We start from the raw sequence: 72,089 nt of genomic DNA on the forward strand, positions 1-72,089 counted from the left end.
GTTTCCTTCCCCATTCCCGAGGGTGGGTGAGCAACTGTGTGGTGTTTATCTGTTGAGTAGGCTCAAACAATGACAATAATAAAAACTTTAAAAAAAAAAAAATTCCTAGGGACAGACTCACTAAAGTAATTATGAACTCAAGTCCCATAGCACCATTAGTTCATAGAAGTCTTGAACTGAGGTTCAGAAAGGAATTTCTCAAAAAACGTTTGGTTTTGTTGTACAGAGGTTTAGTGGAAGCTAAGTTGCCCTAGGCCACATCTACGTTAAATTGTAGTTTGGAACAGAAATATGTCTGAAGAAATTCTCCTAGTCATCCCATGCTACTCATTGGTTGCTTTCTTGAAGCAGTTTTAATGAGACTTGATGAAGTTGAACTATTTTTTGCTTTTTTTTGTTTATTTGTTTTCCCCAGAGAAAAATAAAAAGCATACCTTCCTATAGAGAAAACTTAATTGGAAATTCTCTTCCAGGTGCTCATCAAATGCCCTCCAGTACCTAGTGCAGAAATGGTTGATCTTCCATATATATCTGTACAATATATATGATGTTTAGTCCAAGAGATCAATCAAATCTATTCCAAAGGAAAAACAAGTAAACAACTAATTAACACATTTTAGGAGAAGAAGACTCATAAATATGGTTTTGATTTACTGATCAATTCCTACTGTAGAACAGGATTTTCTATGAAAAATATCTTGCTACTGTAGGTATAACTTTTAATCTTGACAGCACAAAGACTTTTTCAGGATAATCTAAATCTCAGTGTTTCCTTGTTCAATGTGAACAATTCAGTATGCTGATACTCACACAACCCACTTTTAAACATCCAATACGTAAATCAAGTAGAGCTAATGTTTAGATGTGTAGACCTATTTCTTCTAAATATTTCATCATTCAGTACCAAAGTAACAATTTTTTAAGTATCTGACTCCCATTAGAGAATCTAAGAGCTTTGAAATCACATTCTGTATGTAATTTGTGACAATATGTGCTCACAAACCAGAAAGCCAAACATATCCTGGACTGCATAAAAGGAATTGTGTCTAGCAGGTTGAGGGAATTGATTCTTCCCATCTATGCCTCTCTGGTGAGACCCCACCTCTACTACTGTGTCCAGTTCTGGAGCCCTCAGTACAAGAAAGACCTGGACTTGTAGGAACAGGTCCAGAGAGGTCCAGAAAAATTATCAGAGAGACTGAACACTTCTATGAGGAAAGACTGAGAGGGTTGGCTTGTTCAGCCTAGAGAAGGCTCTGGGGACACTTTATTGCAGACTTCCAATATTTTAAAGAAGTCTTATAAGAAATCTGGAGAATGAATTTTTACCAGGGCCTGGAATGAGAAGACAAGAGCAATGGCTTTAAACTGAAAGAGGGTAGATTTAAATTGGACATGAGGAAGAAATTTTTTACCATGATGGTGCTGAGACACTGGAACAGGTTGCCCAGAGAAGTTGTGGGTGCCCCATCACTGGAAGTGTTCAACATCAGGTTGGATGGGGCTTTGAGCAGCCTGGTCTAATTGAAGATGTTCCTGCCCATGCAAGGGCATTTGACTAGATGATATTTAAAGGTCCATTTCAACCCAAGCCATTCTGTGATTCTATGAAATGGTTAGATATGCAGGACACTCTCAGCAATCAGTACCATGCATAGAAATCTCCCTAATCTCATCAACAAAACACTCCAAAACCAGAAATATATATACTAAAAACATATAATCCAGAATTTGTGCATCTTAAACTTGGAAGTGAAAAGATACATTTGGATAGAATTAGTACCACATAATAGCTCTGTTGTACCACCCTCCTCAAAAAAAAAAAAAAAAAAAAAAAAATTATCAATGACTACTTAAGATGTCATACATGCCTTTTTTCTGTAAGAGAAGTCATCAAACGTGCTCTGTCAGGTTTTTGGCAGTTTATTTCTTTTCATGGACATATCCTTATTAAGCTGTTGCTCACTGCATAAAATAATTAAAGAGTAATTTTTTAAGAAATAAAGAATTAAAAAGAGCACCTATGACATTTTTGATCTAATGGCTAGGACAATTCTTGATTAGAATGAGATGACGCTTTTATCTCTGCCTCTATATTGGTTTTGTATTTTACCCAATTGTTATTTAATGAAAGTCCATAAAGAGTAAATCTGTATACACATTTTCATCTTTTCTATATTTATCTGGGGGGGGTTACACTAGAAACAAATCACTGAAATACACTTTTAACAGTGTATTGGATAATGATGCCGTAAAACTTCCAGTGAATCTGTATCTTAAGTCTCTAGTTATGTGTAACATTACTTCCAAGCAGTTCAGGAGGTTAGTATTTACCTAATTCTTCATGGGGTTTAATTACCTTAAAGTAATATACACATACAATGTCCATTGCTTTGGTTAGGTCAAACTTCTCCAGAGAATAATGATGTCACCATGTATAAATTCAGATGATCCTGCTTACCTTGAAGTCTTGCAGGAAAAAAAGCCACACCAAATCTATTTTCATTTGAAAAAGTGTCAGAAGTGTAACTTTATTTCCCTGTATGTTATTCATATTAAGATTTATCTTGTTTATATTAATATATGAACAAATATGGATGTTATTAATGATATTTTTATACAATGTCAGTTTAATAATCCTGATTTAAATATAATTACCTTTTTTTTAGTGTCCATTTTGTTTCTTCTTGTTCCTCATGAGAGGTCATTAATATTTATAGGCCTCTGTCACAATTTGCGATTCTACCAGAATGTCATACACATCAAACTCTTCAAAGCTCAAAGATGTTCTGTTAATGTACCATGATTTTGGCACTCTTCCTGCAGTATTATTTTTCTTTTTATATGTATGTGGCCATTTTTTATGTTATCTCTTTCAATTCACTTCAAAGTACTCATTCTCCATCACTGATTTCTCTCCTTTCCCTGCTGCTTTCATATTGTTCAGAACAGTAATTTTTCTGTGATGCTGCCTTTGTTGGAAGTGGCAATCATTTAAAGCATATATTTAAATTAAATCATAAAATCATAGAATGGTTTGGTGTCATGGTTTGAGCCTGGTCAGCAGCCAAACACCACGTAGCCACTCTCTCTCCCTTCTCTTCTGGCAATGAGAAGGGACAGACAAGCCAGGCTTGGGGTTCGAGATAGGACTGGGAGGGGTAGATTACCCATTATGGTCATGAGCAAAATGCAGACTTGTTAGGGGAAGAAAAAAAAGAACATACATTTATTACAGACACTAACAACACTTAACAGAGTAGGACAGTGAAAAGCATTGCAACATCTTGAAAACATCTTGCCCCCACCCCTCCCTTCTTCCCCAGCTCAGGTCTGCTCCAGATATCTCTCCCAGTGGCACAGGGAGCAGGGAATGGAGGGTACAGTCAGTGCTGCCGCTTCTTCCATATTTGGTGGGAGGAGCTTCTGGAGCTTGTTCCCCCTGCTCCATCATGGTCCCCCTCTCACAGGAGACAGTCCTCCACAAACTTCCTCTGACTTAATTCCCTCTCATGGGCCACAGCATTACCTTACACTGCTCCGGCATGGGACACCAAATTTCTCCAACTGGAGTCCCTCCCACGGGCTGCAGCCCTTCCCGAGCTGCTCCAGTGTGGGGCACTCTCACATGCTGCAATCCTCCCAGCACTGAACTACAACAGCAGAGCTACCTTTTCCCACAAGACCCCATCCTTCTTCAGGCACAGCACCTTGATCAACCAGGAGAAAAACACAGGCCATAAATCAATGTCTGCTCCACCATAGATCTTCATGGGTGGCAGAGGGGAATTCCCTGCCATCTCACCACAGGATACAGGGAGGTCTCTGCTCCGGCACACCTCCCCTCTCCTTTCTTCCTCCATTCTTCCAGTGACCTTGTTGTTCACACAGCTGCTGCAACTCCTCCTCACAAGTCCAACTGCTCATCACCACGTCCCTTCTTAAATATGTTTTTGCAGAGGTGTGGCTAGTTGGCTCAGTTTCCAAAGAGAGGTGGAGCTGACTTGGAGCTGGGGGAGCTTCGAGAAGCTTCTCACAGGGGGCCATCCCTATAGCCCCCTCTCCTGCTACCAAAAACCCCACCACTCACTCAAACCCAGGACATTTGTGTTGGAAGGGACCTCAAAGATCATCTAGTTCCAATCCCCCTGTCATGGGCAGGGACATTTTCAACTAGATCAGGTTGATCAAAGCCCATACAAGCTGGCCTTGAACACTTGCAGGCAGGGAACGTCCACAACTTCTCTGGGCAACCTGTTCCAGTGTCTCACCACTCTCACTGTAAAAAATTTCCTCCTTATGTCCAATCTAAATCTACCCTCTTTCAGTTTAAAATCATTACCCCTCGTTCTATCAGTACACTCCCTGATTAGGAGTCTCTCCCTATCTTTCTGGTAATCCCCCTTTAAGTACTAGAATGCCCATATAAAGTCTCCCCAGAGTCTTCTCTTCTCTGGGCTGAACAACCCCAACTCTCTCAGCCTGTCCTCATCAGGGAGGTGTTCCAGCATCCTGATCATCTTCATGGCCTCCTCTTGACCTATTCCAACAGGTTTATGTCCTTACACTGGGGACCCCAGAGCACAACACAGTATTCCAAGTGGTGTCTCATGAGAGAGGAGTAGAGGGTCAGAATCATCTTTCTCTACCTGCTGGCACATTTCTCTTGATCCAGCCCATGATACAGTTGGCTTTCTGGGCTGTGACCACACATTACTAGCTTATAATCAGTTTTTCATCCACTAATACTCCCAAGTCCTTCTCCAGAGAGCTGCTGTCAATCCATTCATTGCCTAGTCTGAATTTGTGCTTGGGATTGCCCTGACCCATGTGCAAGACTTTACACTTGGCCTTGTTGAACTTCATGAGGGTCACACAGGCTCAGCTCTCAAGCCGGTGAAAGTCCCTTTGGGTGGCATCCCTCCAGCATGCTGACTGCACCACACAGCTTGGTGTCATTGGAAAACTTGCTGATGACACCAATTTCACTGTCCATGTCTCTAACAAAGATATCAAACAGCACTTGTCCAAATACTGACCCCTGAGGAATGCCACTTGTCACTGCTCCCCACTTGGTCATTGAGCCATTGATCACAACCCTTTGAGTGTGACTATCCACCCAGTTCCTAATCCGCCAAGTAGTCAATCCAACAAATTCATGTCTCTCTGCTTTAGAGACAAGGATGTTGTGAGAGACAGTGTCAAAAGCCTTGCACAAGTCCAGGTAGATGAAGTCAGTTGCTTATCCCTTGTTCGCCAGCACTGTAACCCCACCAAAAAAGGCTACTAATTTGTCAGGCATGGTTTACACTTAGTGAAGTCATGCTGGCTGTCACCAATCACCTCCTTATTTTCCATGTGCCCTTGCATAGTTTCCAGGAGAATCTGCTCCATGATTGTGTCAGACACAGAGATGAGACTGAGTGGCCCATAATCCCCCTGGTCTTCCATTTTTCTCTTTTAAAAAATGGTTGATTTCTCTTTTCCAGTCAGATGGAACTTCACCAAATTGTTACAACTTTTCAAATATGATGGGTATTGGCTTAGACACTTCATCTGCCAGTTCCATCAGGACCTGCATATGCATCTCATCAGGTTGCGTAGACTTGTGTGCCTTGAGGTTCATTAGATGGTCTTGAACCTGGTCTTCTCCCACAGTGGGAGATCAATCATAAATTAATATTTTACTTTCTGTATTTGTTGAAGACCACAATATTGATAAGGTGGGGAGACAGATTACTATATTATCTGTAGTTATATCCCCATTCCCATAAGTTATCCCCTTTTATTATATCATGATCTAGATTCCAACATCCAAGCTTGAATATTAACTGTGTCATGTCAGTGACCTGTATTTTCCTTTGGTCATATACTCATACTGACTACTAGGAAGACATCATAGTTCCTGAGGGACCTAGACGTAACATTTTCAAAAGTGTTCAACTCAGCCTAATGTTCCTTACACAGGAACAGGCTCACACAGACTAACTGCTTTTGGAAAGCTTTCCTTGAATAGTTACCTTTGATCAACTTTAATTTCTTCTTTTTATTAAGGAATCTTCCAGAAGCCAAAACAGACTTAAAAGTGAAGAAGAAGTGATTGCAACTAAGGCTGTCAAAGGGTGAACTGATTCAACATACTCCCTAAGCAGCTTATTACTGTCAGAGTTCTTGGGAAGTCATGTATAATGTTAAATGCTGTTATAAATTAGAAACGCTCTTAAGGTGCTGGCTCATGAAGAAACTTCTTTTTCTAGAGGTAATTCTTTCCTGGACACAGGTGGCCACAGAAGGGAAGAAAGGTGTAATTTCTATTTGTTTGCATTATCTTGGGCTAATAGAGGTAATAGAGTGCTCGTGCTTGTCCTTCATTACATATTTTTTTTTATTTCTTTATAGATAGATTTATATGTTAGTAAGAATGTCGTAACAACCATAACCTCATTCCTATTGCTGCCAACTGTTCTACTGTTTGCCTTTATTAATGATACAATGTTTATTGACTGTCTAAAAACATCCAACAATGCTGACAGCTTTATCTGGTAATCAGTAGAATGCCACAATTATTCACTAGTGATTCCCATCAAAAGCCTTTTCTAAATCCTCTGGACTTTGAAGCAGTATTAAACTAAAATTTTGGAATTGTTGAGGCTTTACTGATTAAGGTTTTAATCGAAAGATTTAGAAAAGGAAAGGATCAGAAAAAGGAGCAAAGAAATAAAGCATTTTCTTCCTGCACAGAAATGAGGTCTCACAGAAAAGCTGATGTGACCAAAACTTCTCCTACTGTTTTTTTCATCCTTGACCCATCTGCCATATTTACAGTGATACTTATTTAAATATCAAAATAAGACACTTAGAAAAAACAGTAGGGCTGCCCTTAGCTCCCTATACCTTTAGTATAGAGATTCAACTGCTGACTTTTCTTGTCGATATTTTCTCTTCACTGGCTATATAGAAAGCTATGTTTCCATAAAGTTCCAACAAGTATGGTCCTTACTTGCTTAAGTTAAGTTGGGATATATACTAATGTTCATATATGATCAAATGTGTGCCTATTTAAATTATGCAATAAATAAACACATATGTATATGCACATGCCTATATCAACATCCTTTGTTTATTTATCTCTATAATATTAAACATATCTATCTGAAAGAATAACAAAGAACGTATCTTGAAGGAATTATTATATAACAGACCAATTCCTGATACCTTGTTCATCCTGTTCTACTCTTTCAAAAGCAATTCTACCAATTCAAATGTTTTAATATTAAAATGCATACAAAATCAGTGTTTGATATTGTTGAAGTAATGAAATGAGAGAATAATTGCCACATGAATTATTTCTTCTAAAAGCATTAAAGAGGTAGAACATATCGTTCTAAAAGGCTCAGAGATATCTATTTTTTTTAATATTATTTATATTAAACCATAGGAAATATAGAAATATCTTAATAAACATTATTGGAGTTGTCTCTCTGTAAACCATATTATATATTACAGCAATTACCTTTAATCTAAGGTCAAAGTATGAGGTAGGTTAAAATAGAAAGGTTTTAGTTGGAATTGTCTGTCTCTACTGATAGACATAGTGACATTTTATTAAGCTGAAAGGTCCCAGACGGTAAAAAACAGTATATAAGAAGTAGTGGATATTCTCAGTAGCTTCTTGTGAAGCTTTATAAGATGATTTTGTTATGAATGGTTATGTGTCCAATGAAAACAGAGTTGTCAGAGAACAGAGTGTTAACCAGATCAGATGAAGTTGTATAGGCTCAGCGCCCAATCTTAGGCAGAGCAAAAGTACTTTTTGTGAGACTGGAGCTTAGTACTTATCCTCTTTTGGATGCAAATAAAAGGCTTAATTTTTACTGTGAACAAAAAGTCAATCATCTGTATTTTAGCTACTGATTATTGGGGGCAGCCCAGGTTGCAGTGATCACACACTGGTGGAGTTCTCAGTCCTGAAGGATATGGGTCAGGTGAAAAGTAAAGTCAGGACTCTGAATTTTAAGAAAGCAAAATTCTGCCTGTTCAAGGGGTTAGTCAATAGGACCCCCTGGGAAACCACCTTAGGGACAAGGGAGCAGAGGAGAGCTGTCAAATCTTTAAACACACTTTCCATAGAGTGCAAGAGCTCTCTATCCCCAAGTGTAAGAAATCAGAAAAGGAAGTCAAGAGAATAACATGGCTGAGTCAAGACCAGCTGGTCAAACTAAAGGACAAGAAGGAAATGCACAGGCAGTGGATGCAGGGTCAGGTATCCTGGGAAGAGTATAGGGACTCTGCCTGGTAGTGTAAGGGTAAGTTCAGGAAGCCCAAGGACCATTTGGAGCTGAACTTGTCAAAGGATGCAAAAAAATAAGAAGGGTTTCTATAGGTATGCCAGACAGAAAAGGAAGGCCAGAGAAAAGTGTAATCACCCTGATGAACACAACTGGCAAACTGGCAACAACAGATGAGGAGAAAGCTGATGTACTCAACAAATTTTTTGCCTCAGTCTTCACTGGCAACCTCTCTTCCCACACCTCTCCAGTGGATGGACCTCAAGACAGGGACTGGGGAAATAAAGTCCCTCCCACTCTAAGAGAAGTTCAGGTTTGTGACCACCCAAGAAGCCTGAACATATATAAATCTATGGGATTTGATGAGTTGCATCCCAGAGTCCTGAGGGAGTTGATTGATGTAGTTGCCAAGCCACTCTCAGTGTTATTTGAAGAGTCATGGCAGTCAGGTGAAGTCCCTGGTGACTGGAAAAAGGGAAACTTTGCACCCATTTTTAAAAAAGGCAGAAAGGAGGAGCCTGGGAACTACTGACCTGTCAATCTGGGAAGATCATGGAACAGAACCTCCTAGGAGCTATGCTAAGGCACATGAAAGACAATAAGGTGATTCAAGACAGCCATCATGGCTTCACCAAGTGCAAGTCTTGCCTGACCAACCTAGTGGCCTTCTATGATGGAGTGACTACATCAGTGGACAAGGGAAGACCTATGGGTGTCATCTATGTGGACTTCTGTAAGGTCTTTGACCTCATCCCCCCACAACCTTTACCTTAATTTGGAGAGAGATGGACTTAATGGATGGAGTACTTGGTGGATAAGGAATAGACATCCAGAGAATAATTGTTAATTTGTGTCCAGGTGGAGACCAGTGGTTAGTGGTGTTCCTCAGGGGTCTTTATTGGGACCAGTACAGTCTAAAATATTTATCAGTGCCCTCAACAAGCTTTCAACCTGTAAGGCCAACCTGAGTGGTGCGGTTGACACACCTGAGGGAAGAGATGCCATCCAGATGGACCTTGACAGGCTTGAGAAGTGGACCCATATGGACATCATGAGGTTCAACAAGGCCAAGTGCAAGGTCCTGCACATGGGTCAGGGCAACCCCTCATAATAATACAGGCTGGAGGATGAATGGATTGAGAGCAGCCTTGCAGAGAAGGTCTTGGGGGTTCCAGTGCATGAGAAGCTGGACTTGAGCCAGCAATGTGTGCTTGTGGCCCAGAAAGGCATTCATATCCAGGCTTGTATAAAAAAAAAGCATGGCCAGCAGGTTGAGGAAGATGATTCTGCCCCTCCACTCTTGTAAGACTCCATCTGGAATACTTAATCCAGTTTTGGAGTCAGCAAAAGACAGACAGAGATCTGTTGAAGCAAGTTCAGAGGAGGACTATGAAGATGATCAGAGGGGTAGAACACCTCTCCTATGAGGAAAGACTGGAGAAGAGAAGGCTCCAGGGAGACCTTATAGCAGTCTTTCAGTACTTAAAGGTGACTTAGAAAAAAGATGGGGACAGACTTTTTAATGGGGCCCGTAGCAGTAAGACACAGGATAATGGTTTTAAAGTGAAAGAGGGTAAATTTAGACTAGATATAAGGAAGATATTTTTTTATGATGAAAGTGCTGAAACAGTGGGAGAGGTTGCCCAGACAGGTTGTGTATGCCTCATCCCTGGAAACATTCAAGGTCAGGTTGGGCGGGACTCTGAGCAACGTGCTTTAGTTGAAGATATCCCTGCTAATTTCAGGGGGGTTGGATTAGATGACCTTTAAATGTCCCTTTCGACCCAAACCATTCTATGATTCTGTTATTCTATTATTTTATGATTCCATGATTCTATGATTAATGGCTGATTGATTATTTGTTCATAGTAAAAAACAATAGATAAAATACAGCTGATTTTTGCATTTTTTATACTACTCTTTCCTCATATAATTGTGAAGTAAACTATGAAGACTCTAAGCACTACATAGCACAAGTGATACATATGTCATAAATCTTAAGAATTTATCTTTGAAAAAGAACACAGAAGAAAATGTATATATCTACATTTGTTAAAGCATATGTAAACACATATGTTTGTACTTTTTATATAATTATGTGCAACAGCATGAGAAGGTCAAAATCTGTATAAGAAACATTATGAGATCTGTATCTTAATAATCTGTCTTTAAAAGATAGTCATAGTATTTCAAGCATCTTTATAATGTTTTGTGCCTGCAATATTTACATTGTTGATAAAATATATAACCAAATACTTTTATTTAGAAAGCTTATCATGCTTATCAGAGTTTTATGTACTGTAAACTTGAATTTTAGCTTCAGTGGAACAGCATCTAATCTGTGCATTTAGGGGATTTTCTATTTGCCAACAGTATTGCTTTAGGAAGTTTTTAGAAAACTTAAAACATTTTTTCTTTCATGAAGCATTTGTTAGATCACTCTTTTAAACAATATGCCTCTGGAATTCTGATAATAATTTTCTAAATAATATTCACCTTTGCACTCTTCTCCCATATTATATTTTTCTCTTAAATTAACAAAAAATATAACATTCTGGAAAGCGAGAAATCAAAAGAGTATTTGTTTTATCCCTTTTTAAAATATTTAACTCCACTAAAAAAGGAAGTCTGACTTAGTTTATCAGTTTTCCCCTGTCCTAAATGTCCAATTACACTATAAATATTTTCTTTTCATTAGGATAGTGTTCATTCAACTTGTCTTCAGGCAATTGCTTTTGCAAGATATATTAGCAACATTCAGAAGCATTTCCATGATAAAGGAAACATGGACTTTCAGTGAGATAAATTTCTAATGTGTTGTAAAATCTGCATCATCATTATCACAATCATCTACACTTATAAATAGTATAGATAGAGGAAATATGTTATCAATGTTCCTAGTGGCTGTATCTGTATGATCACTGTTCCATGAAATCACCTGGTACATTACCTCCCTTTTTTTTTTAATTTTAAGAAGTCTTGTTTCAGACCATAATAGTTAAGTTGTATTTGTTGGTATTTTGCAGTTCCTTTCTTTTTTTTTTTTTTTTTAAAAAAAAAAAAAAGAAAGAAAGAATAAGCTCAGCAAACCTCTCCTGAAGGCCCTGCAAAAAAAAACCAAAGAAACCTACAAATTTGTGTTGTAGCATCATAGAATCATAGAACCTTAGAATGGTTTGGGTTGGAAGGGACCTTAAAGATCATCAAGTTCCAACCCCCTTGCCATGGGTAGGGACACCTTCCATGAGCTGTGTTTCTCAAAGCCCCATCCAAGCTGGCCTTGGACACTTCCAGGGAGGGGGCATCCACAACATCTCTGGGAAACCTCTTCCAGTGTCTCACCACCTTCACAGTAGAAAAATTTCTTCCTTCCCTGTATCTAGTCTAATTCTGCCCTCTTTCAGCTTAAAACCATTACCCCTCATCCTACCTCTACACTCCCTGATAAAGAGTCCCTATCCACCTTGCCTGTAGGCCCACTTTAAGGACAGGAAGGCTGCTATAAGGTCTCTCCAGAGCCTTTTCTTCTCCATGATGAACAACCCCAACTCTCTCAGTCTGTCCTCAAAGTACAGGTGTTCCAATCCTTTCATCGTCTTCATGGCCCTCCTCTGGACCTGTTCAGTTAGGTCCATGTCCTTACACTGAGGGCCCCAGAGCTCAACACAGTACTCCAGATGGGGCCTTATGAGAGTGGAGTAGAGGGGGACAATCGCCTTCCTCATAGACCTTTTTTTTTCACTTGCTTATTCTTGCAACTCTAATCTCACTTTGAATAAATACGATGGCACCCAATAATGACCAGACATTCAAAGGACAAAATTAAAGTCTCATGGATAAGATTCTTCCACCTGACCCCACAGGCTGATACATTACCCTGATAGTAGTCCCACTAATTTTATTTGTTGTGACAGTACTGCAGAAAGAATTCTAAGTTATTAAGACTAGTCAGACAGCTTAGTGCAATTATCTTTTTTAAAAGGTGATCGGATCCAAGGCAATTACAAAAGCCATTTGAAGGAATCAGAACTGCCATAATCAGTCTTTAATCAATAGGTACTGTGTCTTACTTGAGTTCTCAGTTCGATTCTGATTTTAATCTTAAAAATTCATAGAAGCTGATTTTTGTACTGAAGTGCACTCAAGTATATGTCAGCAAAATTAATTAATTGGCATAAAATGTAGTATGATTTACTGTGTTGAAATATGAAAAGATATAAATGATATGAAATATAAATGTTATTTTCTTACTCTAGTATAAATCAGGAAGAACTTTATTACCATTTGTCAAACCATGTTAATTGTTAGAAGTAAGAGAACTGGGTCTGAATCACCGTACAGTAATTCAGTTATAACTATTGATTTGAAAGCCTGACATAAGAAATAGTAATTATTACAAACTTATTAAGAAATACCAATTTATTATAAAAACAGTTGTAAGAATTATATTATTAGTGGCTCCATGAAATGTTAATTACAGCTGCTTTGAAATAAAAAGTCTTATTTCCTCTCAGTCTTCAGGAAAACAGATGCTGTCCCTTAGTACAAGGATAAAAGGTAGTTTCTGAACAGGAGGAAAAAGGGAGGTTTTGACTGAATAAATTTAGTGTTGAATCAGGAACTTAATCTTGAGAAAGGAAGTTTCAGAGATATTTGTCATTAAAGTATTTTGATATATATGAGAAGAAACTGTTTCTGACAGTTATGTTAGCAGCTAAGAGGATCATCCTTTCCTCGTGGATAAGTACAGCCATCCCATATATAATTCCCTAATATTATCCTACAGATACCTAAGTGCAAAAGTGTCTGTTACGCATTTAAAAAACTCCATATTTATGAACAATAATAGGAAACTTTTCATGAGCTGCATGCTCATTAATAATGGAAGGTGTTAGTAATGCTATTCTAGTTTAGTGCTATCAGATGCAGTTATTCTCTTGCATTCTCTGTGATATTTTCTTAATACTGTCTGGCATATGTTATTGGTGTTGTATTGTTTGCATTAGATTTTGTTTCTTGTATACTCTGTATTGCCATCTTAAGTGATCACTTAACTGATCAGTTAAAAAGGAAACAGATGTTTGTTTATTTTTTCAAATAGAGACTCTGATGGTCATGGTGATAAATTGATAGTCCCAGCTTTCTAAGGAGCTGTGTGCTTCCCCAGGAGCCTTAGAAGGTTAAGAAAATGCCTCAGAAAGTTTAAGAATTTACCTCTTTTTTTTTTTGTAGTAAACAGCTGTTCTTCAGAGAATTCTGTCAGTTCATCAATTTGTTTCTTCTACTAGCAGAAAAAGGTTGAGTATTAATGTTAATTTTGTTACATTAACTGCTGAAGTCATTGGCCAGCTTTCCTCAAACTTCAGTGAACTTTACTTTAGCACTGCTGAAAGATGGCAGTGTCCCATAAATATACATATCTCTCTATATATATATGTATACACAAATAAATATATGTGTATATTCATATATGTAACTGCTTAACTAACCTGATCTCCTTCTATGATAAGATGACTCACTCAGTGGATGAGGGAAAGGCTGTGGATGTCTGGCTGGACTTTAGTAAAACCTTTGTCACTGTTTCCCACAACATTCTGGAGAAACTGATTGCTTATGGCTTGGATGGGCATACCCTTTGCTGGGTAAAAAGCTGGCTGGATGGCTGGGCCCAAAGAGTGGTGGTGAATGGAGTTAAATCCAGTTGACAGCTAGTCACAAGTGGTGTTCCCAAGGGCTCAGTATTGGGACCAGTTCTGTTTAATATCTTTATCAATGATCTGGACAAGGGGATCAAGTGAACCCACATGTAAGTTTGCAGATGACACCAAGTTGGGCGGGAGTGTTGATCTGCTTGAGGATAGGAAGGCTCTACAGAGAGATCTGGACATGATGGATTGATGGGCCAAGGCCAATTGTATCAGGTTCAACAAGACTCAGTACTGGGTCCTGCACTTGGGTCACAACAACCCCAAGCAAGTCTACAGATTTGGGGAAGAGTGGCTGGAAAGCTGGTCAGCAGAAAAGAACCTGGAGGTGTTGGTCAACAGCCAGCTGAATGTGAGCCAGCAGTGTGCCCAAGTGACTAAGAAGGCCAATGGCATCCTGGCTTGTATCAGAAATAGTGTGGCCAGCAGAAAGTGATTGTCCGCCTGTACTCAGCACTGGTGAGGCCACACCTCAAATACAGTGTTAAGTTTTGGGCCCCTCACAACAACAAATACAGTGAGATGCTGGAGTGTGTCCAAGAAAGAGCAACGAAGCTGATGAAGGGTCTAGAGCACAAGTCTTATGAGGAGCAGCTGAGAGAATAGGGGTTTAGTCTGGATAAAAGAAGACTAAGGGAGACCTTATTGATCTTTACACCTACCTGAAAGGAGGCTGTAGCAAGGTAGGTGTCAGTGTCTTCTCCCAAGTAACAAGTGATAAGATGAAAGGAAATGACCTCAAGTTGTGCCAGGGTAGGTTTGGACTGGCTATTAGGAAAAATTTCCCCACTGAAAGGGTTGTCAAGCATTGGAACAGGCTGCCCAAGAAAGTGGTAGAGTCACCACTCTGGGAGATATTTACAAGATGTTTAGATGTAGTGCTTAAGGACACGGTTTAGTGGTGGACTCACTAGTGTTAGGTTTATGGTTGGACTCAATGATCTTAAAGGTCTTTTGCAACTCAGATACTTCTATGATTCTATGATTCTCTATAAATATGCTTAGTGCTCAGGGATTGGATGGAAGTTTTCAAAGACTGAAATGCCACTTTTGTAATATTTCACTTCTAATTTCAAAATAGAGTTTAATGTAATACATTATTCTGGTCTCAGGTAAGTATCTTGGTGATACTCATAAATTATATGAATATCTACAACTTATGTCATCTTTTTGGTTTTATATATCAGTATAAGTGTATTGGGATTAAAATCAATTATATTTTTAAATTTATCTTAGCAATGTAATTTTAGATATTTGAAACCTTGGAATAATTACAAATGTCATAGTGGCATAAAAAAAGAAAGAAGAGTGGTAAAAAGATAAATGATATAATGATACATATTTAATTTTTTAAAAATAGTGTATAAACATGCTTCATAAAGGATCACTCTGTTCAATTAATGTTAAACAGAGAAAAAGTGAAATAAGTTTATCAAGTGTGTTGAATGAATAAACATACTAAAGGATTCAATTTGCTGCTCCTTGCTGATATTGAGGTCCTACTTAGAGTGAAATCTTCATAAATTAATGTATTAAAGAGAAATAAATCTGTCAGAGGAATAGATTTAGTCTGTACTCCAACTTTACATTAAAGATATATCAGATATACATGAAAGAATATTAAAGTAGGTGTTTTTTGACTTTTTTTTCTTTCCACAAAGTATTTTCTCTTGTTGATTTCTTGCATGTTTTCTCCTTCTTTTCCAATAAGAAATTAAAATATAATGATCATTAGATATTATTTAGATGAATAATGTATTTATGGCTTTTGAATGCAGACATTCCCATGGGTAGACCTTTACTGTTCCACACAGACCCTCTTCCTGTCATTTCAAAGGCAGGTCTGTTCATTCATATGTACCGTAACTGTATATAACTCATATTTTAAATTATGATCCTGGTTTGGGTTTTGGGTTTTGGTTTTTGTTTTTGTTTTGTTTTTTAGTTTTTTGTTTTGGTTTTTTTTTAAAAAAAAGATTATACCTCACTCCCTCCACAAAAGAATGGTGCAGGAAATACTGCATCATAACTAAAATTTCTCCTCACAGTCAATGCCACCTACTCAATAGGTCTCGTGCTCAAGCGATCATCTTGAAAAGTGCCCAGAGGCTTGTGTTGAGCATGCTGAATGTCTATTGCAGCCGTCTATGCCACTACTCTGTGACTGTAAAAGAGATTCTGAAATCTTGTGCACAGGTTATAACCTCTTACACACGTGTGTGTGCAATGCACAGGACTTCAGATAGCTGATACAGTTTAGTGCATTTAGATTCCAATTTAGAGGACAAAAAATTAGTTTTTGTATTTGAAATATAAGGTTTCTGAAATTAGGCAATATTTGGTTAGTAGGAGCTTCAAAACATGGTCAGTCATGAAATTATTTAGTCTCCGCATATATCTTAAAAGTATACCTATATATATATTTTTTTTCAGAAATGTAAAAAATAATTACAATATTTAAAATTAAATGCATTTTTTTAAAACATGTTTTCATTAAAAGGATTATATTAAAATTACTTTTGAAGATTGGTTGTTCATCAACTCAATACATGAAGACCACTCAAGATGTTCCTGAGCAGTTATAGAATCTTTCTAGTTATATTGAATCACTAATAAGTAGAAAAAGTAAGTTGTTCCCTCATTGCTATACCATTATTACATGTGTTGTTCTACACAGTTGTTTTTTTTTTTTTTTGTATCTGATTCTGCCCTAAAAGTGATACCTTATAAAACTACAAGAACTCTATAATCTTCACTTTCAAACATCAACCATGTATTTTAAGTTAGAGAGTTCTTTGCTGAACAAAACTGTTCCTAACCATGAGCATAAATACCTTTAGAATTTAGCTTCTATAAACATTTTTAACATAATATCCAGCATGACATATATTTAAGTTGGATTCATAATTGTAAAATGACCTGCATTTTATGCTGATGATGAGGTGAACAATTTCAGTATATACACTTAGGTGTGCTGTCTTGTGCCAAATGTAAACCTGGAGATTTCATCTGTTACTAAAAAAAATGCTTGCTTAATAATGCTCACAATTGAAAGTGAAGTGCTCTTAGCAGGGAATGATGTCAGAAGTCATTTTCCATAAAGCTAAAGATATGCCAGTGACCATTTTGATATCTATTTTCCATTGCAATTTGATACTACACTGAGGAGTGATTTACTTTATAAATAATCTTCAGGTAATGACACTTGAAGGTATCACAAAATATCAACATGGATCTCAAGCATGTTCTTGTATACACTAACAACCTTTTTGCTTTTCATTTCAATACACACACGTATGAAAAACTACTTTATTTGAAAAAACTCAAACTCTAGGGAGTTGTCATTAGACCTGCAAATAAAATGCTGGGTTAATTGTCATTTTCTGTTCATTCTTGTGTTTCCAATAAAATATAATTAACATAAAACTAAAATAAGTTACTAATACCTATTTAATTGTATTTCTATGTGAATTTTGAATGAAATGAAGCACAAGTGTGGCACAAAGACAATATTGCTTATAAATTTCTGCATTACAGTTTATTCAGATTGTAATTTCAATTTAATTTTAATTTCAATTTAATTTAATAATGTAGTGCCACTAGATAATGAATATAGTAATTGAACTGATGCATCCAGTGTTTATTTATCTAGTTCAAATGATACTGCTATGACTGGAGTGTTGGAATAGAAGGATACAGGCTGTTTAGGAAGGACAAGCAAAGGACATGAAGAACAGGTGTAGCCCTCTATGCTGATGACCAGCTGGAGTGCATGGATCTCTGACTGGGGATGGACAAGGAGTCAACCAAGACCTTATATGTCAGGATTAAAGGGAGGGCAGGGACAGGTGTCACTGCAGTGGGGCAACTGCTATAGGCCACCCAACCAGGAAGTCCAAGAAGATGAGGCTCTCTGTAGACAGATAGGATCAACCTCACATTCACAAGCACTGGTCATCATGGGGGAATTCAACCACCCTAATGTCTGTTGAAGGGACAACACAATAGGGCATAAGGAGTCAGACTTCCTTTTGTACTTCTAAGGGACAGACTTTTCTATGTCAAACTACTCAAGGAACTAGTTATTTGGGAGCCATCTAAAACTGAGCCAGGAAGCAGTCTAAAAAGTAATCAAGGTTAATTATCAGGGATGTAGTACAGGGGCCCATTCACTCAATACCCTTCATTTAGCAATATAGACAAATAAAATGAGATCGCTGTAAATTAGGCACCTACTTTCATTTCAGACTAGAGTACTAAGTATTTCTAAGGGTGTCCCTAGCTGAGTGGGGCTGAGTCTTTTAAAAGTCAATGGAAGGTAACAGTAAATTGGTTGTCTGTGTCTTCTTTTGTTCCTAATTGTGGACAGTGATGGGAATACACAGCTCCATCTGGAGTGAAGGTGTGCTGAGTTTGTGTGTGTGGCAGGGGGTTTTGGCAGCAGGGGAGAGGGCTACAGCAGTGGCCCCTGTCAGAAGATTCTCATAGCTCCCTTGGCTTCAATTCAGACCAACCTCTGCACCAAGGCTGAGCCAAGGTGGTGGCTGCACATTTGTGATAACATATTTAAGAAGGGGAACCTGGAAGGAGGGGTTGGAGCTGTGACAGGGATTTGCAAAGAGGACAACTACTTGAAAACCAAGGTCAGTGGAAGAAAGGAGGGGGAAGAGCAGGGAGGTGCACCAATGCAGAGATCCCCCTTCAGACAGATCCTGAAGAAGTATGGGGCCCTGAGGGAAGCTCCCATTGTAGTTTTGTGCTGGGAGGATTGCAACACATCAGAGAGATACACACCAGAGTGGCTGAGGAAGGACTGTGGCCTGTGGGAAGGACTCAAATCAGATAAAGTTCATGGAGGACTGTCCATCATGAGAGGGACACCATGCTGGAGCAGGGGAAGAATGCGAGGAGTCCTCCCACTAAGGAGGGAAGAGCAGCAGACTGACCATAACCCCATTCCCTGTCCCCTGCACCACTGGTGGGAGGGAGGTAGAGAAATCGAGAGCAAAGCTGAGTCTGGGAAGAAGGGAAGGGTGTGAGGAATGTGTTTTTAAGATGCAGCATTCCTTCTCACTATCCTACTCTGTTAAGTGTCATTATTGTTAGTTTCTGTATTAAAGGTAGGGGGCTTTTCTTCCACTAAGAGTCTGTCTCTTGCCTGTGACCATAATAGTGAATCATCCCTCCCTGTCTTTTTCTCGATTCCTGAGCCTTTTGCTTTTTTTCCCCTTCCCATTCCTGAGGGTAAAGGGGTGAGTGAGCAGCTGTGTGGTGTTCAGTTGCCCCCTGGGTTCAAACCACAACAGAAGATTATGCATCATTGAAGTTACAGTTAAAGGTTGAAGGTTTCAAGACTGGACAAAACTCTGAACACCATGCTCTGAACTCTGTGTTGTGCAGGAAATTGGACTAGGTGATCTCCTGAAGTCCTTCTAACTTGAATGATTCCATGGTTCTATTATACAACCATCTGAAAGAAAATATATATGCTTTTGTATTATTGGGGTTTGTAATAATTTATTTTTAAAATGAGATGGGATAGAAGTGGAAAAAAAAACATAATGAAAAGTTCACATCATTTGCAGATATAATTAACTGAATTCAGCATTTGTTATTATTTGTAGTAAACAAAGTAATTAATAGTTCAGTGATGATGGTTTTTGGAAAGGAGTTTTAATTTGTTAAACTCAAAAAAAAAAAAATTGAAAGAAAGGATGATGAAACACTACAAAAAACGATCCTATTTGATCACCATACATAACATGCATATGTAAATAATATCATCTGCAATATTCCCTATTTTAAATTATTTTGGTTAATGAGAAAAATAAAAATTAAATGCATATTCATACCTATATAATCTAATTAATAGAAATAATAAAAAAGAGAGGATACTTCACAATCATAAAAATCAAACAAACTTTTGTGATTGAAAATCAGCAGAGATCTTGACTACAAATAACTCCAACTAGGCTTGATTCATCATTTTTATATGGATATGATACAAGTGTTTACGGATCTCTTGAATCAACACTAGCTGGAATACAGCCATGAATCCAACTACTTCAATTTCTCTTGGTTGATATGTATCCCTTTTTTTACTTCTTAAATTTTTGTGCTGCTTTTTTCCTACTGTTAATGAAATAGTTTCTTTAATTAATGTTTTGAGTGTAAGATCACATATAACTGTGAGCAAGTCTGTTTAAAAGGTCAGACTAAACATACAAGCTTATATTTTTGTATATTTATTGTTACAACAGTAGGAAATGGGAAAATAAATAATGGTCAAATGGTAGGCAAATCTGATCTAGAAATGACAGCAGCTTCTATCTTTATAAATGTTGTCTGTAACCCACAGACTTAGAAGTCACCTTAGAAGGTCTGACATTTTTCTTTGATTTTCATTTGCTTGCTTCATTGTTCATATTGTTTTATTTATTTTGAATTCACATTCTGGTCAAAAGACTAGATAAGGCAATAGAGTGAAGATACAGACACAAGAAAAAGGCCAGGACACAGGGTGCATAAAGAATCCTGGGATGGAGAATATTGAAGGAAGGTGGAATGGAGTTTACACTGATTAGGCCAGGCAACTGAGACCTGACTGTAAAAGAGGAATAAATTGGAAGCAGAAAGCAGTTAAAGATTTGGTCAGCAGATACAGAAAAAGATATTGTGACTCACTGACCTGTTTCATAAATCTGTAGATTACTGACTGAAACCAAGTAAAGGAAAAGGTGGGAATCATAAAGAAAACACTTGGAGTCATAGACCTGACAGAAAAACATAACAAAGACAAGAAACAAACATTTGTTAGTCACACTAATTGAAGTGTGTGCATTGACCTTGTGAATCACGAAACTGCAGGCAAACCGTGACTTTGAAACTGGTAAGGATGTAAACCTGAGGTTAGATCCTCAGAACTGACTGTGACAACTCCCCTTAAATGAAATACACTCTGCTATAATATGTCTTCTAGACCCAACTGAATTTCCCATTGTCCTATTGAAGTTTGTCATATCCAAAGATGGACAAAACTTTGCTTTACCCTTGAAATCTGGGCAGCTAGAATACTAACTTCCTTTTTAATAATTCTGTACATTGTTTCACCAGTCTTGAAAGATATTTGGAATAAACTCCAAAGCAACTGTCCTATGCAAGAGCAGTTCAGGATCCTTGAAGTTTAAGAACCTTTAAATAACATAATCTAACCTCTCTACAGGGTTGAAATTTTAATAGCCTCACAAATTAATGCTTCTTTCTCACCTTCATTCCAATTTATTCAAATACACACACATTCACAGCCTCTATCTCATTTTCCTATGTGTACCATTTCTCCTGTGATTATCATAGACTATTTTCTTTATCATTTTTAAATTCTCTTTATGACTTTCCTTTGAATGACTGCAACTTTGAGATTATGCTCAATCTCACTGCCACTGCCCTTCACAGCTTCTCATCCCAAAGAGGAAAGGCACACCAGATACATGTCATGAGATAAAATGCTGATTTGGGGATTTATATTACTATGATGACATCACAATGCACAACTGAACATTTTCCTTATTGTTTCTCTGCTTTTCCATGAGTTAAACAATGCCTTAATCTTGTTTTATGTAGCCTTCTAAAAATCAAATAGTACAAGTAATTAATTTGTACAAATTCTAGTTTTCTGGAAAGAAAAAAAATAGGAAATATTTTCTGCTTCAGTTTTTTATTCCTTCAGTTACACCATATTTTATCATTTCCAAAATGTTTTATGACTCCTTTTTTCATCAAGACAAGGATTGTTTAATTCTGTATTTTATGTTATTAATCTTTGCTTTCTATATCACACTGTTGAGGAAAGTTATTAACAGGATGTTTTTATTTAGGGACTCAAGACTTCACTTTCTGCTGTGTCTTGACTAACTTCTTTTTGTCTATTTATACGTATAATAAACAATTATTTTTTTCATATAATCAATACTAATTCAATAGCTAGTGACTGAAAAGCACCACTTGATTGTCTCCTCTGACTTCTTGGATATGGCAAACATTTTAGATGAGAGATACAGAGCTCAGTTAAGTTAGACTAAAGCTCTTCAGATTTCCAGTGCAGAAGTCAGAAAACCTAAATATGCCTACCTAAAAGTTGAAGGTCTATGCTGACTTATTTATCCAGACTATTCACACATAAAAAGACTATACTAGCAGTTGTCCTGGAAACAGTACAAAGAGAATAAATTCATTAATTTACAATTGAAAGTGAAAGTCATGCAATTTGAATCCTAGTTCCATGATGGCATCTAACCTGTTAGATCTCACAAGGAGAGTCGCATATATGAAATCAAGTCCTTGGTGAACAAATAAAGTAAAGAATTAAAATGTGCTGCTATGATAACTGTGACAGTACATCAATAGTTCCTTAGCCCTTTGGAACAGTTTCTGATGATTGTTAAAAATATTATCTGTATTAGTATTATCAACTTCTCCACTTAATAGATGCAAAATATATACTGAATAATTAGTCCAGAGCTGTTTCATTTTATCAGATACTGCCTCACTTCATCTTTTCTTGCATACACCAACTTTGCTGACTTACAAGACAATATGTGGTGGATACATTGTCTCAGCATCAGTTATGTCCCCACATCTTCAGTATATAACAGAACTAGAATAGTGTATTGGATTTTCATGGAAAGGTTTTCATAGTGAGGAGAGCTACAGAGGTGACTTCTGTGAGAAGATGCCAGGAGTTTCCCCCATGTCCAATAGAGCAAATGTCAGCTAGCTCCAAGACAGACCCACTGCTGGCCAAAGATGATCCCATCAGCAATGGTCGTAGCGCCTCCGTGATAACATAAGAAGAGGAAAAAAACTGCTACACAACAGCAGCCACAAGAGAAAAGTTAGAAGATGTGAGAGAAACAATTATGCAGACACTATGGTCGGTGAACAAGAAGGGGGAGGAAGTGCTCTGGGTGCTGGAGCAGAGATTCCCCTGAAGCCCATGGTGAAGACCGTGGTGAGCCAGGCTGGCCCCCTGCAGCCCATGGAGGTCCATGGTGGAGCAGACACCCACTTGCAGCCTATAGAGGACTCCACGTCACAGCAGGTGGATGTACCCAAAGGAAGCTGTGACCCCATGGGAAGTCTGCATTAGAGAAGGTTACTGGAAAGACCTGTGGTCCTGTGAGGGACCCACACTAGAACAGTCTGCTCCTGAGGAACTGTATCCCGTGGACAGGACTCTCACTGGAGCAGTTTGTGAAAAACTGCAGCCCTTGGGAAGGACCCACCTTGAAGAAGTTTGAGGACTGTTTCCTGTGAGTGGGACCCCACACTGGAACAGGGGAAGAGCATGAGGAGGAAGGAGCAGCAAAGATGTGTGATGAACTGCCCATAACCCCCATTCCCCATCCCCCTGTGCCATGAAGGGGGAAGATGGTAGAGAATTCAGGAGTGAAGCTGCACCTGGGGAGAATGGAGGGGTGGGGGAAAGGTGTTTTAAGATTTATTTTTATTTCTCATTATCCTACTCTGATTTGATTGGCAATAAATTAAACCAATTTCCCCAAGAGGAATCTGTTTTGCCCATAGTGGTATCCCTGCCCTTATCTTGAACCACAAGACTTTCATCATATTTTCTTCCTCCTGCCCAGATGAGGTGGGAGGAGTGATAGAGTGGCTTGCTGGGCACCTGGAATCCAGCCAAGATCAACCCACCACAAATGGAAACATTTTATACTGAAGAGATTTCTCCACATTATCTCTCCAGTCCCTGACACACATATAACTGAGTCCTTTTCTAAGAATCCCTGGTCAAATATTTAGCAAGGGAAAGGGCATTGTTATGCGTCATAGATATTTATCTGAACTGTTCTTCCTTTCTTCCTATAATGATTTTTTGATGACTTTGAATTTTATTAGTTCTGATTTATCTCCTTCTGCCATTTTTTTTTATATGTTTAAGTGTCCATGATGCTGTAAATAGTTTTGCTGCTCCTAACATGAATATTGAATAGTGTCCTATAAAAGCTATTAGATCATATCTTTTCTGAGGTGCGGAGCTGTAATTTTATACTGACATTTTTTAGCATGACGAGACAGGAGTTTATGTTGCTTACCAAACACTGGAAGACCTGAGGGCTTAGGATGTGTTTTGATCACGTCTCTTCTGTCTTGTCTGGTAAGTACATCCCATGGTTATGAAGGTCTGCTGAAATGAAAAGAAATATTATATACAGGCTGAAGTCAATTTCATCTTCTTTGTATGAATTCATACAGAAGAATATAGATATGCTGAAAAAGTAAAAATGCACTGTATATAATTAGAAGCCTTCTTTACTGTCTCTGAAATGGAAAGCAGAGTTCAGCATAACTAGACCTTATCCTCATTAAGACTTATGATAATTAATTAAAGAAGTAATTCAGTTTTCTCTATTGAAGTGTGACAGTATATTCCTTTCAGATTATAGTAGTGTTGTCCTAATTTACATGGGACCACCAGTCTAAAATTGTGGTGTGTATCAAGTCCAGCATCCAGCAAGAAATTATCTAGCAATTTCTGCAGGTATTTGGAGGGAAAGGAAAATTAAAAGTCCTCAGTAGTGGAATAAATCTTCAGTGGATATAATGGATGAAAAACATCCATAATAAAGTATAATAAAATAACTTAAAAGGTCTCTTCAATCTGAATCTTTTCTCTTGATTTTTGAAGTTTTGTCCCTAAGTGTAATCAAGGAAAACTTGTTTCTGATTTACTAAAACCTGATGAACATAGGCTGTTATTAATGGATAAAATATGTGCTATTCCCATTTTTCTTAAGCAATTCAGTAGGAACTCATATAAATTTATGTTAAAAACTGTAAGAACCAGTTGAAATTGTGTCACATTTAGGAAAATATTTCAAGGATTTCACAGTTAATTCACTATAGCTTTCTGATATGGATACAGAAAGTAAAATCCTGTTCAAATCAGATGATAACATGAACACATTATGGTATAACTGATATAATCACCTTGCATGCTCTAGGAATAAAATATACCTCATAGAGAAGAAAATTAAAGTATTGTAATAAGCTGTAGGAACAGTAAAAATTCTTGGAAAGACTTGAATAATTATAGCATCATCTTGCTTGTGGCAAAATGCTTCAGCATCTGTCATTATGATGATGACATGAATGTGTGATATATAGGTATTGTTATTGCATATTCAGTGCTAGTATCAAATTGTGTTTATCCTATGATATTTTACTACTCTTTACATTATTTACAATGTAAAAAATGTGAAGTAAGTTTAAAACATCGAATGTTTATAACCTTTAATGTCAATGGCAAATAAGTACTTATGTAACTTGCAACATGCAGTGGTCTCTACAATGTGAAATGAGCAAAAATAAATTTTCAGTAATAGCATGAATATTTAAAAAACATATTCTAAGACTGTAGAGATAACAATGTTGAGATAATGCTGTGAAACTCATTAATATATGCATTAATGAAATTAAATTTCACATTTTACAGACTCCTTAAAACAGTTTTCTCTCTTTTATAACCTGTTTACAGAGGTTACATTAAAATCACATTCTACTAATATATTTTATAGCACATAATCCCAAGTACTTCTAAGAGCAAAATGAGATTAAAATTTAAGAAAAATTATTTAATTTCATCCTTTGAACTTATCTCAGTTAATATCTAGACACATTAAAATAAATAAGGACCAAGGTACAAGATTCATATAAGGAGTATGCACGCATTAAAAAATGTATGTGTTGAATATAGATATTTATGTATGTCTATATGTGTTCTGAAGTGTATGTTATGCCAGGACTGTAGGCTTGACTGCTTTACTCTTAAACATTTTCACCTCTCTGAAGCAGTTTGACATCCTCCAATAAAGCAGGAATAGTCTTTGAAAAAGAACTAGAGTTAAGATAAGAACAAATTATACTGCAGGAAAGTGTTTTACTACTTTTTTCTCAATGTGCTCTTGCCCTTCAGTTGTTGCTATAGAAATGCAGCAGATGAGGAGAATATCAGGGCTTTATAGATAGGAAGTTCACTTAAGCCAATCAGTGATCTTCCCATTTAGACTTATCATGATTGCCTCCATGTCCTTAACTAAAAAAATACAAGAATGGGTGTGTTGCCACAGGAAAGTTTAAGAACACATTGCTTTCCTTCATGTCCACAAGGCAGCTTGCCCAGTGTCCTAACACAATAGAATTTCTAATCAAACTCTTAAGTGGATTATATAGCTCACTGAACCTGATTGAGCTATGGTATCCTTCTTTTCTTCCTTTGATTCTCTAAATCCCTACTGCATTCTAAACAGCCACATGGCATAAACTATAGCTATCTCTGAAACTTACCCATTTTATTTGGCTCAAAGACCTGCTTGCTTTCTCTCTCTCTCTCCCATGTGCAGTCTCCTATTTCCCTTCTTCCTTTATTTTTTTTTTTTTTTTTCAGTCAAATTTTCCCCTACATGAAGAAATTTCTTAAATAAATCAGGAAAATGAAAATTTCAGCTTAATTTGATCCTTTAGATGTAGGAGGGGAAAAAAATACATGAGAAAAAAATGAGTTTATTTCTATCTTGGAGAAAAAAGATTGCCTAGAAAGACGTTTTTATTTCAATGTATAAAATTACAGTGTATGCATATGTTTGCAGTGATCTTTCCTTGTTAGAATGTCAATTTCTAGATACAGTAATTCTAGGAAAGTTATACAAAAAACACTGAGATAAATACATTAGTTGTGAAAAGGACATCTTCTTTTGACATTTTGATAATACAGTTTTCTTTTTGACCTCTGGCTGGATTTTCCCTCACATTCACTTATATCTATATTTATATGCATTTGTAACTCAATTTTCATTATATCAGCATAGTCTCCTATAGAGAAATACTTAAAGGTTAAATGTGAAACTATGTCACAGAAACAACAAATATATTCCACCTCTGATTTGTGATATACTTAAAACCTTCAGACCTGAGGCTTAATTCAATGTCTGTTGATGTAATTGGAAAGAGTCACATTAATTTTAATAGAAACAGTACTTTGCCTATGAAACCAAGCATTTGTGAGCTTAGGCAAAGGAGTAAACCTGATGCAAAGCTATGGTTCCTGTCTGCAATTTGTCAAGTGTCATTATCTATTTTGTTCTGGCCATTTTGTGCATCATAACAGAGTTACTGCTTTGACGTTTCATGTCATCTTTATACTTACATATGAACTTTACCATTCACACTATAATATTATGGTTTCTAAATTAAACTACATTGCATTTTCAGAGCATTGGTGTATGTAGTGTCAAAAATATATCTTTTTCAAGAATCATCCTTCTAACTTTATTGAAGTAAACAAATGACAATATCTTGTTACTTTCCAGAAGTGAACGGTCCAGCCATGAGGCAGTGTAAGACTTCTTGTTTGTTTCCTTTGCAATAAAGTAAAAATCCTCCCTTCTTTGACCTCTCATTTACCAACTTTATTTAATGTATTTCCTTCTTCTATGTCCTTTAGCTTTAGACACCACAATTTTATCTTCTTTTATTTCTTGATCTGACTTCCTCATGACCGTTTTATAAAACAGTACCTTTTGCTCAAAGGCATCCCCGTTAAAAATATTTTTTCCTTACAGATCTGGGTCATAGTTCACTTTTAACATCTATGACATTCTGGTAGCAGTTTGGTCACACTAGGTGGTGCTGGCACATACAATCTTTTTCCACAAAGTATGATAATTTATTCTTAAATAGTAAGGGATTTTTCCTTTTTTGATGGAAACTCCATCTTTTTTTTTTGGTGGGGGGACCTGTGGAAAGCATCAAGGATTTTCATGATTATGCTTCTTTCTTTGAAACAGGTTTTATTGTACAGTTTGATCCTGGAAAATATAAATGGCTAGGAACCAGTAGCAAAACAAGTATAAGTAACATGATGTCAGGAAAAAAAAAAAAAAAAAAAAAAAAGAAAAATATATGTTTACTATCAGTACACCTGCCAATCACTGTAAAAAAAGCACAGTAAATTAATAAATTCCATACTGCTTCAGGTATAATTTATGCTGTTTTCTGTATTAGATCTGTCAAGTGGAACTATGTCAGACAATCAACATTAAAAAAGAATTAATAATCTTTCTAGTTTACTTTTTTGTTTTGTTTTGTTTGTTTGTTTTTATTTTTTTTTTTTTTTAAAGCTAATATATCATTTCTGTGATCAGTAGGGACAGCAGCAGCAAGCAGCAGTAGTCACAAGACTCTGGAATATTTCTAAATTCTGTAAATTCTTCTGACACTGCCCAATGGTAGATGCTTAATTAAATGGTATAGGAAATAGGATGTGTACTGTATAAATCCTTACTGATTTATCATTCCGAAAACAGCTTATGACTAAATTTTGCCAAGCTATATGTGTACCCAAGCCATTATGTATATTATATTATTATTTCATATAATCATAGCTAACTATATGCCCAAATATTTCTGTGTTCTTGCTTAAATCATTTAATCAGTTGCTTGATAATTTAATTAGGTATTACCTATTTGGATAATGAGTGAGAAATAGTGAATAACTACTATTCACCTCCTCCATTCATTCATGATTTTAACCGTCTATACCAAAGTCTCCCTGACCTAGCTTATTTTCATAAGTTGAACTGCTTAGCACAGCTAACATCCCTATGCCCCAAGGTAAGAAATACTTCTGAATATAAAAATTTCTTCTGTTTCTGTTAAAGTCTTTTTTTTTTGGATAAATATACAGGTCAGAAGAATTGCATATAGGATTGAAAGTGCTTACAAACCATACATTAAACAGGAATAAATAATCTTTCTAATTTGTTTTCATTTTTTTTCTTTTCTTTTTTTTTTTTTTTAAAAAAAAAGTGAAGATATCATTTGCCTCTCTGATGTTGAACACTGAGTTAAAATTTTCAGAGAACTGTCAACAGTAGTTTCAGGATCACTTTCATGAGAAGTAAGAGCTAACTTTCAGTCATTTTTTCCTCAGGCATATTACCTTGCACTTATCAACACTGAATTTCATCTGCTGTTCCATCAGCTACACGCGTTGCATTTTCAAATCCTTCTGCAAGTCTGTACCATCAGCTTCAGATTTGTCCAGCTGGAAAATTTACAAGTTTTGTTCCCCTCTCCAAGTCATTTAAGAATAAGTTTAAAAAAGAACAACTCACATGGATTCTTGGGTGAAGCTGTTGTATCTTTTTAGCCTCTTTTGTTCTTGGATTAATTTTTTTGTGCTATTGATTGTATCCAAGAGGATTTTGGCGAGTGTCTTGTTATGCTAAATCCTTCCCACAGCAGTGCCAAGTCTATGATCCTGGCCAAGTAGGGAGTAAGGAAAATGGGGAAGAAGAACATGTTTCTGTGATCAGTGGGAGAGCAGCAGCAGTAGTCACAAGACCTTGGAGCACTTCTAAATTATGTAAGAAGTGGGGGAGTTGACTATATTATTTATAGGACTTGGAGGGCAAGAATCATGAGGTTCATGAACACGGAAACATCAAAGCTAGGAATATAGGTGGGGTGGCACTGTGATACTGTGTAGTCAAGGGCAAGGGAGAAATGTGACAAAATCCAGAGGGCTGGGCAGTTAAGAGGGAGCCTAGCGTGGTGGCCAAATTAAGAAACTATTTGGAGAAGAGTGGACATGTTTGAAAGGTTATGAATAAAGTACTTGGGAAGTTTGAGATTTTGAGGACAGGGAGGGAAGGTCAGCCATTTAAGACCTTTCCTTTGGAAAGTGTTGTAGAGCACAGGACTGTGAGATCTCAGCTCAGAGGCAGTAGGAAGAAACAAAATGGAGCTCTGAGATGAATCAGAGCAACCTCAGCACCACATCTTGTTGTGGGGTGTCAAAGGGATCCATCTTTAGATGGATCTAAAGGTATGAAAATCCCTTAGATTTTCCACAAATATTTTACATAAGCAGTCCCAGGGTTTACTTAAACAGAAAAATAATATAAACCTACTATATTTTTTAATAGTCCTGCAGTGTTAATTTACTGTTTGTTTTGTTTTATTTTATTAACAACCTCTCTTATAAAAATAAATAGAAACCTTTTTCATGATCTAACTAGCATTATCTTATTTTTCTTTCCTTTCCTAATAGGTTCAGACTATAAGTGAATTAGTGTTTTACCTTCCTTTTTCCTTCTCAGAAAATTTATAGGAACTTGGAGTTTTGAATCTTCATTATAAAATATAGCACCAAGCTGTAAGAAAATGTCCATGGAAGTTAAAACTCAGAAAACTTCAGAAATTTCAGAGGACTTACTTCTGTCAAAAAGGCAGATAGATCTGCAGCACTTGGGGACGAACAGTTGTATTTAATAACAGAGAGAGATGGAGAGCCTGAGCAGGAAAGATCACTTTTTGACAAATGATAAGCTTCTGAGTTTTCATGAACTAGCCAGATGGGGTTTTCATATGTTTTTACAGTAGTTTGGTCTTAGAGATTAGAGAACTGGAGGGTGACTGACCCTGAGAGTAGGGTTGACTGGCATTATTAATGAAGTGCCACAATCCTGCTGGGAAACAACATGCACTGTATTGCTGTTTCTGCTCATATGTCACTGTGGCTAAAAGAGTCAAGGACCCCAAACCAGAGGAAAAAAAGATAGGACAGTGCATTCTATATTTATAGGGTGATAATACATTCTGGTCAATTTCTGTGATGCTCTTAACTGGCATAATTCCACCAAACTGGTTTACATCAACCAAGAATCTGAATATTCAGTTTTGAAAACTGAGCTGGAAAGGGTTCCCATTTTACAGCATTAATGTGAAAAACTTTGTAAATAATATCTAAAACAATGAAAAGCCTTAGTCCCACAACTCATATAAGCTTCATTTTCTTGGTTGAGAATATTTGTTTTAAAAATATTTGTTTTAGATTTGACTGGCTTCAGATCCTCTGGTGGGTTTTGGGGGGACAAAGAAGGAAACTGAGGGTGGATTTAATTTGTTTTCACCAGTGCTACTCAGTATACTGTGTAATATGGAGCACCCACTGGGTGGAAAATTTTGCCAGAAAGTATCTGAGATTGAACAGTCAGAGTAATTTAACATCTGTGGTTTAGCATTTTTGTGAGTCATTTATTAAATGCATTTAAAAATATGTTTTCCTTCTAACGTACCTTACTTGTGTCATTATCTGTTTTCTGTAATGCACTAATTAAAAAGGGATCTAAAAAAAAAAAAAAAAAAAAAAAAAAAACAAAACTAAAAGAACAGAGTTCAGCATCCCAGTGTGGATCAAGAAGCAAGAGCAATGCACACTCTGAATCACTGCAGTCTGATCAGAATGATTGCCTTAGTGATTTATTTGCAACTTTATTTGAGAAAGATGACACAATAAAAATCTCTGAAATGCAGGGGAAGTTATATCCCAGTGAGGGACTTCTGCTCTGACCTCTTCATCAGTATTATGGACTACAACGCAGTTTTCTTAGAAATTAGTTACATTGAAAGACAGAACAATTCAAATCAAACAGGGGTATGAATCAAAGATTTTGTAGCATATGAATGGTATAAACAATATTTAAGAATGACAGGATAAGTAAAAATATTAAATACTCCCTTTGGTCTCCAAAGTAGGATCACCTATAGTTTTATAATTAGCATACTAATTATATGTGTGAATTTATCTGCTAGATAAACTTTAAAATATATTTAAGTTGAACCAAATATTTCTTTTGAAAACCATTTCTTTTTTTTTTTTTTTTCAGTTGATCCTTTTTTATTATAGGTAGAAAATATGAACACATTACTAAAAGCTTCCAACTACCAAAATAGGAAAAATTGGCATTCTTTCATTCTAAAGTGAATTTACCTGAATCAGAGTGGTTTATACATCATCAGGTGCCCCTGTCTTCACTGTCATCTGTGTTACCTGCCGTTGACACCCTTAGGGTGTGTGTCACCTCAGCCTGGTGCAGGTGCTCACAGTCGATGACTGAAGCAGGTGTTCCTATGCCCTGGGCCCTGCAGCTTGGTGGCCCCATCAGGGACAAGTCAGTTGGAGCCAGTTGGAGCCAGTTGGAGCTGATTCCCCACCGCCATGCTCATGTAACTGTCACTGTCTGCCGGGAGCTGCCGCTGTTCAGACTGGGCTTATGGCATGATAGACTCCATCCTGGTGGCCTGGTACTTTCCTGATGGCCAGGGCTGAGGCTGCCCCAGTACCCCCTGACTGCTCTGTTCCTTCATGGGCTATGGCACAGGCCCTGGCTGCCTGGCCCTGCCCTGCCTTCCTTCCTGGGGAGCCCCCCAAACTTCTGTTCCCTTGGGGAGCCCATGCTGTGCCCTGACAACCCACTCCACTGTGATCATGTTTTTGCTGATGAGGACAGCACAGTGTTAATGGCTCTGGGCAACCCCCTCATACACCCCCATTATGCCTAAGGAAGATGGAGGTTTTCACCTTGGGATCCATGGGGACACTGGAGAGATGAGTACACCACCAGAGAAAGGAGTCAGATACTGGCAAGATATTTATTGTATAACAGTTTTAAATGTACTGTTAATAGGAACTGTCTGTATTAATTAGGTAACTGAGACCATCAGATTGCTTAAATATTAATTACACTAACAGTGAATTCTTGGCTTTGTATATATAATGTGTTCCTTTCTGTCCATAAGATTTTGATGTAACAGCACTAACATAAAAAGACCTATGAAGATTGTAAGAAATATTTTGGCAACAGTGCCCTACAAAAATTAGACTTTATCCTTCCTTTGAACAAAGCCCTCTTTCTGGTGTTTCATTCAGATTCTTAGTGGATATAGAGAACTATATTTGTTTTTCCAGGTGACTGAAGAAAGATGAGGAAAACTTTCAAAGAAGAAGAAACTTTTTCAGAAGCTCATTTTGAGCTGAATGTTGATAGAAAGATCAATACTTTATTACTGAAGAGAAATCTGATCCTTCAGATGCATGAACAGTCATACTGAAATCACTCATAGGAGAGCTGAGGCACAGGGAGAAAATAGTGAATGCTCTATACGCAACACAGATTTACCAGGTTCAAGAAGACTGTGCAGAAATAACAGTCTAGGAGAAAGGGTAGGATTGGGCTGCATTTCACAGAAATTGTCTTTTAAAAAATAAGCTGTCTCCAGCACAGTTTGGTAAACTTAAAAGCCATTAGTATTGTAAAATGTTTACAATTCTTAGGCTAGGTGTGTCAGTGGAGAATAAGTTTGTGTCAGCCTTCCATTTAGTTGAGTAGCAGAATATTATCCTGAAGTTCCCAGGAAACTAAGAGACTTCTTTTCCTATAGTTTTCTGTTTTCTAATTAAATTGTCTACTGCACTTTTACTGTAGTAAAATATAGAATAAAACCACATGTATAACAGTAATTTATTTTCTTCATAATCTTGCTTACCTGTTTTTCTCTTTTACCTTTCAAGACCCTTTCTCATTGAATAGAACATTAGCAGTTCCATTTATTTCAAAGAACGGGATGCTATGTACATGAATAAAGGTTTCATAAATGGGTCCAGATTAATGTGTCATTCTCTTATCATTATCACAAATGACTCAGAGTCTATGATTCACTGGAGTAGGAAGTACAAAATTAATGAGCTAAAGTTGTTTTACTTTATCGTCTCAATCCTTAGGGGTTTAGATGAATGAGAATAGGCAGAGGCATGGGCATTTTTAGGTAATGTATGCATGGCATCAAAGAAGAATCAATATGCAGAAGGATATTGCTACTACCTGAACTTTTTCCTTAGAACCCTCTGAAGTGTTAGACATCACAGAAAGGTAATATATTCAATTGCATTTTACTGCCAAATATAAGCTTTAACATATTGTCCTGACATTGCATCATATAAGTTCATATAGATATATTGCTGATGATAAAGTAGCAAGTACATTTCATACATTATTCTGCTAAAAAAGAAAACAGTGTGCAGCCTGCCATGATTTCCCATTAAAAGTTTAAAAAATTAGAAATACTCATTGATAATTAGATAATTAGGAAGTAGATTAGAAATCTCTAGAGAAATGCACTTAAACCTACAAGTATGTTACAATGTATCTGTTTGAATTAATTTCTGTGGTATAATTAGCATTATGTATTACCTTTACAGTTTTGATTAAAATGTGTAATCTGAGGTGCCATTAAGTCTAACACTTTGCATCTCACTGGATTCTTCATATAACTAATTAGTAGAAAGGTCGTAGTTCTCATTTTTCCAATATCAACATCCCATTAAGGAAGCAACTCGCTGATTATGTTGATAGATGTGGTAGGACACCATAGAGATTAAATTTTCAATTTCCTAAAGGGTGAATACAATTACAAATTTAGCAAAGCAAAAATCTGTGATTTAGTACATTACCTTTTTAAAGTTATGCCAATAAGAAAGAATTTTGATAGTTACACAAAGAAAAAACCCTGCTCTGATGCCAGGATTAAAATAAAAGTCTAATTACATGTCATTTACAAAGAATTTAAGAAGTTCAGTAATCCGATATGAAGTATACATAGATGAAATGCTACTTATCAACATTTTCAGTAAGTAACATTTAAGTACACAGACATTGCTAATGACAACATCAAATGAGAATATGCTTTCATGGTTTTCCATGGGATGGCCAGTTTTAAACAGGTGAAAATACCTAAATTTTATGACAGAAAACTTGAAAATTAGTTTGAATTAAAACCTTGGATGTAGTCTCATATTTTTTCCTCCTCCCTGTCTTCCACAATTTCTATGTATCTCACATTTCTCTTAATCTCAGCCTTTCCTATGATTCCTAGTCTTCTGGACAGTGTGATTTCCTATCGATTATCTCTACCATTCTGCCTTCTCCTGTCTTGTATTTCCTTAGCTTTCCTGTCTACTCACTTACATATACATGCAGAGTATAGTTTATTTTTCTGGAGCCACCTGTTTTCCCTCCAAAAGTAGTAAATGATGGTCATTCTTAAGTGAAGATAATCATACACACATTAACTCCTAAACTGTAATTGACTTCTCAGGTCTACTCTGAGGAAACAATTTATTTCTTCAATAAAAGAATGACAGTGACTTTAAAAATAGCGATTTTCCTTCCTAATCCTTATTAAAGTGTAGTTATATCATGAAGTTGGTTTGCCCAGTAGTCATTTACACAGCAACCAGATTTTTTATTGAAGAAATAAATTGTAAACCTAAATGTTTTCTGGAATTCTTTAGCTTGTAATGTGGAAGACAATTTATTCTAAAACTGTTAATGATTTCAGCAGAAGTCTCCTAAATACAAGTTAGGCACCCAGTAATCATTGTAGAAATGGCCTCAGGAGCCATTTTCTAATAATTGTCTGTGCCTGTTCTTTGAATAATGCTAAAATGTCTAAAATTTTATGCTCTTAATTAAGAAAGCTTGAAAAATTAACTAATTCCCCTTTCCCAACAAAAGGAGACATAATAAAACTATAGAAAGCTGGAAGCTAGAAACATCTTGGGATGGGATTAATTTATCTGGGATGGCCAGTTTGAGAGCAGCATTTGGAACTGATCTCCAGAGAGAGGGAAGATATAATATTGAGCACTGAATATTTGCAAATTTGTTAATATGGCAACTGTAGTCAATGACTGTCCATATATTTTACATAGAATTAAGCTCCCATGTAAGCAGATGATAGGGAAGTATGCCAGATTTAGACCTCCTCTGCTATATGGGATGTAAAGGAAACAATGTGAACCTTATTAATGAAAACAAGCTGTTTCAGCTTGTATATGCTTGTATATTTCTAAACTTCCATCTTAGAAATTCCCATTGTGTAACAGCAGGTCCTATTTCTGGGGCAGGGGCACCAAACAATGGAGAGATAGGCTGTTTGATTTCTTTATGTTTTACACAGGCATTGTCTGATTCACTGCTTGTAGGTACCTATCTGTCTCAACAACTAATGTTTGCCTAGATTTAGAATTCCTCTTTTAACCCACAAGGAGATAGGAAAGGCTGAAACAAAGTAACATTTTGAAAGGAATTTGTCTTGGATAACTTCCATTTTTATTTTACTTATGTGGTACTAGGGCAGTCTCACATCCTGAAAGGCTGAGATATTTACTGTTTATTCTTAAAGAGATGAGATATTCAGTGTCCTTTAGTACATACTTTTATTGGTGGTCTAATGATTGCATACTAAAGATTATGTATATAAATTTAAATTATAAATGCATTCTGAACTCTGTTCTTTTTGACATTGACTGAATCTGTTTCAGTTCTTTTTGGCAATTGCCTGGATGATGTTGTTAAAATGTGGTTTTCTTCCTATCCCTGTATCTAAACCTTGTTCATCCTGGCCCTCATTTGTGCTTCTTCGTGCCACAGCACCTCTTTCATCATTTCACTTTACAAAAAAGATTAAATTATTCCAGGAAGTGGGAGAGTAAATGCAATTGAATGGATATTTAGGAGGCCTGGATGTGCATGAATTGGCCCTCAGTACATATTTTGGCCCTACGCCTTTAGTCTTTAAAGCAAATTAAATCCTGAATGGCATTTCTCCAGGAAGCATGCTTGATGGAATCCAAATCCCAAATATTAAACATAGGCTGAATCTCTGTAACAATTTTTCTCTTCATAAATAATTTCAGGAGTTGTAACCATTCTTTTCAATGAATACCTAAGATTACAGTGCTCTCCTGGCCCAGAGGTTTAAAATGCTAGACTGAAGCTAAAGTAAAAATTGATGATACTAAACTGTGAGGAGTTAGTTACTATGTTCATCACTGGCTGGTGACTGTGTTAGGCTTCTGTAGTTAAAACACAAACAAGCAGGATAAGCAAAAAATATGAAACACAATATGGGTCTGTGATTGAGTTTGCAGCTTTAAGTCATCCTAAGGTACTTACCACAGGATTTCTAAGCAGTACATATGGGTTTAAAGGTTCTAAACAATTTATTAGAGAAGCAAGGGTCTAGAGCTCTTATGAAAGTTACTGTAGCACACCTACACTAAAATAATTTTATCTTGGAGCAGAAGTTACTAGCTAAAAGGTTCAAAACACTTTATGTCTTTTATGAACTTGAGTGGTGAACAAACCCTGATTTTATTTGAGTTTTCTCTATTGAATGTATGACCTTTTAAATATGAAGAAGTTGGTTAGCCTACACCTTAGCTGCAGATGTTTTCAGGAAATTCCTGAAATATTTTGACTGTATAATAATTCTGAGTGTTTATATAGGTATAATTCATAGGCTGGAACTCTGGACCAGAAAAAAAATCATGAGTAACTTAGGACATATTAAATATCAGAAAATAACAATTTGATAGATAATTTAATTTAGTGAGTACATTTGAAAACAGTAGACTAAAGGTTAAATTATCATATAATTTCTTAGATAAGCAGAGAAATCCTCTCTAATATCACTGACTAGTTTATAAATGTAGCTTATTTTTATCTGAGAGTAAAAGACTCAGATTCAGACAGACATGGAAAAACAAATATGTATTTTAAAGTTTATAAGTCCAGCATCTCAAGTAATGAAGTAATGAAAATAAGTTTTGGGGTTTTTTCCCTCTAAAACTTAGTATCTATAAAGGTAGTTAAACTGAACAAACAAAGCCTTCCATTCCCTCTTAAAATAGTACAGTCTTTCACCAACTCTATAAGAAAATTATGATTTGGTTTTTTCTGCCATATAAAACTCAGATTACAGTTTTGGTAAATTTTGGGATACTCATTAGAAATCTGTTCCTTATCTCACTGCTATTAGTGGGACTGAGGTGTAGTTGAATAATAGAAATAGTTCACAACCTGAACTTATATAGGAGTAGGGTGTTGCCAAAGATGGAAGGATCAAACACTTGGAAATAGGGGAAAGGGAGATGTGAAACACCCTTTTTGTTGGCAGTCAGCAGTTACACCAGGTCAATATGAAGACAACTGCACCCTGAATTAAAGTGCTTACTGTAAGAGTAAGTAGAAGGAGAGTGTCTACTCCTTTTGAGGGTACCTGGTCAAAGGAGACATAAACAAAAACATACAGAGACAAACTTCACTAACACATGGTAATAGAGGTCATGAAGAGAACAAAGTTGGTCAGTGGCATGAAATGGTAAGGATATGTAGGGTGTGAAAATGTTTATTTTTTAATTCGGAATATGATAAAGAAAGTCAGGGAGACAAACACAGAGACATAAAACCTGGCCAATTAATGTTAACACGCAATAGCCAGAAACAAACCTTGTCAGTCACACTAACTAATGGGCTATCAAGAAACTGTAGGCAAACTGGGACTTTGCAATGGATGAAGATGCAAACCTGAGGGTCCAAGATGTTGGAAGGGTGAGTGAGACGGTGTCAAATGATGAGGCAATGTACAGGGCAAGGAACAGAGAGGACGGTAGGCAGAAAAGAGTATAAAAGGAGTCAACTGTGTGTAAATCAGTGTTGGTCAGTACAGTTGTCTGGCTGAGCCCTGTGTCTGATCAGTACAGATCCGTCCTGTCTTCTTATATCTTCTTATTAGATCTTAACTCTCTCTCTGTGTAATCTCACTCTATCCCATGTGTATGTGCTTCAAGGACTCAGTACTAGATGCTGAAAGGACCTCTGTGTGTGAGAGTGAAATTTGTTGTCACCTACTGGAGTCAGGCTGGGGGGGTGGGCTGCCCTGAACTGTGGTGTCAGCTACTAGAAACAGTGGGGTCTCAGAATCAGCAATTGGAGTGAGTGGAGGTCTTTAACCCCCAGCCACTGGGTTGGGAATGCTGTGTATCCCCAAAACCAGCTAATGGGAGGGCAAGAGTGAGGTGAGTGAGCGGCTCAATGCTGGTGGTTGGAACTCTATATCATAGACTTAGAATGTGGCCAGAGAAATCCCATCCTGAGAGTTTTCCTTTTTCTTTTCCTGTCATAAATACATAAATACATACATATGACAAAATGTCTTTTATATATGTGTGTGCATGTCTGTGTGTGTGTATACACACATTTATATGCTTGTAAAAATTTATTAAATTCAGCAAAGGTGCACCTGTTAAACAGATTTAAAGATTTTATAGGCAAAAATTTTGCAAGTTAAGTTGTAAGACCAACTGAGTGTATAATGTTATGACAAGGTATTTGGGAAACTCTTATTGATTATGTTTCAGTAGTTCAGACCACAATTGTGGTAAAATTTCCTCCCTTGACTAGCATAATATTGTTCTTCATGTCCATGCTGCTAAATAAAAGAGTCAGAGAATCAGGTCATATACTCAATTTCTTCTCAATCACACCACTTGTTAGCTCACTGTCTGGATATGTTTTGGATGCCTCTATTTATCTGTCTCCAAGGCAAAGCTTGTATGTTTCTGGGGATAAATCTCAGGAGGTAGTACTCTCAGATAGTTGTTTCCTTCTTGTGTCCTACAAAAGTTTGCACACTCAGACATGCCTCATGCTGTCCTATCACACACCTGAGTATGCAACGTATACCTCCAATTCTATGTTATGAAAACATCAGTTTCCTGGGGGGACAACATAGTCTACATTTTATTGGAGGCACACCAAAACAGAAAAACACTAGATAGTAATTGTGTGCATGGAGCACCTCATGTGGCCCATAAGAGATTCAGGCCCAAACATAGAGTATGGAGATGGCCCGTGCTGCTCTGGAGAGGACCATCACTGAGTAGTGCGCGCAGGCTGTTGCACTTGGACTCAGGGTCATACACCTTTCTTTGATGTTCTTATTTAGTGCTAGTGCTATAGACAGAGGACAATCAGTGTTAACAAGGATAAGAAAAATTTGCCCACACAATGCAAAACCATGCATTTTTTTTTTTACAGTTCTGTGTCACAGAGATAACAAGCAGATTCTTATTTTTATTGCCCTCCCAGTTCAAAGGAGTAGAAAGTCTGAAAACTCATGTTTATGTTTCTAAAGTGGAATATGTTAAATGTTATGAAATACTTTTTAAAAATGAAGTCAGAAAATGATTTAAAATGCTATTAGTAAACATATAAGTGGGAATTAAAGGGCAAAGAGTATCTATTCTGACAAAATAAGCATTTTCATGGAAACCACTCTCTTTATTTGAAGTTACAACACTTTGGTAAATAGTAGCAAATGCTTTTGAGGACTAGATGTAATATATCTCAGTTTTCATAGCACAACTTCTCCCTTCTGACTACTCCACTCTCTGAACAATAATACTGGCTCATCTTGATATTAACGTTTGGCTTGTCTGTCCATATGTCCATGAAACAAATACTTTAGAGTAGTTTTAAACCTCTGATGACCTACTTATGAAATTATGACCTCGACAATAAGCTGGCTGGACTTACAAACAGAGTTTTAAACTAGATTTAGCAGTGAGTAGGGGTTGTGTTCTAAATACTGGAGAAGAGCCAGGGGCTGCTGAGGAAGTGTCCTGATTCAGGCTGGAATAGAGTTCATGTTCATTTTGGTAGCTGGAGGAGTGCTGCAGCACACTGAGACCCCAGGGGCTCCCCAGGTCCTAGTTCCCTCACCTGTGCGTGGGGGTGGGGGGAGCACAGCTGGAGTGCTGGACCCGGATTGGCCGATATCCCATGTCATGTGACATTGTGCTCACTATATAAAGGCAGGAGTGGGCTGGGAGGGGCTCTCACTTTTGGGAGAGTTGCTGTGGGGCCTTTGTGTTGGGGATCACCAGCCAGGAGCAGGTGGGTGTCAGTCAGCGGGTGGTGAGCAGCTGTATTGTACGTTACCTGCTGATACTGCTGTCAGCATTTTGTTCTGTTACTGTTATTAAACTGTTTTTATCTCAACCTGTGAGTCTCCCTTTGTCCCATTCCCTCCTCATTGCCAAATCAGGGGAGGGTAGGTGAGCAACGGCATGGCATTTAGCTGCTGACCGGGCTCAAATGACAACAGTCCTTTTTGACACACAACGTGGGGCACGAAGGGTTGAGATAACAGAATTGATCTGTGTGTGCTATCAAGTTTATTATACTGCTGACAGTCTACCCTCTTATAATGTCATTTTCTTGGCACCTAAAATCATGGGGTTTGTTGCTGCAGTTGTGTTATACATCACATTACTTACCGTATGTAGTCCCCATGATACTGCTTATTACCCATGGGAATTGGATTAAGAATTTTGCTTTGCTGTTTTATGTAACACTAATCTACAGCATGATAAAATCGTCGGTCCTGGGAGTAGTGGGGCATTTGTACTCAGCGTGGTCATTGTCTGTGTACACCGGGGGGCACCTACTGGAATGGGTTAGTAACTACACCTTCCACCTTTTCTCCTCGGAGAGCCCACCCACGGGGGAGATACCTTCTTCCATCTTCCCCTTCTCCAAGCTACTTAAAAGTATACCTGAGAATGCTGAGAACTCTGAATATCCATGGAATGCTCATATTAACGTTGTTGTCTTGTTTCTGGAAGCTGTAGTGTTCCTGAATGTGGTTCAGGTTCTGTTTCAGCTTAAGCAACTGTTTCTGAATACCACCCAGGGGTCTACCCAGGTGTTGGAGAGTTATGAGTGGCTGGGAGTGTGGGGTAGCATGGGCAAGTACCTAGGACAGTGGGGACTTCCAGTGTTTTGGAAGTTCACCCCTGACCAAGTGCAGGATCCTGAGAAACTAGTAAAATATTTAGAGAAGGTGTGCTGTCATCCTGACACCTCAAGAGAGACGCAGATCATTGCAACGTGCTGGGGTCTGGCCCATGCCTACTGAACCCTGCTTGCCACTATGCACTATCCTCAAAAGGAAGATGTTTCTGCATCTGAGAGCAAAAAAAACAGCACTGCAACCACTCTGACACCTCTACCAGACACTGCAGCCACTCCAACTAGGGCAAAAGACACTGCAGCCAATCCAACCCCTATGATAAGTACCGTGGGTGAACCAGAGAATCAATCCACAACGGTGTCAGTTGCTCCCATATAGAAGAAGAAATACACTAAAAAAATCCCCTCGCATTGTAAAAGATGATGGTGAACCAGGGCCATCACAAGAACATGAGGAGGAGGCAGAGCCAGTGGTAAATACCCGATCCCTATCCCTGAGTGAACTATGAGACATGCGAAAGGATTTCAGCTGCCATCCAGGTGAACACCTCCTTACCTGGCTGCTCCGATGCTGGGATAGCGGTGCCAACAGTGTGGAATTAGAAGGTAGAGACGCCAGGAAACTGGGATCCCTGTCCAGGGACACAGGCATTGACAAGATTATTGGAAGAAAGACACAAACGCTCAACCTTTGGAGATGAATACTGTCAGGCATGAGGATCAGATATCCCTTCAAGGAAGATCTTATGTGTCATCCAAGTAAGTGGACTGCCATGGAGAGAGGTATCCAATACCTGAGGGAACTGGCTGTGTGGGAAATGGTTTATTATGATACAGATGATGCACGGCTACCAATCAGACCCAGATGAAGTCTAATGCGCTCAGACCATGTGGCAGAAACTTATACGGAGTGCTCCATCAACACATTCGAATGTATTAGCAGTATTGGACTGGAGAGACGAAGAGGGACCAACTATGGATGACTTGGCTAGCCGACTCCGACACTACGAAGAAAGTCTCTTTTCTTCCATCGTCGCGGCTGTGGAGAAACTGTCACAAGAAGTCCGACAACTCAAAGAGGACATGTCCTACTCTCCACCTCCACAGACTGTCTCAGCTATCAGGAGCAAATGACTCCCTACTCAAGCGAGACTGTATACACCACAGAGGGAACCTATGGTATTACCTGCGTGACCATGGAGAAGACATCAGGAAATGGGATGGGAAACCTACCTACATCCTAAGAGAGTGGGTTTGAGAGTTGGAAGGAAGAATGGCTACAAATCAAGGTTCTTCCAGGAGAAGAGCCGCTCCAGTCTCCACTAATCAGTTACCCAAACCTAATAGAAGATTTGACTTTGCTCCTGATCCTATGAGGAGAACATACAAGTCGTACTTATAGGAAGTGAGTAACCAGGATGAGACAGATTCGCACAGACCGCGTTGACGCCTTCATCGATAATGGATACTCTGACCAGCATTAGAGGAGCCCCGCCTCCAGCCAGGTGGAGGAGAGGGACAACCATATTTACTGGACTGTGTGGATTCAATGGCCTGGCACATCTGACCCCCAAGAGTATAAGGCTCTGGTGGACACTGGTGCCCAATGCACCCTGATGCCATCGAATTTCCAAGGAACAGAGGCTATCTGTATCTCAGGAGTGACAGGAGATTCTCAACAGCTGACTGTGTTGGAGGCTGAGGTGAGCCTAACTGGAAATGAGTGGCAAAAGCACCCTGTTGTAACTAGCCCGGAAGCTCCCTGTATTCTTGGAATAGGTTATCTCCAAAGAGGGTATTTTAAGGACCAAAAAGGGTACCGGTGGGCTTTCGGTATAGCTGCCTTGGAGACAGAAGAAATCAAACAGCTGTCCACTCTGCCCAGGCTCTCAGAGGATCCTTCTGCTGTGGGACTATTGAAGGCTGAAGAACGGGTGCCAATCGCTGCTACAACTGTGCACTGACGGCAATATCGCACCAACAGAGACTCTGTAGTTCCCATCCACCAACTGATTCATCAACTTGAGAGCCAAGGGGTGATCAGCAAGACTCGCTCACCCTTCAACAGCCCCATATGACCAGTGCGGAAGTCTAATGGAGAGTGGAGACGGACAGTGGACTATCACTGTAGTCACACCACTGCTAAGTGCTGCTGTGCCAGACATGCTACAGCTTCAATATGAATTAGAGTCAAAGGCAGCCAAGTGGTATGCCACAATTGATATCGCCAATTCATTTTTCTCCATCCCTCTGGCAGCAGAATGCAGGCCACAGTTTGCTTTCACCTGGAGGGGTGTCCAATACACCTGGAACAGACTGCCCCAGGGGTGGAAACACAGTCCCACTATTTGCCATGGACTGATCCACACTGCGCTGGAACAGGGTGAAGCTCCAGAACATTTACAATACATTGATGACATCATTATATGGGGGAATACAGCAGAAGAGGTTTTTGAGAAGGGAGAGAAAATAGTTAAAATTCTTTTGAGAGCTGGCTTCGCCATAAAACGGGGTAAAGGGCCCTGCACAGGAGATTCAATTTTTAGGAATCAAATGGCAAGATAGACGTCGTCAGATTCCAATGGATGTGATTAATAAAATAACAGCTATGTGTCCACCAACCAGCAGAAAGGAAGAACAAGCTTTCTTAGGTGTGATAAGCTTTTGGAGAATCTGGAGAATGCATATTCCAAATTACAGTCAGATCGTAAGCCCTCTTTATCAAGTGACCCAGAAGAAAAATGACTTTTTATGGGGCCCTGAGCAAAAGCAAGCTTTTAAACAAATAAAACGAGAAATCGTTCATGTTGTAGCCCTTGGGCCAGTTCGGGCAGGACATGATGTTAAAAATGTGCTCTACACTGCAGCTGGGGAGAATGGCCCTACCTGGAGTCTTTGGCAGAGGGCACCAGGGGAGACTCGGGGTCGACCCCTGGGATTCTGGAGTCGAGGATATAGAGTATCCAAAGCCCGTTATACTCCAGCTGAAAAAGAGATACTGGCAGCATATGAAGGGGTTCGAGCTGCTTCAGAAGTAATTGGTACAGAAGCACAGCTCCTCTTGGCACCCTGACTGCCGGTACTGGGCTGGATCTTCAAAGGGAAGGTCCCCTCAACACACCATGCAACTGATGCTATGTGGAGTAAGTGGGTCGCACTCGTCACACAGCGGGCTCGAATAGGAAATGCCAACCACCCAGGAATACTAGAAGTAATTACAAATTGTCCAGAGATCAAAGGCTTTGGAATGTCACCAGAGGAAGAGATGACCCGAGTGGAAGAGACACCGCCATATAATGAGCTACCAGATAATGAGAAGCGATATGCCTTATTTACCGATGGGTCCTGTTGCATTGTAGGGAAACTTTGGAAGTGGAAGGCTGCTGTGTGGAGCCCCACATGACGGGTCACAGAAGCTGCTGAAAGAGAGGGTGAATCCAGTCAATTTGCAGAGGTGAAAACTATCCAGCTGGCCTTAAATATTGCCAAGCAAGAAAAATGGCCAGTCCTTTACCTCTACACTGACTCATGGATGGTGGCAAATGTCCTGTGGGGGTGGTTGCAGCAGTGGAAACATAGTGGCTGGCAGCGTAGAGGCAAACCCATCTGGGCTGCTGATTTGTGGCAAGATATTGCTGTTCGGATAGAGAACTTGGTTGTGAAAGTACGCCACGTAGATGCTCATATACCCAAAAATCAAGCAATGGAAGAACATCAAAACAACCAAGTGGACCAGGATGTAAAGATTAAGGTGGCCCAAGTATATCTGGACTGTCAGCATAAGGGTGAAAAATTTATGGCTCACTAGGCCCATGACTCCTCAGGCCATCAAGGAAGAGACGCAACATATAGATGGGCTCGTGACCAAGGGGTGGACTTAACTATGGACATTATATCACAGGTTATCCATGAATGTGAAACATGTGCTGCAATGAGGCAGGCCAGGTGGTTAAAACCTCTTTGGTATGGAGGGAGATGGTTAAAGTATAGATATGGGGAGGCCTGGCAGATTGTTTACACCATGCTCCCACAAACTCGACATGGCAAACGTTACGTGCTTACAATGGTAGAAGCAACTACCGGATGGCTGGAAACATATGCTGTGCCCCATGCCACTGCTCAGAACACTATTATGGGCCTTGAAAAACAAGTCCTGTGGCGGCATGGCACCCCAGATAGAATTGAGTCAGATAATGGTACTCATTTTCGAAATAATCTTATAAACACCTGGGCAAAAGAACATGGCATGGAGTGGATATATCATATCCTCTATTATGCCCCGGCCTCTGGGAAAATTGAGCAGTATAATGGTCTACTAAAGACCATGCTGAGAGCAATGGGAGGTGGAACTTTTAAGCATTGGGACACACATTTAGCGAAGGCCACCTGGTTAGTCAATACTAGAGTATCTGCCAACCAGGCTGGCCCTGCACAGTCAAACATTCTGCATACTGTAGATAGAGATAGAGTCCCAGTAGTTCACCCTAAAAACATGCTGGGGAAGACCGTCTGGGTTATTCAATTGTTCAAATGCAGAAAGCATCATGCTTGCAGGCCCTGATCCTGACAGGGGACTTCAACCACCCAGACATCTGCTAGAAATGTGTCACAGTGAACCGCAAGAAGTCCAGTAAACTACTGGAGTCCACTGAGGACAACTTCCTAGTACAGGTGATGGAGAGTCCAACCAGAGGAGAGGTGCTGCTGGAACTATTGCTCGCTATTGTGGGAGAACATAAGAGGTCAAGATCAAAGATAGTCTGGTCTGCAGTAATCACGCCCTGGTGGAATTATCACTCTTGATGGGTACAGCATGGGTAAAAAGCAGATTCAGGACACTAAACCTCAGAAAGTCAAACTTTCTGCTGTTTAGGGCACTAGTGCATGGGTTCTCTCAAGATAATGTCCTCAGAGGCAAAGAAATGAATGAGAGCTGAAACATATTTAAAGACCTTTTTCTTAGGGTGTAAGAGCTCTCAATCCCAGTGTGCAGGAAGTCAGACCAGTTTGTCTAAGTCAAGACCTCTTAGACAAACTAAAACACAAAACCATAATACATAGGCAGTGAAGGCAGGGATATACATCCTGAGCAGATTATGGTGATATGGCCTGAGAGTGCAGGGGGGGGATCAGGAAAGCTAAGGTACAGCTGGAGCTGAACTTGCCTAGGGATGTGAAAATTAACAATAGTTTCTTTGGGTACATAAGACAACAAAGGAAGATAAAAAAAAAAATGTACCCACCCTGATTAGCGAAATGAGACACCTGGCTACAACTGACATGGAGAAGGCTGAAGTACTGAATGACTTTTTTGCCTTGGTTTCTTTGCCTAGGAGTAGGAAAAAAAAATGAAATATTTCAGAAAAAAAAATGTGAAAATTCCCTCACATTTGTACAATGGTTTGATGTTAATATCTGTATAATTTTATTTTAAAATGTGGCCTGTCCTGAAACAAAACAGAAATATTTTTCATGGATATAAGTCAATAACAAATTGCATGGCTGAATCAGTTTCAAAGCTCAGGAATTTTAGACACAGTTAAAATGTTACGCAACATGAACCATACAATATGAGCCACACCTGACAACTTCTGTATTTTCTGTGTCTAATATGCATTTGGAGTTAAAACTATCGGATTAATTTTGTGTATATTTTCATTTCTCTATTTCTCGGTAAATCCACATTATATTTCTGCCACCTAATCTTTATTTAGCAAATAATTATATTTTGTATTAGTGAACAGCAATAGCATCCAAGCTTACAGCTGGCCATAACAGACCATGCTGGAGCCTTTGCTGATTTGAAATGGTCCTGGAAAGCACTTTGCAGATGAAGAGAAAGGACTCAGCTGCTAGCACTCTAGTTATACAACCTTCATCAAATCTGACATACCCTGGGTTTCCATGGGTGAAAAGTTTGTAAAATATTTAGTACATTATTTTATTATGGACTTTTCTATTATCCAGAAATGCTGCTAATATTTTCTGTAGTGGTATATCTAGTCTCAGCTTATGACCTTTCACAATATCATTCAACAGACTCTATAGGAGGTAATAGATGGCTTCCAAAAGGTTTGCCACTTCACAATATTTATCCACCTGTTATCACCAGGTTTCTTTAACAGTCTATTTCCAAATATTCACTTGTAATTAAAGAAGACTTTGACTAGTGCTTCCAAAACTAAATCCTTCTCTTCTTCATGATTCAGACGAAGAGAAGATTCCATCATGCTTTTCTGAAACCAGTGTTCTTCTGTGCTGCAATTCTTCTGATTGTGATTTTTATTTGCAGCAGGATGTGTTCTTAAAAAAGGCTAGCATAGGTAACAAATGCTTTCTTATTCCCTTGTGATGGATTATTTGGCTTACATAGATGAAATAGGTCCTACTACTTTGGTACTTGAAAACAGTCCACAAAAATGTATTCTGTCTGCTAAAAAAAAGACTGTGATTATATTGAACATTTACAGCTTGATTTTACAGCAAGGCAATATTTGGAGGGTACTGCTCATTAAGACACCTGTTACTGAACATAAAGAAAATAAGAATTATTCACAGTAAATCAGAGAGGTTATGGTGAAAAATTCCCATTGTATAACAATATTGTATCTGTATCTCTACAGCCAGGATATTTGATGCAAGACAAAGTTCAGATATTCAGTTGTTACTGCACTTCATATCTGTTAAATAATAAAAGTAAATAAAATCTTTATATTTTCAAAACCCCTAAAATTTCAAAGATAAATCAAGCATAATAATTTTTACTGTGATAAGGAGCATATGTGCCTTTTTTTTTAATCTCTTCCATAAATTTAAACCTATTTCTATTATAGGTTAGAAATGCATAATGAAATTAGTAATATGTTCATTTTACTGAACTAGAGAAACAGAAAGGGAGTGAATCAGAACATTTAAGCTGCTTTCGTATGCTGAATCATACTGTTAATCATACTGTTCCTTAACAGTATGATTTTTCATTGAATCTATGGACACATTATCCTCAAGGATTTCTGACTTACCATAGCAACCACATGAAAAAAAAAATAAAAAAGGAAGATTTAATAAAAGTTGTTTCACTTGAATTTTCTGTTAAAATATAACATACCTAAGAGCAGAGAAAAAATATATGGCAATACATATGTTTTCACACACCTTTTATAATCAATATATAATCCATAATTTCATTATAGGTTATTTACAACTTTATGATAGAACTGATCAACTATAATTTTATTCATTGGGATGTGCTGACTTTTTTGAATTTTCTTGTACTGAAATTTAAAAAAATATTTTTACATCTAAATAAATCACTGTGAATACATTGGAAAGCAAAAATATTTACTTTCCACATTTTAATAGTTATGTAGCTGATATCAGAAAATTTCACTATAGAGCATTAAATGGAAATATTAAATACTACATTGTATTTATATAAAATATATGACAAGTTAAATCTGAATAAGGACGTTTTGAGTGTTTTTTTTCACCCAAATGATTGGACTCAGAGTTACTGGTGTCAGAATCAATTTTATTGTAATGCTCATATATCTAATAAGTAGAAAAATCTTAGTATTTTTAATGAAAACATTTGATTTAACAAAAATGTGTTTTATTCTAGAAAAAAAAATCATAAAAATATTTACAATGGTTATTTTTATGGGTTACTAGTAACACAAAGCTGATAGGGATTATGTAATAAGGCATTGTCTTTTCAAGGAACTTAAAATAATGGGATTTACACTTTTTTTTTTTTTTAATAGAAAATGAATAGGAGTCTCTTGCTTTTGAATACTCACATCAATTATGGAGATGTGCATACAACTAAGTTGAAGAGGTCCATGGAGTGTCTGCTCAAAACCTTGGTTTTGGTGAAAGAAAATATATCTTACATATAAAATAAAGAATTTGGTTTTAGATCAGTTGAAATCTTACCAGTCTAATCAATAAATTATTTGTCCAGGTTTACTTATTTCAGAGAAAAGAATGAAAAGAAAGAAAATATATTTCAGAAAAAAAGATTAATAATAAAGTTTAAATTATTACAGACACACTTGCTTGTATCTACCATTTCGTCTAGTGTTATGCTCACCCTCCCACTGCCTCTCAGGGCCTTCCAGTCCTGAATTTGCTGTATTGCTCTACATATGGTGTATGTTGGGATTTTTTTGTTTTATTTGGTCTGGAAAGTTGTTTATAGTCCTGTGGTCTCCAGTATAATCTTATGCCCTTCATATTATTGTCCCATATCAGCACTCCTCTACCCTGCATCCTGGGCACCCACTTTCCAGGCCCTTTCTATCATACCAGACCTATTTGCATCTAAACTACATTTTTATGTTAACAGTGAATATTTCTATCCACACAGATTACCAAACTGTTACTACTATCTCTATAAAAAAATACGTTTATGCCACATGATTATACAAAGCAAGCAAAGTGAAACAAAAGAGTTAATAACTACTTGGTCATTAGAAAATTGATGTTACAGATAAATAAGCTAAAAAAAAAGCTCCAGACAGGCCAAGAGGAGTTCAGACACAGCCTGACAAGCCTCAGCCCGGTTGATGCAAAGCCTCTGGCCCATAGCTAACAATGGCAGCACTGTATCTACTGGGATATATGGTTCCAAAGCAAGGTGACACCATCTGCCTGCCTTCCTCTCTGCTCAAGGTCTAGTTTCTGTTAGAAGTGGTTGGCTGGTTCCAAACCATGTAGCGCTTGATTCTGGGTCTCCTCATGGTACCAAGTGGTACCCTCCTGGCAGAATACATTGTCATTTTGTTTGAGTGTGATTTTCAGCTCAAATTATGCAAAAGAAAATGTGACAGTTGTGTGGAAGACCATCAGAAATCATAATTATTTTAGTTCAAAATTCAGCATGCATGTTGCGCTATGCCATGGGGTGTGATGAGATCATGAAGAAGAATTTAAAGAGCTACTTAGGCAGAAGCCTAAGGAGTGTTGGAGGACAAAAGAGGATAACAGTTGTTCATTTTCATCCCTTTTTGAGGGTAGCCCATGGACTCCCTGCAACTGTATTCAGACTTTGTCTTAAAAAAGTTATTTTGGAAAGGGGTGGTTTGCCAAGAAATCAGGGAGCAAATTAATGTTCAACTAGTGTGGATGATTAGGGGATGAATGCTCAAGTCTGTTTAACTGTGTAGACATATCCATGGGTCTAAATATAAGTCCATATATCTTCATTTTGAAAATAAGAGCTCTGAAGTTTTGGAAGTGTCTGAGATAGATAGTAAACACTTTGTTCCTCTCTCCAGTTTTTAACACATTTCTTAGACAAAGAGTGCCAGACATTTTACATACTTAGTGTATCAAATGTGACAGTATTGTTAAAATTACCCATACATTTCTATCCAGAGGCCCATAAATAATTTCAATTATTAATTTTAATGGTGCACCTGCTCCAAGTTACTGCAATGCCATTATGCTCATTAATGTGCTTAGATTTCCTGCTGATACCAGCTGAATGAATGGAGAATATTTCCTGTAACATTACAAAAGAGTGTGTGTACATTTCTTTCCATTTTAATGAATGTTGTGCTTGTTAAATACATTGTATTAGCAGAGCTAGAAAAGACTCTATCAAATGTGCAGATGTAGGTGCATTATTTTTTATTATTTTATTAATTTTAACAGTAGTGAGGCAAACTGCTTAGAAGGAATGACATTTGATAGCACTCTGGAAAAGTTTGGTTTGAATTGTTTGATTAGTGATATTTGGAAGAGTACAGAGGCTCAGTGATAAAAAAAAAAAAAAAAAAAAGGATGACTTTACTGAGATGTATATCTTGAATGATTTGAAAGAAGAAACTTCTTAGCAATTAAAGAGAGTAACACTGCAGGAAATGATAGAAAAAAAAAAAAAAAAAAAAAAAAAAAAAAAAACTAACCAACAACAACAAAAAAACAAACCTAAAGGAACACTAAGAGCTACATTACCTTCTGCAGTGTGCCATGACAAATCCTTATATCCTAGTTCCCCAGTCATCCAGATTGAAGGGACTTCCTGCAACAAATCATGTTTACCATCTCCCCCACATCTTTTGTAGATACATAATCATGTACTTTCAACTGAGAATAGAAAAGTGCATCCAGGTCTAGTTGTGCAAGATAACTGTCAGGTAAAGAGTGTAATAAATATTATGAAGTACTAGAAAAAAATTTTTTCTCCTTCTTACCAAAGTAGGTGAAGTTAAAATTACCTTAGGACATGGAGGTAAAAATAAGATCATGAATCTGTCACATGTTTGGAAGCCAGTGAGAGCCAGAAGATTTAAAAGACAAGAGAGTGGAACAGAAGAATTTAGGAATTGACTTGACAGAATCATTTAACTGGGAAAACTTAAAAACAATTTTTGAAGTATAGGATTAATAGCCATCCTCCATGTTCGATAGTTTTGCATTAAATCAAACTACTCGCAAATCCCTAATGACACTTGTCATTTTTGTATTGTGGCCAGTTAGTTATTATGACAAAGAATGTCAATCTATCCAGGAAAAGCAATTACTTTATTGCAGTAATCAATGATCAAAACTTTTTTGGCCTATGTTTTACAGGAACTTAGGTCAGATTAACAAAATGATTTGACATGTAAGACTATCAAACCATCTTCCAGAAAATTATTTCATCAGTTGCTTTTCCTCTTTGTTGAACCAAATAGTACGTACTAACTCACTGGTTTTCTGTACTCCAATATAAATATGACAATTTCCTGAAGTAGGTATAAAATACAACTTATTTGTTAAATTATTTCAGAAAACAATGACAAATTTTAAATCTAGAATGTATTATTTACAATTAATTGTATGGTCTGTTTTTTTGTAGAATTATTTATCATATACACCATATGAAACACTGTAGCCATCAATCTTTCACCTAATACTTTAACAAGCTTACCAAGAAGTCATGCCTAAAATAATGAGGCTATTTTTAGGATACAGAAAATTCATTTAGATATTTTATCTAAAATCTAACAGTGCAAGAAACACATAGTAATATACTACCAGTAGTGATCTTACTAATTTACAGATTTTTTTTATATTTTTTTATAAGATTTAAAATTTGAAAGTTCTTTCTCTCATATCTTTCTCATGAAGTAATGAGTTTTCCAGGAAGAATCTGCAATGATGTATTGTCTTACAAAGATACTTTTTCACTAAGCTGGTCATTCACAGAAGTAAAAATTCTTATGCACCAATCTCACAGAATTCCTTTTCTTGCTATAATTTGTTCTTCAAAACAATGTAACTGCTAGTACTTTTTATTGCAATGCAGTACAGCTAGTTGTATCTGAGGGCATTTAAGATATGAACATCATGAAGACATTTCACTCAAATAAAGAACATCAGGAAACTGTCTTTGACCATCATTAGACTGAATTAAGTTTGCATTTAGTGTTAAGAAAGAGAACATCCTTAATCCACTAATTCAGCATGAACATTTCTATTAACTAATCCTCTCAAACTGTAGCAAATGTCATGCTATACAACTTCATAACATAATGCATTCTGAGCTCAGGAAAATACTTCTGATTTGGAAAAAGTTTTAGCCTCTATATCTACCATTCACTAAAGTGTCTTGTAATGCTTTTAGAGATACTAAAATGTGCTTTTTGGGGGGGAGTTGGTTTGTTTGGTTGGTTGGTTAAGGTTTGATGGTGGGTTTTTTGGGGCGTCCTCCTCCCTCCCTGTGACTTAGTACCATTTTTCTTGGTTTATCTGTATCCCGTGTCATTGTTTTTCATGTGACTTGGATCCTAACAAATTCTAGATCTTAAACAAACGGAACTTGTTTATGTATATTCAAAACATTTGGAAGCAAGTGTCCTTTTGATTATTTGCGTAATTGTAATTGGCATTATTTAATATATTACTTTTCACAATACATATACTGTATTGATTCACAAATTTTTTTTTCTTAGTGTCAGTAAAGGTAATATCCTCAAAAATAGTTTAGATAATATGTGATATGAGTAACAGTATTTATATAAACCAATTCAGTTTTAGATACATATCCAGAACTGAATGTTTTCATAATCTACATTTCACTTGACAAGATTGACTGAAATACTGTCAAAGTAACTTGTCTTTTTCGTGAGAAGAATGTAATTCATAAATGAACCAGATACTTAATGAAAAAATGTACTAATTTTGGACCTTCCAATGTTTTCTTATATCATCAGTGTGTTACATAGAAAAATTTATCCTAAAATGATTACTGAGATGAGATTCATCAGTTGAAATATAGCTGAATATAGGAAAATATAAAGTAGACGTCCACATCAGAATTTGCAACATTGACTCACTTGTAGTCAAAAGAGAGCAATGGAGAGCAGCAAATATTTCTCCTCTCATAAAACAGATGTTTAAAATAAATAGTGTGAAATACTCCCTAAAAGTGATTATTCCTTTCCCTTGAGTATAAAAAAAAGCTTGGACTGGCTAGCTGATAAATATCTAAAGCTAAATTAGTTGAATCCTACTGTAGATGTTTAAAGACAGATACTTCATTATATCTATATGAAAAAATTTTACACTTATAAATGTGGATGCTTATTTATAAGAATATCATTATTGAAACCAATGACATTAATCATATAACCAACTCTGCAATGAAAGAGGCCTTTAAGACCTTAGATGTCTTAGTGGAACTACCTGATAATCAATAATAATTTGACATGCTTGCTCACATTGAGATGAATCTTGATACCTCACTGAAGAAAATGGGATTACTAAATACAATAACACTGGTCTTAAATAAGAAAGTCTGTATTTTTTATAAATTCTTAAATGTGATTTATGTGTGCTTTATGATTTGCATCCTCTCAAATCTGAAAATTTCTATCCATATACCTACAGCTGATTTATTTCATGCACAGTTATTTATTGAACCTAAAATGTTAGCATTCATATTATATTTATCTTTAGCATTATTATGTATTTAAATGTTTTCTTTTGTGTTTTCTTATGTAGTATGTAGTGATCTATTTTCCTGTCATAGAAACATATCTCTGATCCGGGGAGTTGCTTTTTTATAATAGACTGATTATAGGTGAAATAACTTGTAATAAGGAAAAAAAAGTTCAGAGTAGAATTGGTGGCAGCCAGTAAATCTGTTCTTTTCTGCATTAGCATGAAACACTAGAATGAGATATTTAGAACTATTTTTGTTAATGCTTTCACAAGACACAAGACAAACTTGTCTTTGTAGAAGGTTAACCTCATATAGGAGTCAAACTTCCACCCAGACACTCTTTTACTGCCCTTTTCAGCAGTACAGGGGGAGAAAATATGATGAAAAACTTGTGGATTGAGATAAAGACACAGAGATTGCTTATCAGTTATCATCATGGGAAAAACAGAGTTAACTTGGGGAATAATCAGAGAGATATGTTTCTATGATAATGTAAATTATTCCATTTAAAATAGATTTGGGTTGTAAGAGACAAAGGAATTAAACACATTCCCCCGTCATCCCACCCACCTTTCCAGGCTCAACTTCCCTCCATTCCCATCTCTTCAACCTTCACCCCACCCTGCTGAGCAGTGCAGGGGTATTGGGGAATGGCAGTTTGTGGTCAGCAAATAACAGTTCCTCTCTGCTGCTCCTTCTTTCTTACACTTTCCCATGCTGCACTATGGATCCTTTCCATAGGCTGCTATCCTTCAGGAAATATCCATCTGCCCCAGCATGGGGTCCCCCATGAGCTGAAGTCTGGATATCTGCTCCATTGTGGTCCTCTCCAGGGGCTGCAGAGAATAACCTGCTTCATTGTGGAAGCTGCAGGTTGGATATGTGCTCTGGGACCTGGAGCACGTCCTCCCTTTCCTTCTTCTCTGACCTTTGTGTCTGCACAGTTCTTTCTCTCACATTTTTCTTACTACACTCTCACACAGCTGCTGCACAGCATTTTTTTACCCTTTCTTAAATATGTTGTCACAAAGGCAAGACCTCCACTCTTTCTCACTTTCCCTGCCCCTCTACCCCCAGCCCCTCCTCCTCTAGCCTTTCTTAAAAGCGATTTCCCTGAGGTGCCACCATCTTGCCTGTGGGCTCAGCCATGACCTACAATGGGTCTGTTAGAACCAGCTGGAACAGACCCAGCCTCTCCTCACAGAGGTCATCCCTGAAGACCCCTCCACTGCCAATATCTTGACACCTACATCCAATACATAAACATGGACATATACATTCAGGAACATGAACAATTAATTGTAATTTAATATAACATGTTTAGTAATGGAGCATGATTATTCAGAAAATAAATTAGTTGACTGACTGAAGTTGCAAAAGTAGATTTTACTTTTGTTATTTTATCAATTTGGCAGTTTTGTTAAAACTGTGTTTAACAATTTCATTCTGATTAGTAAAGTACAATTTTTAGATTGATCTTTTTTCAGAAGGTGAAATGTTAAACAAATCTAAATAAATCATGTTCCTGAATAATAAAAAGGATAAACAGCATTTCAAATCCTTCCCAACAGTGATGGGTTCACCATGGCTGGATGCCAGGTGCCCACCAACATTTCTCTATCACTGTCCTCTTCAGCTGGAAGGGGGAGAGAATATATAACAAAAGACTTGTGGGTTAGGATAAAGACAATGAGAGGTCACAGATAAAACTGGTTGGACTTGGGGAAAGGAGAAGCAGCAGGGGAAAGTGCGCCAGTGCAGAGCCCCTCTGCAGCCTGTGGTGAGATGCCAGGGCCATCCTCTTCCCAACCCATGGAGTTCTATGGTGGAACAGATACCCACCCAGCCTGTGGCAGACCCTATATGAGAGCAAGTGACTGTGCCTGAAGGAGACTGAAAGTCTGTGGGAAGCTGCCCCGCTGTTGTAGTTTGGCGCTGGGAGTATTTCAGCATGTGGGGGTGTCCCACACTGGAGCAGCTCAACCCATGGGTGGGACTCATGTCAGAGAATCTTTGTGGACTGTCTTCTGCGAGAGGGGGACCATGCTGGAACAGGGGAAGAATACAAGGAGGTCCCTCTGGCCCGAGGGGAAAGAAGCAGCAGAACTGACTGTAACCCATATTCCCTGCCACCTGTGCCACTGTGGGGAGGTTGTAGTAATACTGGAAACAAAGCTGAGCCTGGGAAGAAGGGAGGGGTGGGAGAAGGTGTTTTTAAGATGTGGTAATGCTTTTCACTGTCCTACTCTGGTAAGTGGTGTTGTTGTTCATGTCTGTATTAATTTTATGGTTTTTTTCCTTCCCCTAATGAGTCTGGTTTTTTGACCGTGACCGTAATGGGTGAGTCATCCCTCCCTGTCCTTATCTACATTCCAGAGCTTTTTGTTTTCTTTTCTCCTTCCAGGATTGAGAAGAAAGGGTAAAGTGAGTGGCTGCATGGTTCTCAGTTGTCTTCTGGGCTCAAACCATTACAATTATCAATCGAACCAAAGTAGGATAATGAGAAATAAAACCATCGAAACCAAACCAAACCAAACCAAACCAAAACCAAACCAAACCAAACCAAAACAAAACAAAAAACATACCTTCCCCCCAACCCCTTCTTTCTTCTCAGGCTCAAGTTTACTCCTGATTTTCTTTACCTCCTCCCCTCCAGTGTTGCAGGGGGATGGGGAATGGGGTTTACAGTCAGTTCATCACACTTTGCCTCTGCTACTCCTTCCTCCTCGGGGGGAAGACTCCTCATACTCTTCCTCTGTTCCAGCACAAGGTTCCTCCCATGGGAGTCAGTCCTCCATGAACTTCTCTATTGTGATTCCTTCCCAAGGGCTACAGTTCTACATGAACTGCTCTAGCATGAGTCCCTTCCATGGGGTGCAGTCCTTCAGAAACAGACTGCTCCAGCATAGGTCCTCCATGGGGTCACAAGCCCTACCAACAAACCCTGTCTTTACTGACCCTGGTGTCTACAAGGTTGTTTCTCTCACATAATCTTACTCTTGTCTTCATCTACAGTTGCCCAGTTGTACATAAACTTTTTCCCTTTTCTTAAATATGTTATCACAGAAGCACTACCACTGCTGCTGATGGGATCAGCCTTGACCAGCACCAGGTCCATCTTGGAGCCAGCCAGCATTGGCTTTATTGGACATAGGGGAAGTTTCTGGCATCTTCTCATAGAAGCCACCCCTGTAACTCCCTTTCTACCAAAACCTTGACACGCAAACCCAATAGACCAATACAAACAATTAATCAGATAATTATGTCTAAATTATTTTCCATTGTCAAGAACTGACGGTTTTAATGGTGCTCTCAAGACAATATCACTGTCTATAAAAGGCATAAATCTGGAGTCTGGAAGAAAAAGTAGCTACAGGTATGTACCAAGAAATATTTGGGTTTTTTGTTTCTTTTTCATGAGGGGTGTTGGAAAATAAGAAATAGATATCATCTATATTAACAGACTAAATTCTACCAGGGAACAATTCCAGTAGACAATTCCATTACATAGATAATATTGCTAACCTGTTCAAATTGTCTAGTGGTGGTTTTGACCAAGGGCAACTAGAATTTTCCCCAAACTATCCTGGTCATGGATTCAAAGTTGGGATAATCCTGGTTATACATACAAACTGGGGGATGAGTCTGGCAAGCAGCCCTATGGAAAGAGATCTGGCTGGGGGTTTGGGCTGATTACAAGCTGAGTATGAGTCAACAGTGGGCCCTAGCAACCAAAAGGGCCAACTGTATCCTGAAGCGCATCAAGCACAGCGTTGCTAGCCAGTCAAGGGATGTGATTGTCCCACTCTACACTGCAATGGTGCTGCCTCACCTCAAGTACTGTGTGGAGTTTTGGGTGCCTCAATATAAGAAGGACATCAAACAAGTGTGTCCAGAGGAGGGTGACCAAGAGGATGAAAGGCCTTAAGGTCAAGAATTACTAGGAGCAGTGAAGGTCACTCGACTTCTTCACCTTGGAGAAGAGAAGGCTGAGGGATGACGTCATTGCAGTCTACAACTTCCTCAAGTAAGACAGTGGAGTGGGAGGTGCTGATATCCTGTCTCTTGTGACCGGTTGTTGTGGTTTAACCCCAGACAGCAACTAAACAGCACACAGCCTCTTGCTCACTCCCCTCCTGGTGGGATGGGGGAGAGAATCAGAAGAGTAAAAGTGAGAAAACTTGTGGGTTGAGATAAATACAAGAAAAGAAAAAGCCACACATGCAAGCAAATCAAAACAAGGAATTAATTCACTATTTCCCATCAGCAGGCAGGTGTTCGGCCCTCTCCAGGAATGCAGGGCCTCATCATGCATAATGGTTACTTGGGAAGACAAACACCATCACTTTGAACATTTCCCTCCGCCCTTTTATTCTTCTTCTTCCAAATTTATATGTTGAGCATGATGTCATATGGCAGGGAATATCCCTTTGGTCAGTTGGGGTCATCTGTTCCATATATATCCTGTCCCAGCTTCTTGTGCACCTGCAGCTTACTTGCTGGTGAGGTGATATGAGAAGCAGAAAAGGCATTGACTCTGTGGAAGCACTGGTCAACAATAACAAACACATCCCTGTATTATTAACACTGTTCTCAGCAGAAATCCAAAACATAACCCCACACCAGCTACTATGAAAAAAATTAACTCTATCCCATCCAAAACCAGTGATAGAACACAAGGAAATGATATGAAGCTGCATCACGGGAGCTTCAGATTGGATATTAGGAAAAGTTCTTCACTAGGAAGGTGGTTGGTCACTGGAACAGTCTCCCCAGGGAAATGGTCACAGCACCAAGCCTGTCAGAGTTCAAGGAGCATCTATACAATGCTCTTAGTCATACGGTTAATTTTAGGTAGTCCTGTGAGGAGGAGGGGTTTGGACTCAATGATCCTTATGGGTACCTTCCAACTCCAGATCTTCTGTGATTCTATGAAACTGATCATAAGCTACGGACTGTTCTAAATTGATGGTCCTCATACACATACTGCATTCTGGAGACAGATTAGTAATTCATGTGCAGACCAGCTCACGGTATCAGAGTCAAAGGTCTGTCCTAAATTTAATTTATTATCAGAGACTCAGTCTGTATAGTAGAGTCATTCTGGCCAAGATAATTCTATCCATACACTGAACACGTAAATGTAATAATGAAAATCTCAGATAACTTTAGTCAGACAAAATTCAGTTGTATAGGATGGGATTCATGTGCCTAAAGATAAACTTCTAATGAAATCTGAGATGCCCTACCATATCTTGTGTGGCATCCCACTGTAACTTCATGAGGACATATGTCTCCTATCTGTCCTCTGTCCCATCTGTCCCATGAGTATGTCTCAAGTAGATACTGTAGAACTTCTAAGAAGATAGTAGATTTAAGCAAATAAATTACAGATTTACAGTATCTGAATAGCTTTTTAGACTTCAAAAGTTCAACTAGATTCAATTAATTGTCCACAGGTAGGAAGCTTGTTCTACATGAAATCTCCTGGCTAATCAAAGCTTTTGGAAAAGACTGAAATAAATGTCACAGGACATCTGAGAAACCTCTTTACATACTAGGTATGTAAAGTTGAACAACCAAATGAAGCCCCGATGACTGGAAATCCAGTGACTGAATACCAAAATGCCAAGTGTGCATGTAGACATCTAAAATTAGGAGAGAGTTGAATCATACACATATTAGAAACCAGCTGTTTGTATGACCTGTATAATAAATTGAGAGATTCTGGCATCTCTGGAGAGCAATTCATTGCACCTCTCTTATGGATACACCTCTCTCAATGATTGTCTGGAAGTGCTTCTGACTACTGAATAGAATGTGGAGGAAGAAGTCTATCTTAGACCAGTGAGCTAACATAAACTGAGAGATTAAATCCCATTCTAAGTGCCTAAAGAAGTGTGGACTTTTCAAAATCTAGGGTTTATTTGCCTAAACACAGGTGTCCAGTTTTGTTTGACATGCCTTAGGTTATATAACAGATATTGCACAAGACCAACATTAGACCCAAACCTTTCTGAACTTGCAGGTGGCAATAAAGATAGCCTAGGTTATCCTAAATTATATTAGATTACAATATTTAGGCAACTGAATTGATTCCCTACAGCCCATTTAAATTTGTTAAAATACTCAAGATTATTTTTTAGAGCTGACAATAGTTCATTTTTATGATTAGAGTCCAGTGTCTATTCCAATGTTCTCGTCCACTTACGCAAAAGTAATGACTATTAGAAACTGCCAGTGTAAAGAACAAGAAAATCTTCACAGGAGAAAAAAATGTGTGAAGTAGTACTTAAAAATTTCCCCAAATTGCATTGCTGCTATTCTTTCGAAATCAAAACATCTTATAAAAATATAAAAAAATATTGTCTGAATTTGAAAATTTTAGGGATGCTACTTTGTCCTTCAGAAAACCAGATGAGATTATTTGAAAAAGTCACAAGAGTATGTGGGTAAAGTACTTTTTAAAATTATTTTTATAATAATTTGGGATTCTGTCTTGACTTCACAGTCTAATATTTTACTCACATCAGTACTAATCACTGTAGTGTGAGTTGCAAGAAAGATTTCAGAAGATTAATCATTAGTGAATCACCAAAATTGCTATTTCTTGTTTAGATGCAACAAGAAGCTGAATATTTGGACTGATATAGGGTACCATAGGTAAGTCACATGGTTCTTCACTTTACTTTTGAATAGAAGTTCAGGACCTAAGAAAGGAAGTCGTATAACCATGCTGTTCATCTTTCAGCTAATTTCATTGAGGTTTTCTTGGTGAAATACCAACAAAGGGACTTACATAGGAATATGATGGTTAAATTGTGGAGATGACATTGATATTTCCAAGGAATACAGTGATCTTTGAAAAAAACTTTGTACTAGGATTCTCCAGTATCTGTGAATCAGTTTTTGTCACTTTTGCAGTCTATAGCAAATAGCTATCCAGATAGTCCTCATGACACTAGTATGATATGGTGTGGAAATAGTTGTATAGTCCTGACCTCTTTTAACAAGTTTTTGTTCATGACAGTTAACACAAAAACCATTTTGCCTTTAGCATCTAACTTGTTATTCTGATTTATATTCTTACAGCCTATAAGAACATCTTTATCTTTCAGTTTAACAGTATTTATTTTTATAATACATTGTAATATGTATTGTTCCTTCAAAAAAAATAGTCATTTTTGTTAGCATAGTGAGGAAGGAATTATGTAAAAAAGCTGATTAGTAGTCTTGGTAATTACCTTTTATCTTTCCATAAAACAAAATTATTTTAATTTGGATTTGATTTAATCAGATTTATTAATTAGTAATGGAATATTCTCTTGTAATTAGTTATAACATTCCTCACTCTCCTCTACTTTCTGCCTTTCTGCCCTTCTTCCCTCTGCTGTTGCTCCTTCCTTTATTTCTTTCCTCTCTCCCTTCCTTCCTTGAAGATCTGTCCTTAAAGGTTCTAGTGACAAGAAGTAAGAACAGAACTGTGGCTCCTTTAGCAGTTTTCTTTTTTATTAGAAATAAATAAAAAAAAAAAAAAAAAAAAAAAGAAGGAATTTTCTCTCTTTTTTTTTTTTTTTTTTTTTTTAATTTAAAGAAAATAATCATCCCAGAATGTCCCTTCATCTATCAGGGGGACATATATAATACCACAAAGAGTTAATACAGAATGTCAAGGCAACAGGAATAAAAGCAATAGAAAATTCAATTGAGATTGCTTCTGCTCCTTGACACAGAACCCCCACAGTACAGAAAATTCTTTCTACAAATAGCTTGGTGAAGTTATCTTTCAGTTTTACTTAAAAAGCCTTAACAACTCTTTCCATAAAAGCTTTAATGTTATTACTTTTTGACATAGTTTGAGCCCAGAGGGCATCTGAACAGCATGCAGCTGCTCACTCACCCCTTCCCCCTCAGGAATGAGAAGGAGAAAATACAACAAAAGGCTCCAGTATCAAGATAAGGACAGGGAAGGATGACTCACTTATTACAGTCATGGGCAAAAGACAAAAGACAGACTCCTTAGAGGAATTAGGGGAAAAAAAAAAAATCGTCAATTTAATTCAAACACTGAGAACACTTAACAAAACAGAGAAGCAGTACCACATCTTTAGAAAAACCTTCCCCCCAGCCCCAACTTCTTCCTGGGCTCAGCTTTGTTCCTAATTTCTCTACCTCCTCCCCACCAACAGGGCAGAGGGGCAAGGGATAGGTGTTATGATCACTTTGTCACCCATTGTCTCCGCCCCTCCTTCCGCCACAGGAGGGCAGGACTCCTCACATTCTTCCCCTGTTCCAGCAGGGGGTCCCTCTCATGGGAGACAGTCCTCCATAAACTTCCTTTGGCGTGACTCTTTCCCACAGGCTGCAAATTATTCCCAAGTTGCTCCAGCATGGGTCCCTCTTGTGTGTTGCAATCCTCCCAGAGCCAAACTACAACAGCAGGAGCTTCCCTCAGAGCCCTGAGATGCTGCCTCCTGCTCTGGTGTGGTGTCCTCCACAGGCTGCAGGTGGGCATCTGCTGCACTGTGGACCTCCATGGGCTGCAGGGGGACAGCCTGCCCTCTCACCATGGGCTGCAGGGGAGTCTCTGCTCCAGCACACCTCCCCCTCTTCCTCCTCCTATTTCTCATTGACCTCGGTGTTTGCAGAGATGTCCTCCTCACAACTCCTCCTCACAACTCCAACTCCTCCTCCCAGGTTCCCCTTCTTAAATATGTTATTACAGAGGCAGAGCCACCATCACTAGTTGGAGCTGGGGGGACCTTCAAGAGCTTCTCACAAAGGGTCACTGCTGCAGCACCCCTCCCAGCTACCAAAAAATCCCCACCACACACACAAACCTACTACCTTTTTATAGCAGTAAAATAGACATTGTATTATACCGTCTGCATTACACATGCATTTCACTGTACAAATTCAAATATATGTATGTTTTCTCCACATATATAGACACAAATGAACAGTGAACATTTAAATGCCTCCATTATGATTCTTTTGTATACTGTCCTCTGTTAACAATTCAAAAGTAGCAGTTTATTGTTTCAACTCTCCTTACATATAGTTTTGTCATAATGCTCATTTCAAAACACAATTTTAGAATGTTTTGAAGTGTGTAGTAACTCTATCTATCTATCTATCTATCTATCTATCTATCTATCTATCTATCTATCTATCTATCTATCTATCTATCTACCTAAAGATAAATATATGCAAAATAAGTAGAAGTATAAAGAACTGATTAATGATCTTTATGTGCAGAGAAGCACTATCAAAAAATATGATATATTACTATAAATTACTACAGATGGCAAGGCAATTTAATATATTTTATGGGTATTTACTGCATATATTTGTATTGCTAATCTTGTTTTCAGAGGGACTGCTTACCCAAGTCTGCTTGAATATTCAGCCCTGAGAACTATATCCAAACTTTCATAATTAGAACACTTCTGGTTTTAAAGCTCTGTGCCTGCCAAGCCTGATGATCAAGTTCAGATTCTGTTTTGCATATGTAAATGTATGTAAGTATTTAAACTTCTGAAAATTTAGAGCTGATGTACAGACAAAGCACTCTATTACATATTATTTGAACATCAGAACAGAAAAAAAAAAAAATTGGTTTTGGTTGCCTGTCTTGAAACCATACAGTTCAAAGTCTTTAAATCTATCATAATTTAAATTGTACTACTGCTTTGCTTGTCTTTGAATATAATACTCTTATTTACCAGCATATACTTCTTAATAATAATCTTAATCATGAATTGCTGATGGCAGTGGAAGTGTCACAAGAACAGTTGACACAAAGATTGAACATGGAATTGACATTGCTTTATGCTATAATCTGCTTTGATTCCCAGATCATCTACACATAGACATTGTATTACAATGTCTGAGAAGAAAGTCTACTCAATCTCTTTGATTTGTTCATGATAATGTGCCTTTGAACTGGGAAGTTATCCTCTGTGAGGTCTATGTTAAGCTTTTGTTATTTCCAAGGTGCATTTTCATTTCTCTCAGACTGTATAGGTAAGAAAGGTATATGATTTCACTCACAAAATACTTTCTAGATTTGATGTGAAAATGTGGCTGTTCACGAGAAGTTAATGAAAAACATGCAAACCATTTGAAACTATTAATGTGGACCAACAACATTACATATGGCTCTACTGTATTTATCATTGGCTCAATGATATTTGCACTATGGAGAGTGAGACAGACACAGACTATATTGTAGTCTTTTACAAACAAAGAACTTTATAAATCTTTACTCATATTTATTGTTTGTCTGTGTGATCTTTATGAAAACAGCCTATCTAATTAAAATTATTTTTGTCTTATTGATGACACTGGTTATAGTGAAATTTGTAGGCCAGTAAATAAGATTTAGCCATTATTAGTAGATGGTTTTGTGCTTACCTAGCAGTGCAGGTGTATTGGGTTTATGTGGCGAGGTTTTGGTAACAGAGGCAGCTGCAGGGGTGGCCGCTGTGAGAGGAGATCAGGAGATGTCCCCATGTCAGACAGAACTAGTTCCAGCCATCTTCAGGAAGGACCCACTGCTGACCAAAGCTGAGCTAATAAGTGATGCTAGTGGTGCAACTGTAATAACAATTAAAGAAAGGGTAAAAAAAAATGTGCAGCATTGGTGAGAAAGAAGTAAAAAAAACATGAGAGAAACACCCTGCAGAGACTAAAGTCAGTGAGGAAGAATAGGGAGGAGGTAGTCTGGGTGCCGGAGCAGAGATTCACTTGCAACCCATGAAGAAGACCATGGTGAAGCAGGTTGTGCCTTTGTATTCCATGGAGAGCCATGATGGAGTAAATATACACCTGTGGAAGACTGCAGCACATGGATGTGCCCGGAAGAAAGCTACAGCCTGTGGAGAGCCTGTGCTGGAGCAGTCCTCTGACAGGAACTGTGGCCCATGCAGGACCCACACTAGAGAGATCTGTTCCTGAAGGCCTCATGTTACACACAACCAATCCCTTTTATGCCATTTTCTGCCCATTCATCTTTTTGTTGCTCCCTACTCCCCCTTCCCCTGCATGTTCTCCATGGATTTGTACAGCTCTATCAATTCAAAGCAAGTATCAAGTCAGACTAGAGACCAAATAGGATAGGAGACCTGGGAGCCAGGTATTAAAGCAGCCACAAGTCCGGGGCTGAGTACTGGAAAGACCAGAAGGTCTGCAAGTTGATTACTGGATTGACAGGAAGGTCCAAGGCAACTACTGGACAGACCATGATGTCTCTGGGTTAACTGGAAATGCATTTGCATGGGAGTGTCTGTGTATAAGGGAACTGGAGATGAGAGGATCCAAGGGGCAGATACTTGGTAGACTTAGTGTTTAAGGGCAGTTATTGGATGGATCCATAGTGTATGTGTCTGTATGTATATTGATGCGTTCAAGGAGTCAGGATATCAGAGACTGGAGTGCAGCCATGGGCTTTGGAGGTTCACACACCCAGGAACCAGTGTCTGGGGAGAGTGAAGATCAAGGGCCAGTTACTGAGGCATCCTTAAACAGTAAGTGTCTAAGGTCAGTTACTGGAGGGATCTGTATTGTACATACATATGTATTTCCCACTAACAGACTTTCATCTTGATCTGCCAGAGAAGCGCATGGGATCAAGCCATTTTATGTCATCTGTATTTGCCTGAGTGTTTCTGGCAATGTGCCCAGCTGTGTGGACATGTAAGCATGTATTGTGTATGTGTGTTTGTGCATGTGCCTACTGGCAATACGTGGTCAGACTCATTAATGGCTGGACCAGAGAACAAAGAAGTGCAACAGAGAACTCTCTTCTATTGGGCTACCAGATCTGGAATCTCCTAACATGAATCCAGATGGCAAAACATCCTTCTCTGTCCTTCTATCATGTTTGAAAAGCCTTAGGTAAATATGAAGATACAAAGAGCAAATATCTGAATCTCATGAATGGAAGAATGAATGTGATGGGAGCAGATAACTCCTGAGAGGGGTATCTTATTAACAGGCTTTGCAACACACTAGTGGCATGCATACTCATCAGTTAATCAGTCAAGTCCTTGGTATGTTTTGGACCAGGTCTTGGAACAGATTATTGACAACCATAACAGAGCAAATTAATTTTGACAAAATCCTATAGTTAAAAGAGACAGTATACATTTCATATGCTTGGTCATGCAGTATTCTCGTTATTTTCCCAGGCTGTTTAGAAATCTTAGGAATTCTAATTTTGGATTTGCCCCGGAGCCTGAAATTTTACCTCAGCCAATTTATGTATTCAGGCATAATTCTCTGTCTGCCTTACAATTCAGTATCATTCAAGTTTTTTGATTCACATTATTTTCCCTTTGTAGATACTATTTTGTAATTCAGCTAGTTTTTTTGACACCTGAAATTCTGACAGTTTGCTAAAAGTTTTTCTGAGGTGTAAATAGTTTGCTGTAGGTGCTGCAGAGCTTGAGATGACCGAACACTTGCAAAATCCTGACTGTCATGTAGAAAATTGTGTATAATATTACAGCTCAACCAGAAAACATGGTGTAACCTCCATCAGCTGCCATCAACCACCACCTGCTGAGGTGATCAGCTCCAGTGCAGATGCATTCTGCAGCAGAGTGGGGAATTGCAGCGTGTAAGGAGAGGTTTCCTGAGCGGTGGAATCTCCAGGGGATCGCAGACACCCAGCAGGAGCCAGCAGCTCTCACAAGAGAGAGTGGATGACAAGGCATGGGTGGGTCCAGGAGTAACGGCAGCCCCACTCCCACAACAGGCAGCCCCAGGGAGCGCCAGCCACCAACAGTGCTGAGACCAGGATCAGCAAACAGGACACAGCATGTCAGTCAGGACATGGCATGTCAGTTGGTGCAGCAGTTTATGCAGACAGGGCACCTCTCTGAAGGAGGGACATTCCACTGGACGAGTGGAGAGACTAGAAGTCCCCAAAAGCCAGAAATGGGGCATCATTCTGTGACCATCTGCACAAGTGAAGGGCACTCATCCTACCTGACCCTCAAGGCAGGATGGCAGGCACTCATCTGAGAGAAAAGGCTGCAGCTCTGGCTGGCACATCTGCACTGTCTACCCCAACAGTGGCCAATGCCTCCCCCTGGGTGGAGCTGCTGAAGGCAGAGGCTGCAGCACAGGCTTCAGGCTGCAAGAAGTGCCCACACTTTTCTCCTGGGACAAGGACAGGTGGCAGAGCTGACTGCAAAAGGTGTGCCCAGGGGGAGCCCCTCCTGCTGCAGGTGGCTGGGCTGCAGGAGGCAGTGAGAAGGCTGCATAACATCAGGGAGGATGAGAAGTTAGATGGCTGGTTCCAAGCACAACCTGCAGTGGACCCACAGCCCATGGTCAAACAGCCAAAAACTCAACACTAACACACATCAAAAGGAAGGGAGCCAATAATGCAGAATAATGGAAGCTTGCAATGACAAGGCCCTGCAGGAGGAAGAGATTTCCCCCAAAGCCTGAGGTGCCCTTGCAGAACATCTTCACTGCTCTACAGACTGAAGAAGAAGGACCCATCACATCAGGAGAGACGTTGGAGCTGAGTAAGGCAGCCCAATGTGCTCCCCGCAAAACAACCAACACAACTAAGAAAAGGCAATGGGTGATAGTAGTCAGTGATTCTCTTCTGAGAGGCACAGGGGCACCATCTGCTGACCTGACACACTCTCTAGAGAGGTGTGCTGCTTATTGGGGGCTCATATCAGGGATGTCACTGAGACACTACTGAGCCTCATAGAGTCCACTGGCCATTATCTGCTGCTGTTGTTTCATGTGGGCACCAGTGATACAGACAGAAACAGTCTGAGGAATGTCAGGAAGGATTACACAGCCCTGGGAGTGGTGGTAAAGGACTCTGGGGCACAGATAGTTTTTTTTATCAGTCCTCCCAGTCAAAAGGTAGGGGTTTGAAAGGGCCAGTCAAATCTGGTGAATCAAAAAATGGTTATGGGACTGATGCCACAGTCAGGGGTTCAGCTACTTAGATCATGGGACTTGCTTTGAGAAACCTGGTCTACTGGGGGCTGATGGGGACCATCTGTCAGAGAAGGGGAAGACTGTTTTTGGTCTTAAGCTTGTCAAGCTAGTGAAGAGGGCTTTAAACTAAAGTTGCCAGGAGAGGGGAACCTCAATACCTCCCACTTCTACTGATTTGATGCCAGTGACAGCCACAGATGCCCAGAGCATGGAGGGGTATCACAGGTCAGCAAGAGAGTACCTGAAGAGCAGCACAAAGGAATTACAGCCACTCCAGACAGTCAGCTTCATCAGAGGCTCAACTTAAGTGCCTCTAAGCAAATGCATGTAACATGGGCAATAAACAAGAGGCAACAGTGACTTGTGCACACCTGCAGAGCTACAATCTTATTGGCATCACAGAGATGTAGTGGGATGGTTGCTGTGACTGGAGTGTTGGAATGGAAGGATACAGGCTGCTTAGGAAAGACAGGCAGGGGAGATGAGGAATTGGTGTTACCCTGTATATCATTTACCAGCTGAAGTGCATGGAGATCTGACTGGGGATGGACAAAGAGCTGACTGAGAGCTTATGGGTCAGGATTAAAGGGAGGGCAGGGACAGATGGCATTATAGTGGACAGCTGCTACAGGCAGGAAGACCAAGCAGATGAGGTCTATCTCATCTGTAGACAGATAGGAGTAGCCTCACATTCACAAGCCCTGGTCCTCATGGGGGAATTCAACCACCTTGACATCTGTTGGAGGGACAATACAGCAGGGCATAGGCAATCCAAGAGGTTCCTGGAATGCATTGATGATAACTTCCTCCTTCAGTGACAGAGGACCCAGCAAGGAGAGGTGTTATGCTGGACCTTGTTCTCACCAATAAGGAAGAGCTGGTGGGGAATGTGAAGCTCAAGGTTAGTCAAGGAGGCAGTGACCGCGAAATGGTGGAGTTCAAGATCCTCAGGGCAGCAAGGAGAGCACACAGAAATCTCACTATACTGGACTTCAGGAGATCAGACTTTGGCCTCTTTAATGATCTACTTGGAAGCGTACCATGGATAAAACTCTGGAGGTAAGAGGGGCCCAAAAAAGCTGGTTAATATTCAAGGATTACCTCCTCTAAGCTCAGGATTGATACGTCCCAACAAAGAAGAAGTCAGGTAAAAGCACCAGAAGACCTGCATAGATGATCAAGTAGCTCTTGGACAGCTCAGACACAAAAAGGAAGGCTACAGAGGGTGAACAGGATAGAGAGCCTGGGAGGAGTAGAGAGAAACTGTCTAAGCAGCCAGGGATCAGGTTAGGAAGACCAAAGCCCTGATAGAATGAAATCTGTCCAGGGACATAAAATGCAACAAGAAAGCTTCTGTAGGTATACTGGTGATAAAAGGAAGAGTAGGGAAAATGTGGGCCCTCTGTGGAAGGAAATGCGAAATCTCATCACTCAGGGTATGGAGAAGGCTGAGGTACTCAGCTACATTTTTCCCTCAGTCTTCACCAGCAAGTGCTCCAGCAACACTCCACAAGATGCAGAAGGCAAAGGCACAGAGTGTGAGAATGAGGAACTGCCCACTGTAGAAGAAGATCAGGTTTTCACAGAGAGGTCATTTAGGAAGAGATAAAATGAATGAAGGAGTTTGAAAGGATCAAAGAATGGGAGAAGACAAGCAAGGCAGGTGATGTAAACATGAAGTTAAATTAGTCCATCAAATGTGGTTAATACTTAAAACCCACAGATAATCTGCACGAGGCATAAAGACACTCAGTCAAAAAAATTAAGAAAATAATTAAATTGTCCAGGGAATTTTTTTTTTTGTCTGCTTTTCCCTAACAAATAGAACTTCTCTCTAACTACTCTTTGTACTCTTGCCTTAAGTCCACACACAAAACATATTTGGATTTTCCTACTTCACTATTGTACTGGGTTTGTGTGCCGCGGTTTTGGTAGTGGAGGAGGGGCTATCGGGATGGCTCCTGTGAGAAGCTGATAGAACCTTCCCCTCCTCTAAGTCAGACTCACCTCTGATCAAGGCTCAATTAGCAATGGTGTTAGGGCATCAGTGATACCATATTTGAGAAGGGAAACCTGCAGCAGAGAGATGAGTAGGAATGAAGGAAACACCCATACAGACACCAGGGTCAGTGAAGAAGAAGAAAGATGATGTTGGGCACTGTGCTGGAGCAGAGATTCCCCTGCAGCCCATGGTGAGAGGGCAGGCTGTCCCTCTGCAGCCCATGGAGCTCCACAGTGGAGCAGATGCCCAGCTGAAGCCCATAAAGGACCCCACACTGGAGCAGGTTGATCAGCCCAAAGAAGGCCGTGACTCTGAAGGAAGCCCGCCCTGGAGCAGTCTGTTGCTGGGAGGACTGCAGCCCACAGCAGAGACCCACACTGGAGCAGTTTGTGAAGAGCTGCAGCCCTGTGGGAAAGACTTACATTGGAGGAAGCTCTTGGATGACAGTCTCCTGTGGGAGGGATCCCATGCTGGAGCAGAGGAAGAGTGTGAGGAGTCCTCCCCCTGAGGAGGAAAGAGCAGCAGAAACAACAGGTGATGAACTGCCTGCAACCCCCCCATCCCCAGCACCTCTGCACCACTGGTGGGGAAGAGTTAGAGAAATCAGGAGCAAATATGAGCCTGGGAAGAAGCGGGGGGGTGGGGAGAAGGTGTTTTTAAGATGTAGTTGTATTTCTCACTGTTCTACTCTGTTTTGATTGGTAAATCAGTGTAGGTGGTGGTGTTCAAAGTAAATTGGTGGCTTTTTTTCCCCAATCAAGTCTGCCTTTTGCCCATAACCATAACTGGTGAGTGAGCCCTCCCTGTCCTTATCTCGACCCCCAAGCCTTTTGTTATATTTTCTCCTCTCCATACCACCAGGGCAGGAGGAGTGAGTGAGTGGCTGCATGATGTTTTGTTGCCCGTGGAGCTTAAACCATGACAACTATGTGTAAGACTGGAATACTTCTTTTTCTTGGTTTTAATGTAGGCAGATTGAAAAAAACGCTGATCCATCTTTTCATCATCTGTAATCCCTGCTTGGGTTGCCAGCGTTCCTATTGTCTGAGCTCTTTGGAGAACCCCCCATTTACATACCTTCCTCAGATTCATGTATTGATATCATTGAAATAATGCATGCAGACAGTTTAACTACCCAATGATCACATGAAAAAATATTTAATTCTTAATTTTTGACCATGAATTTTCTTTATAAATATGTCATTACATTTATTTATGTATTTATTCAATTAATTCATCCAGTAGTTTATATTCTCTCCTTTATTATATATTGTTTTTATTTAAAGGCTCATATTCATCTTTTGTCTCTCTGATATTAAGGACACTCACACAAGAATAGAGAAATTATTGAAATCAATAAGAGTAAACAGTACATTACCACTATGAAAACATTGATGGTAACTGAATGGAAGGAAGTACTCTATGTCAAATAGTTGGTCTAATTCAGTTTAACCCATTCTCCAGGAATCTTGACCTAGGTGGATCCTGTAACTTGTAAGAGTTAATTTTTCAGACGCTACAGAGTTCTTTCTGCATTACACACAAAAATAACATGCAGGTATTATATACATGATAGAATAATAATAATAAAAAACAAAAACAAACCCAAACAAATCAACCCACAACAGATTAAATATATATTATTTTCACAGATTATATCTATTTTGTACAAAC

This window comes from Tyto alba, unplaced genomic scaffold, assembly GCF_018691265.1.
Source record: "Tyto alba isolate M040663 unplaced genomic scaffold, T.alba_DEE_v4.0 Super-Scaffold_45, whole genome shotgun sequence".
In the NCBI taxonomy this organism is placed as follows: domain Eukaryota; kingdom Metazoa; phylum Chordata; class Aves; order Strigiformes; family Tytonidae; genus Tyto; species Tyto alba.